General features: G+C 41.0%; 3 protein-coding genes across 3 annotated transcripts; 2 read left to right on the forward strand and 1 right to left on the reverse strand.

Annotated features, from left to right (window-relative positions):
* Window positions 1–3144: 3144 nt before the first annotated feature.
* On the forward strand, window positions 3145–11435 carry slc30a5 (solute carrier family 30 member 5). Its single transcript, XM_018744679.2, has 16 exons — window positions 3145–3637; window positions 4658–4780; window positions 4856–4922; window positions 5195–5280; window positions 5637–5724; window positions 5873–5960; window positions 6514–6590; window positions 6728–6898; window positions 7229–7517; window positions 8037–8245; window positions 8608–8765; window positions 8965–9094; window positions 9217–9472; window positions 10004–10230; window positions 10401–10529; window positions 11249–11435. Exons 1-16 carry the CDS (start codon window positions 3567–3569, stop codon window positions 11417–11419), a joined length of 2340 nt encoding a protein of 779 aa, XP_018600195.1. The 5' UTR covers window positions 3145–3566; the 3' UTR covers window positions 11420–11435.
* Window positions 11436–16040: 4605 nt separating this feature from the next.
* Window positions 16041–19503, forward strand: ccnb1 (cyclin B1). Its single transcript, XM_018744723.1, has 9 exons — window positions 16041–16114; window positions 16329–16463; window positions 16591–16701; window positions 17607–17789; window positions 18054–18212; window positions 18321–18557; window positions 18638–18778; window positions 19120–19230; window positions 19336–19503. Exons 1-9 carry the CDS (start codon window positions 16094–16096, stop codon window positions 19435–19437), a joined length of 1200 nt encoding a protein of 399 aa, XP_018600239.1. The 5' UTR covers window positions 16041–16093; the 3' UTR covers window positions 19438–19503.
* A 37247-nt stretch (window positions 19504–56750) lies between these two features.
* Window positions 56751–57212, reverse strand: pmchl (pro-melanin-concentrating hormone, like). Its single transcript, XM_018744738.2, has one exon. It carries the CDS (start codon window positions 57210–57212, stop codon window positions 56751–56753), a length of 462 nt encoding a protein of 153 aa, XP_018600254.1.
* Window positions 57213–72089: the final 14877 nt, after the last annotated feature.

Genomic DNA, 72089 nt, shown 5'->3' on the forward strand with positions numbered 1-72089 from the left:
TGCAGCTACCTACCACCCTAGTCATCAGTTCTTGCTTTTTTTGCTGAGTGGATCCCCTCCTGAATCAGCTCGTACCCCTGCGTTCTCTGGACATTGATGGAACACTGCCTCCACAGCCTGTCGGACCTCCGCTCGAACCTTTCGAGTAGCTCGCTCTTTTACGTAACGTGATTCCACAGGTAAGGCACCTCATTGGAACTGAATTGAGTTTTTGCGTGCAAGTGTTTAGAAGTGACCAGTTCGGGACCATCCATTTTTTGGGCCGAACGCTAAGTGTAAAATGGTGAATTAGTGGAAATGATTCTCTGCCTCGCAGACTCTTCAGACAGCTGGCTGTCATCACCTGTCATTGATCATGTGGGCTGGAGGGAAAGAGAGGCGATGCCTACAGTGCCACCCCGTGGAGCGATGCTGCACTTGCAAGTGACGGAAGCCACGAGAACAGCCTTTGCTACAAGACGGCAATTCTTTGTTAACATATTTTATGTACTCTTCCTGCTATGCTTTTCACATGTGAGAAACGATCACGCTTATATAATAAATCTCTTTTTTTATCTCACATCTCCGTGTAATTTTTAAATGTTATGTCTTCTCCCTAATACCTGTAAGTATCATTAACTTTGTTTTTTTTTTTTTGTGACAGTTATTTTTGGAAGAGCTTCACTGTTCTTCCGCTGTGGCTTCAGTCCAGGTGAAGTGCATGCGAAACAACAGCCTCCCTTTAAACTCTGGTGCCAGAGTAACATTAAGCCTTCAGACAGGTGTGGAACTCGTATATTTTTGGCTTCCCGCAACAGTCGAAATGCCAAGGCATCGTGCAGTCCTTTCATCAGTCACCACCTCATTTCTCCACTCTGGCTTTGACAGGGATGCGATATCAGCACATAACGGCAGACGCGTCTGTACATAATCACACGGGCGAGAGATGCAATCTCTGCGGGTCGCGCCGGAACACGCACGTCGGAATGCCGTGATTGCAGAGCGGCGCGCCTCACGGAGGCCGCACTGCGCCTTTCTGAGGGCCTCGACGCTCAAGCCAGGACACGCCGGGGCGTTCAACCGCCACGAGATTATAGGTGCCGTGTAGACAGGAATGAAGAGCAGCTCATGTCACGATACACTGGCTGCCTTGGGCCAGAACTGGGACGAGACACTTCTGCACTGGGAAAATATAGCAATATACGGAAGAATGCCATGAACGTTTGAGACATATGACCCAGAAAGCGTATCAAATGCTGGTAACTGAAGGCGAAAACGCGGGCAAACGACAGGAATGAGTGCGTGCGATGGCGTGCCCCTGACAAACGTCAGCGAAGGGAAAATGGTTTCGGGACGGAATAAGTAACACTTTAGAAATGGCCTCAGAGGTCCCTCTTCGTTACATTCTCCAGTAAAGCTCTGTAGTCCCGTCATGGTCCTCCGCCCTGGGAAAGCTGTCACTCGCTGGTGTTTTTCTAGGCCAACCATTTTGCTCTTTTACGTGTCAGATTATGTGTGACACAAATGAAGCCAAACGTACAACTAGCTATACACAAAAGCATCTATTTTTTTCCATCCCTTCTGGATTTAGTTTTTTTTTAAAACGTAAATTATACACTGGGGGGCCAGGCAGTGCAGCGGGTTTGGCCGGGGCCTGCCGCATGGTGGGTCTGGGGTTCGAGTCCCACTTGGGGTGCCTTGCGATGGACTGGCGTCCCGTCCTGAGTGTGTCCCCTCCCCCTCCAGCCTTGCGCCCTGGGTTGTTGGGTTAGGCTTCGGCTCCCTGTGACCCTATATGGGACAAGCGGTTTCAGATGGTGTGTGTGTGTGTGTGTGTGTGTGTGTGAGATTATACAACAGTCTCTTCTGCCACATCATTTCCCCTCTTTCTGGTCTCATAATAGCAGAGTTTTGACACAGTTTTACACACTGTTTAAGAGAACGACTGAAGTGTCTTCACGCGTCACAGCTCACACTTTAACAGATTTTAATAAGCTGACTGTGTGACAAATGAAACCATTAACCCACTAAAGAGTGCTCGTATTAATGGCACCTCAGCCGACCCTAATACAGTAATACTGGCCATAAGCGCTTAATGTCAAGATAAATGGTGGCCTCTGTGGTCCTGTGGACAAGAGTGACACACATAAAGCTCTCACTAGGTGGATTAGAGTAGGTGGACTCTCCATCTTTCGGCTAAGTGCAACGGTGACAAAAATGGTACAAAAAACTGATACGGAGAAGTTTTTTACTCCTTTTTATATCCCATTTGTGGTGGCATTATAACACAATCCATCTTTTTCCATGGTTTAGGTTAATGGATATGTCAGAATGGCAAATGACATTCCACAATGGATTGTTTTGGTGTAATTCATAAAAGCCGCTTTCATTAACTGCTTGTCCAAGTTAGGGTCACGGTGGTCTGGAGCTTATCCCAGAATCACAGGGCGCAAGGCCAAGTAGGGTACACCCTAGATGGACACCACTCCATCGTAGGGTACATCCTTAAAACTGTTACTGTGATTTCAACCTCTTTACAGCCTGACAATATTATACGCCATATTTTACAGTCACTAATTTCACTGAAAAAAGAAAGAAATATAATGCAGTGACACTAAGGACTGCCAATAACTGAACAATTTGCATCATATTTCTTTTATGTTTTTAATTTCTACATTTATCAGACACTTTTCTCCGAAGTGACTTCCAATGAAGTGTATGTAGTGTTATCAGCTCACACACCTTATTCACCAAGGTGACTTACACTGCTAGATACACTACTTACACTGGGTCACTCATCCATACATCAGTGGATCATTCATTCACTCATTCGTTTGTTTGTTTGTTTGTTTGTTTGTTTTTGTAGTACACATGTATGAAGCTGCACTGTTTTAAAAATAAAGACATGCTAAGGTGAAGTTAAAAGAAAGCTGTTTCATGATTGCGTTTGCTCTTATTATTCCTGTTTTAAAACAAACTCGACATTTTGATTTAGAAACAGAAAGACAGAAAATGGCCGTTATGAGGTTCTTCTGGTGCACTTTATTCCTCCGACCAGCAGAGGGCAGCTCACAAAGTACAACACATTAAAACTATAACATTTTACGCATGACATAACCGTATCAGGAACCGGAAAGAAAACCTGTGTCAAAGGTCATTGTTATATGCAGCAGTAGAGGTGGTCTTCGGTTAACGTCCATTGGGCTTCAGTTGGTAGTGTTGTTTGTAGTTCCTGGGTAGTAGGGTTACGAAGACCAGCGGAAGCTTATTCACTTAAAAACTATGGCTGTTTGCCCTTATAACCGTTAGGATATGCAACTCATTTGTGCGTGTTACAAGATAAATACACAAAATGGAATGGCGAAAATCGTGACGTGGACGGACCACTTGCGGAAACTACCGCTCTGTCTGTGACTTTAGTTCATTATGTCGGGGAAATCTAAGTTAAATCTTAGTCAGTGTTTGACCTTGACACTTACTACTTAATTTTTGAGCTAAACAAATAGCTTGTTCCGATATTCTGGTGGTTTGTTTGGATTGAAAATGGAGTGTTTTCCTGGTTTCGAGTGAAGAGTAAAGCTGCTATCATGGATGAGAAGTACAGCAGTAACGTTATTTCCAGCGGGAAGCTGGGACCAGTCGAAGTGCCGAATGCCAGGTATTGTTGTCACGCGTGCGCAGAAAGTTAGTTTCCCATTTGTTTAACAGTAGTAACATTCCACTAATAGTTGTATATTATGAGTAGGACAAGTCGCACTCGGGTATCCCAAATCATCATCATGTTGTGTACGCATTTTTAACACCTTCCCTGAGTCTGACGTTTCTCACTCACGCTCGTCTGCCGAATTTAGCCTAAATCACCATCCTACACCAATCCCATGTGTCTGCCTCTGGTATGCTGGGTTATTTTTTGGTACATTGTGATTATATAATTAATATATATATATATATATAGTACTGTAATGTATTCAGCATATGTTGTTTGAGTCATGATTAGATTTAAATGGCCCATCATTTTAATTATTGCAGTAGTACAAAGGGATACAGTAGCAGTTTCAAACTGCAAGGTTTTAGCCTGAATATTATGAAATGTCTTTTTGTTTTTGTCGGGTGCCATTTCAAGGCAGTTGTCATTTTTTCCCTTAGACTAAGGCTTAATTTAAAAATACAATTGACAGTCATGAGCTGTATTTGGTGAAATCAAGAACTCCGAATCAACAACTGTTAGTGTTATAAATTGTACATTGTTTTTGGATGAAAATGGTGTGGGGACTCTGGAGAAATAAAAAAAATAATTTGCATAAAATATACAGTACTGTGCAAATCATGTTTTAGGCACTTGGTTGGGGGAAAAAGCTGTAAAGTGAGAATGCTTCCAACAATAATGCTCTTAATTAATAAACTTCCTACAAAGTTTAGTAAGCATCCATTTCAACAACTGCTTGTCCCGCGTGGTGGGGTGCCTTGCGATGGACTGGCGTCCCGTCCTGGGTGTGTCCCCTCCCCATCCAGCCTTACGCCCTGTGTTGCTGTGTTAGGCACTTAGATGCAGTGAACCAGAGCATAAGACTTTTGCACAGTACTGTATAATTAAGACTATGACACGGTGCTATAATTGTTTGCAGTAAACAATGTTTTTAATTTGTGTAGACACTTATGACACTGTATTGTTTTCCAGACTAACAAGGTACATAGTATTACTCTGCATCACAAAACTGTTAAAGGCTGTTGGACTTTTTGAATCCTATGATTTACTGAAAGTGGTGCACCTTGTGCAGTTTGTCTTCATACTCAAATTGGGGTGAGTTTTGTCTCATTTCTTTCTTTTTCAGCAACATTGTTGTTTTCATGATTTTGACTTAAAGTTTCTCTGTAGGTGTGCGCTCTCCTTGCTTTTCTTCCAAAAGCCACTATCATCTGGGAAAACAATGACAAAACATCAGGTAATATAGTATTTATAAAGTAAAATAATTTCTTCTTAATACATTACAACTTTGCTATCTTTAGTTTCATGGTTTTATATTTTCAGCATTTAAGCTTTTCTAGCTTTTAACTGTACCTATCAAAGATACAATGGCAGGAACTCTTCTATGTTGTGAACTGGCAGTCTTGTTTTATCCCATAGCCACATTTACTCTGTTAAATTCCATATTGGACCTTCACATGTTACACTTGTGATCCCAACTCTTCCCTATGCTTTTGTCCCCCATTATAGTGGATCAAAATCCTAAAGCATGCATTCATGAGCTGCATAATATCTTTGCTGGGCTTCTTTGGTCTCACACTATGTGGCCCTTTAAGGTAAAATGTATGTTTTTGTTATGTAAATTTACATTTATTGCTTTAGCAGATGCTTTTCTCCAAAGCAATGTACATCTCATGGAAAGTAACAGTATTATACATTATTTACACATTTTAAGTGGTAATTTTTGTTTTTCCTTATATTGTTAAGATATTTATATACTGCATGGTAAACTTAAGATTGACAGGAATGGTTTTGTAAATTAATTTTGGACCTTTCCAGTCTAACTAATAACTGTCAAAATTGCTTTAAATTTCCATAATTACCAGTTGAAAGTAAACTACTTGACAAAAAATATCTAAATTGTCCTCTTTGCTTAGCCCTCTACAGCATGTGTGTTTTGTGCTGTCTACAGGACCATGCTGCTTTTTGAACATAGTGATGTTGCGGTCATATCCCTCCTCAGTGTTCTCTTCACCAGTTCTGGTGGAGGACCCTCCAAGGTAACTTTACGTATTTCAGCTAATTGTGACAGTTACTATGTCACACTGGTTAAGGGGACTTGATTTGCAACCAATGAGGAGGAATTTCAGTTCCCAGTCGGGGTAAATGATGCTCAGTGGTTTTTTTCCGAATTCCTGTTTATTTTAGACCAGGGGTGCTGCCTTTTTCATCATAGCAGTTATCTGTCTCCTGCTGTTTGATAATGACGACCTTATGGCGAAGATGGCAGAGCATCGTATCCTTTCTGTTCATCCTTGTAAAAGCAGATAATATATTCGTCTCTGGCATATACTCATTTTTAAGCTTCTTAATTTAATTAAAACAGCTGTTTGTTCTAACAAGGACATTATTATGATTCTGAAGTAACTCTCAAGTATGTTTTGGGTAGTTCATTGCATCTGAATCTAATATTTATCTTGAAAAGTTGTGAAATATTTTGTATTCTATATGATGGATGCTACACTTACAAAACACACACACACACACACACACACACACACACACACATTTTCAGAACCGCTTGTCCCATACGGGGTCACGGGGAACCGGAGCCTAACCCGGCAACACAGGGCGTAAGGCCGGAGGGGGAGGGGACACCCCAGTCCATCACAAGGCACCCCAAGCGGGACTCGAACCCCAGACCCACCGGACAGCAGGACTGTGGTCCAACCCACTGTGCCACCGCACCACCCCACTTAGAAAACCATTTTCCATTTTGCTGTACTTGTTGTGTTGTGGTTGATGTATTACTATTGCAGTGATGGCAAACTTAACAGCATTGCTCCCAGCTGAGGGTCACCATGACAGTGCTCTCACTCATGCACTCTACACTGCTATTGCATTCCTTGGCGTTGCAGACCATAAGGTAAACCACTAATCTATGATCCTTGTGTTTTGCAAGAAAGCCTTTATGGCTGTTGATTTGTAGGGTTCACTTTCCTTAAGTCTAACTCTTCAGCGTTATGTGCAGAGATATTCACACATCTGTTTTTCTTCTGTTAGGGTGGTGTGGTCTTGTTGGTGCTGTCCCTCTGCCTTAAGGTGGGCTTTCACACGGCTTCTAGGAAGCTTTCAGTGGAGATCGGTGGAGCCAAACGACTCTATGCCCTGTCCAGCCTAGTCTCCGTCGTAGTACTGCTACCGTGGGTGGTAGTGCTTTCTGCAACCACAGAGGTAAATTATGGTCTGAGACAAAGAAAGTATGTTGTTTTTGTGAAGAAAATGACATAGAGTATTTTCAGCCAATAAATTGTTAGATGGGATCAGAAAAATTTGATTGAAATATTTAAATTAATAACTGAAATGTCCGGTTAGTAAAAAAGTAAGGGCTGTCAGTACAGTGAGATTAATAGTCACTTATGTATTATAGGTAATAATGTAAATTGTCCCAGTGATCATGGATGTGCTTTAGTGAGCTCTTAGAGTGCGTTGAATGGTTTGATGTACTCTGTAAAGACCTGATGTGTCTTTCAGCTTACTTATTTTCTTATTTAAACAATTCAGAGTAAGGTGGAGTCTTGGTCAGCACTCATCATGCCTTTGGGGATGATCATCGTCTCTGTGATGATTCTGGACTTCTATGTTGAGTCCATCTGCGCAGCCAAGATGGAGGCTCCCAGGTGCGCCCGCTATGGCTCTCTCTTCCTCTTCCTCAGTGGACTGCTGCTGGCCAACCTTTGGACCCACTCTCTGGCAGGCCAGTTGCGGGGAAAGGCTGGCACTGCCCCACAGGATAGCACAGAACATGTGCTCTCCGGAGGAGTTCTGGTCAGCGCCATCTTCTTTATTCTGTGTGAGTGAAAGGGCATCCAGTGCCCTCTCTGGGGTCTACATCAGGAGGGCAAGAGATGTATGGCACCTACTGCAAGTGCGTAGTCTCAAGGATAGACATTAGGAAAAACTGATTTGGGTTAGTTGGGATTTGTGCAGGCATTCTAGATAATAATTGTTGTACTGTTAAGTTCTTTGTGGCACAGCTGTGGTTTTAAGGATTTGGCAATAAGAGCTCAGCATTCATACAGCTACAAATTGTAGAACTTGTTGACTGTACCATGTAAGTCCATAAGGTGTACAGGGTGTCACCTACTGCCCAGTTACAGCGTAAGGAAATATTTAGTACAGCCTACCTACTTGGAGTACAAGAGAATAACAGATGTATTAAATTGTAGGAAACGTACATTAGGATTTTGAAAAGTAACTGTGGTGTTCACACAAGCTTCAGCCAGTTTATATAATAATAGTTGTCCTCTATTGTTGGAATCTCCTCCTGTGTCTATTCACCAACATTTTACCCCTTGCATCTCTTTGACAGCCAACAACATTTTGTCTGCACCATCCAAAAAGGGCCAAAAGGGAACTCTGGTGGGTTATTCCCCTGAGGGAACCCCGCTGTACAACTTCATGGGTGATGCCCTTCAGCACACGTCTCACTCCCTGCCCCGCTTCATTAAAGACTGCCTCAAACAGATCCTTGAAGAGTATGACTCGCGTCAGATCTTCTATTTCCTTTGCCTCAACCTGGTGAGAAGAGCAGGCCTTATTTCGCATGAAAATGTTGGAAGTGTGCCATAGCAATCAAAATGCTGTGCTGAGAATTTCAAAATGTAAACTAGTTTTGTAGACTACAGAGCAACTGTCTACATCTTTTGTTTATATAATATGAGGCTCTTTCCATTCTTTTGACGTACTTTTGGTATTACTCCAGATGCTTGTGCTATATGATATGATTGTCACAGGAATGTTTCTTTTGGAGACTGCAAATCTAATCTAATAAGAAAAGCTTTAACATTGCATAACATTTTCTGTCAGTTTTGGCTTACTTTGGCTTACCATAACAAACTCTTTGTTCTCTTACCCATAACCCTGCTGTTTTGAATGTGCAGGCTTTCACATTTGTGGAGCTCTTCTATGGTGTGTGGACAAACAGTCTGGGCTTGATCTCAGATGGGTTCCACATGCTGTTTGATTGCTCTGCCCTGGTACTGGGACTCCTAGCTGCTTTGATGACCAGATGGAAGGCCACGCGGATCTTCTCCTATGGGTAAGTTCATATTATGTATTTCTAGTGATCAAGGAATGAAAATAACTAATGTTCACAGTAAGTTTGGAAAAAATCAAATTAAAATGTCAGAGGTTTGAAGTACATCTATTTGTGTTTTTTTAATAGTTTTTCTGCTTATGCAACATTTAAGAAAGACTGCTCCTTTTTATTTTGCGCACTAATTTTCATTTGTTCACAGATATGGCCGGGTTGAAATTCTGTCCGGATTCATCAATGGCCTCTTTCTCATGGTTATAGCTTTCTTTGTCTTTGTGGAATCAGTTACCCGACTTATTGATCCACCCAACATTGATACAGAGATGTTGACAGTAAGTGTTCAAGTGCTTCACTGAGGGAACTGACAGCATGTGTTTATAGGCAGTGCTTCTTTTTTATATGCATTTACCCTCTTCTGGTCTCAAATTAATGTGATGTTCTCTGCCACCTGCAGCCTGTCTCAGTTGGAGGCCTCATTGTTAACCTTGTGGGAATCTGCGCCTTCAGCCATGCACACTCCCATGGAGCATCAAGAGGCAGCTGCTCCTCGCTTGACCATGGCCATTCCCACCATGGACATTCAGACCATGGTCATGGGGGTCACAGTCACTCCCATGGTGGACATGGCCATGCCCACGGACACGCCCACACTCATGGACACGGACATTCCCATGGCTCGGGAGCTGGAGGAATGAATGCAAATATGAGAGGTGTGGTTCATGTTCTCTGAAGTGCTATTTAGGACTGATTAGCAGCAGTGATGGAACCCTGTTTGTGTCGTCTTGTTTTGTGTTTGACAAGGTACTTACATTTTGATAACCCTATATAGGATTTTAACAACTAAATTACACACTTTTCTGCTTTACCTGAGTGCAGGAACAGCATGTAACCCTATGGTTACAGCAAACACTTGATTGTAAGAGAAGTAAAAGCTATTTTATGATATTAAGTGTTTTGATCAACAGTTGTGCATGAAATTTTGCTGCTGTTGTATCTGGAAAAATATACCTGCAGATGATATGTGATATATTAATTCATTTTTTATGAAGAGCAGTTTTGTATACTAAAGTTGCAGTTACATTCCTAAATGAAATCAAAAGGATTTATTTTTCTTACTGATCTGCTCTTTTTCTTTGAATTACATTTGTAGGTATGAAAAGTAATTATCTATGGTCTCAAAGTCCAAAAGCATTCTCATTTTTTGACAAAAATGTCCTTGCTCCTACTTTTACATCTTTCAGGTGTCTTTCTGCACGTACTAGCAGATACTCTTGGCAGTGTGGGGGTAATCATATCTACCATCCTCATCCGGCAGTTTGGGTGGCTCATCGCAGACCCCATTTGTTCCCTTTTCATTGCTGTGCTCATCTTCCTAAGTGTGATCCCCCTTCTGAAGGATGCTTGTGAAGTGCTACTGTTAAGGATTCCTCCTGAACATGAAAAGGACCTAAATAATGCACTAGAGAAGGTTTGAATTTGTGTTTCTCCCTTTGTGTGTGCATATATTTGATTAATTTTGAATCATAAATTGTCAGCTGTATTTTGGACTTTTGGCTTTATATCCACTTCATGTTTCACTGTGGAATATGGCAGACATTGAACTCAGTGAATTACAACTGCATTTCCATTTGTTTTCAGATCCAGAAAATTGAGGGTGTTTTGTCATACCGTGATCCTCACTTCTGGAGGCATTCTGCAAGTGTTGTGGCTGGAACAATTCACCTGCAGCTGATGTCTGATACTGTAGAACAGAGGGTTATACAACAGGTTAGTGGCATTGTCTGTTTGGTAAAATACACACACACACACACATTTTCAGAACCGCTCGTCCCATACGGGGTCACGGGGAACCGGAGCCTACCCGGTAACACAGGGCGTAAGGCCAGAGGGGGAAGGGACACACCCAGGACGGGACGCCAGTCCGTCGCAAGGCACCCCAAGCGGGACTTGAACCCCAGACCCACCGGACAGCAGGACTGTGGTCTAACCCACTGCGCCACCGCACCCCTGTTTGGTAAAATAATTTCTCTAAATTAGTATATTTTTGTATTGTTACAAAAAAATACGTGAAGTACAAATTTCTAACGTTTGATACTGCTGTGAGGGTGGCTGATGGTTTTGTGGTTGGAGTGGCTGCCTTTGACTCCAAAGGTTGCCGGTTCAATCCCCGCCTCCAGCTGTAGTGCCCTTGAGCAAGGTGCTTTCCCTACAATTGCTCCAGTACCTTCGCCCGGCTTTGTGCCTGGGTACCGAGTTGTGGCCCTGTGATGGGCTGGCACCCAGGGTGTGCCCCACTCTTCCCTCCCTTCATCCTTGTGCCTAATGTTTCCGGGATAAACTCCAGCTTGACGCAACAATGCTCAGGACAAGCGGTTCTTAATGTTTTGATTGTTTTGTTGGTTGGATTGTTGGTTGGATACTGCTGTGATAATACTGTAATGTTTAGACAGTTTTTTACTAAACAGTTTACCTTGTGATGTTTTCAGGTCACGACTGTTTTGAAAGATGCAGGAGTAAATAACCTTTCAGTCCAGGTGGAGAAGGAAGCATATTTCCAGCACATGTCTGGCCTCAGTACAGGATTCCATGAGGTTCTTGCAATGACACAGCAAATGGAGTCCATGAAATATCTGAAAGATGGAACATATATTATGTAAAAAAAAAAAAAAAAAAGTGAATATAAATAAACCCCTTGTAGAAAGAAAATCTGGGATTGCTTTCTTTGTCCTGTCTAATGTAAAACTATTTTTGCACAGTTAGTGGGTAGATAAATTTTCACTGTTAAAAAGATGAATGATATTTGAATGGTTTAACAGTGTACTCTGGATCTGCATGCATTAAACATGTTTATAAAAAAAAAAAGTCTCCTGAAAACTTTACTTTTTGTGAAGTAACAGAAACTTAGAAAAATACAGATCTGTGCCAATATATAAAACTAATACAAAAAAATGTAACCGAGCAGGCACTAATTCATTAAATATGGCTTCAGTACAGCTTGAAACATTTTTGTAGTAGTAAAAGAAATAACATTTGTACAATATAGTTGACTTTGTTATTGATGTTTTTTTTCCAGAACAACTTAGTGTTTGATACTCAGCTACTTCTCTAATTATACAGCTGGATAACTTCTACTGTAGCAATTCAGAGAAAGTACCTTGCTTAAGGGTACTATGGTGGGAGCAGGTATGCAAACCCCATACTTCCTAATTGCTAAGTGACTTCTAATTAGTATGTTACTTACTGTGCTTCCTGCTCCTCCTTTACACATTGATAACTTAATGGGTCCTAAAGGAAACTGCACAAAGCTACAGCAGCATACATACAATACGGTAGTGACAGAAGATCCATGAATAGATAGATATACTTTATTGATCCCACAAGGGAAATTATGTTACAGCAGCAGAATACAAGTCTAAAAATACTTGCAATATAAAAAATATAAAAACAAGTAGAAAAATACAAGATAAAAATATGTACAATTATATGTACAGTTGGAGGAATAGTAAGTATATTTAAATCAAAACAGTATGTAGTGCAACAGTATATAGTGCAAGTTGTGCAGAATGGTAATATAATCATTATGAAGTAACAAAATGAACTAACAATAGTGCTGAATAGTTCATCTGTCACACAGAGGTGAGCTGTGGATTCAATGTTACACAGCGAAATGTACAAAGTAGTCAGTCTTTTTTTTTTTTTTACTGATCAGGCATTTCCACCTTGCCACTCTGCTGTGGATTCCATTTTTTGCACAATGCCTTTTTTATTGTGATGTCATAAGCACTGATTTTAACTGAAGAGAGGTCTTCAGTTCCTTGTATGCTATTTTGGGGTTCTTTCAAAGGTCATTAATGGTTTTACATCTTGCTCATGAAGAAATGTAGGCAGGATGGACACTCCAAGATTCTTTCATTTGATGAATATGGTTCTGACTGTGACTGGATAGATTCAGAGCCATAGAGATAACTGTATAACACTGTCTAATCTGATAGGCTTCAGCAACTTTTCTCCAGAAGTCTTCAGCAATTTGAGTGCGACGTAATTTCCTGAGGAGCTTCCTCTGTGTTCACGTTTGAATGCCCAGGATGACCCATTCTGGCAGCCACATGGTACATGGACTTTCAGAGGTTTATTTTTCTGTTTCCCCTGTGGTTGGATGTTTTCAGCACTAAGTGCCACTCTGTTAAGAAGAGTGCTGTATAAAAAATAAATTGTATGAAATCTCTATTTTGCAAATGACTTCTGCAGGTAGGATTTAAGTAGTTGAAAATTATACTAAAAAGCATTGACCTGAATCAGGGCTGATTGTATTCAAATGGAAAAACTAATTACTCCTAATTAGGTAATTTAAAATTATAGGCCAATTATTTTTCATACAACTACACATTTCATTATCCCTAAAGATAATGAAAGGAAACAATGCTGTTATGATTTTTTTCCTCTTGGGCTCCACTCATAAATTACTGGCAAAAACAAAACAATCTGTCAAAAAGCTGCAAAAATAGGAAAATTTCCTTTTTCACAGCACTGTAGTCTAATACGTAGTTGCTAGCGGTAAAGATGTGAGGTAGCCATCCTTCGAACAATGTAATTGGTCCATTCTATTGCGAAAAGTATTGAGACAGGTAGGGGATGAGTGTCATTGTCCATGATAGACAGGAGTTTGTTCAAGTCTTTCTCTGCATTATTACCACCAGAGAGTCCAGCCAAGCTCCCAGGACCAAACCAGCCTTCCTGATTAGTTTATTCCATCCGTTGGCATCACTTGTAAGAATGCCATTGCATAAAACTGCAACTCCAGGAAACACTGCATCTTCTACACCAGAATGGTAGAACTTCTGCAACTTGTTTTGCATAGACCAAAAGTAAAGGTACCTCTGGGTCTTCTTATACCTTCTTCGGTGTTGGAAGACCACTCTAGCCTGTTGTTCGAGTACACCCCTAAGTCCTGGTACATTCGCACCACCTCCTGTCACAGTGACCAGTGAATAATGATGCCTGTCTCATCCAGGTAGGAGTACACTCTTCACCAGATTGATGACAGCATCTTCTGCTCCTGTGTGAACCTGGAAGGCAAACCGACAAGGACCCATTGCAGACCTAGTCTGAGGTGTGCCAAGATCTGCCTTTCTAGGATCTTCAAAATATATCTACTCAGAGCAAATAGCATTTAAATCTCCCAGCTGCTCTTTCTTGGGAATTCCTACCAGGGAATATGTTTTCCACAACACTGGTACTCCTTCTTGGCTTAGGCTGCAATTGAACATATGCCAGAAATCTCACATACCTTCAGTATCCTTTGAGCCCTGACAGAGAAAGGTGAAGTGCTTGGGTGTGATTCGGTAAAGAGGGGGTGGGGTGGTAGCCGTGGCTAAAAGGATTAATGCCGAGAGGTGTGCTTTCACATGAGGGGATGAAGGAGCAGAGTAACTTAAGGTGCAAGCTAGTGGGATGATGGAGCGGAGGAAGAGCACAGGCCTTTGTTAAACCTACTCAAAAATACATTTGACTCATTGGCCTTGTCCTAGTCACTCTTCACAGAGAAGCCACAGAAACAGAGGCAATAATGTTCTTCAGGGCTTTCCAAACATTTCTCTACCTTAGGTTGTTTGCAACCTTTTTCCTGTTTTTCTTTTTTGTTCTTTAATACACACACACACACATTTTCCGAACCGCTTGTCCCATACAGGGTTGCGGGGAGCCGGAGCCTAACCTGTCAACACAGGGCACAAGGCTGGGGGGGGGAGCGGACACACCCAGGACAGGACGCCAGTCCATCGCAAGGCACCCCAAGCGAGACTCGAACCCCAGACCCACTGGAGAGCAGGACCCGGTCCAACCCACTGCGCCACCGCACCCCCCCTCCACTGAACACACACACACACACACACACACATTTTCAGAACCGCTTGTCCCATACAGGGTCACGGGGAACCGGAGCCTACCCGTCAACACAGGGCGTAAGGCTGGAGGGGGAGGGGACACACCCAGGACAGGACGCCAGTCTGTCGCAAGGCACCCCAAGCGGGACTCGAACCCCAGACCCACCGGAGAGCAGGACTGCGGTCCAACCCACTGCGCCACCGCACCCCCCTCCTCCACTGAACACATATATGTCAAATGTTTTTTTTCCAAAATATACACAAAATGTTCAGTTAAAACACACACCTCGGCTGAAGCTGCGCATCCCATGCAGGGTTGTGGAGAACTGGAGTCCAACCCGGCAACACAGGGAATCAGGCTGGAGGCGGACACACCCAGGCCAGGACACCAGTCCGTCACAAGGCACCCCAAGCGGGACTCGAACCCCAGACCCACTGGAGAGCAATACCCGTTCCAACCCACTGTGCCACCGCACCCCCTTTTTTTTCTTTAGTGGGTTGGACCACAGTCCTGCTCTCCAGTGGGTCTGGGGCTCGAATCCCGCTTGGGTTGCCTTGCGGCGGATTGGCATCCCGTCCTGGGTGTGTCCCCTCCCCCTCCGGCCTTACGCCCTGTGTTACCGGGTAGGCTCTGATTCCCCGTGACCCCGTATGGGACAAGCGGTTCTGAAGATGTGTGTGTGTGTGTGTGTGTGTGTTCACAGAAATTGTGAAATGTGTAACATGGACACTAACCCTGACAGTGTTTGCCTGTGTTTCTGTGTTTCCAGGCTCGTTTGCAGCCACCCTGGCCTGAGGACTGCTGATAAAGGACATATGCAACAAAGACACACCACTGTGATTGTGAAGAAGCACACGTACATAAAGGATGCACACTGCCAGCTGTTACAGCAAGCCTCAGTGCAACTGGTTTAAAAACAGGCGGCTGAACCATGGCCAAAATATTTAAAAACTCGCTGTGTTTTTTTCCACGCATCACGTGCTGTTTTAAATATTCTGTCCGTGGTTCATCATGTACCCGGGCCGTTTCTAACCAGAGAAAAAAAAAAGCTTTGAAAAAACTACACCAAATACCACACGTTAGACAATATAAAAAGAACCAACATACATATTCAGTTCCGATATTTTACATAATCGAACACAACAGTTCGTGTTACTTATAAACTACACAATCACTTTCTACGAACTGTCTAAAGAAAAAAAAAAAAAAACCCTGTATTGTTTTACCGAGGAAGTGCATTTAAATCAAAGAATGGTCACATGACCGTATGTAGCCTTGGAAACGCATTCTATGTGGTCTTGTTTCAGCCAATAGGATGTCCGCTTAGTTGGAAAAGCGGCCAATGAGCTTCGAGTGGGTAACGATTTAAACTTGGGCGGTAGGGGGTGTGTTATATGTTTGAGAGGAAACGCGTTTATTCGGTGGAGTGTATAGCGGAGCAGTCTGACATGGCTCTGAGAGTAACGCGAGTAAGTTAATTTTTGTTTTGGACTGCTTTAACTTTTAGGTCGGTTACTGATGCATCTCTTGACTTGTTCCTGTGTGTTTTGCCTTGTTTGATCTTTAGCGTTAATCATGTTTTGTGCTGTACTTCCTCCTCTCTCTGCTCTAAGCCTTGGCTTGCTCCGAACTGTGTACCTTCGCTTCGAAACCTCGCGTTCAAAATTTTTTTTCTTCTTGTAGAGTTCTCAGTTGGCTGAGAATAGGAATGTTCTGCCTGGAAAGACTGGGATGGCCACCAAACTGACCCTAAGGCCCAGGGCAGCCCTTGGGGACATCGGGAATAAAACGGCCAGTACAAGACACCTTCTGAAAAAGGTACTCGAATACACGTCGTTGTCAGTTTCGAGTGTCACTAACCAATGTTGCTGCTGTGTGGCAATGGGCCGATTGGTACGGCTGTAGGTTCCAATGCACGCCCGGTGTCTAAAATCTGTAACTACAGGACGCCAAGGCCGAATCCAAGGTGGTCCAGAAGAAACCAGCCAAGTCTGACCACAGTTCTGAGGAGCAGAGTAAAAAAGATGTGCCGAAAGCCGAAGCGCCGCAATTGCCGGTAAGATGGAATGAACGCTTCCCCGTGACTTATTCATTTGTATGTTTTCCGTTTCCCTGGGAGGGGGGGAACCCATGTCCTGTAGTGGCGTTTCCTCTCCCACAAACAAAGCTGCATTCGAACCCATAGCCGAAGGCACCACCGTTCTTCGTTACGACCTGGGTTTCAAGCGGGCTGCAACAACTAATGGTAACAAGTCCCTGTAACTACTTCCTAATCGACCAGTTGCGTCACACGTACGTCATCAGCCGGCGAGGAGTAGACTGATTAAAAGTGGTTGGAAGAACCCTTGCTTGGCTCCTGAAAATCAGTAATAAAACGAGATTGTTTGTCTCTGAGACGATCGCTATGCTCGCCAGTGATTCATGAGCCGAAGGACCTTCAGGATGAGTTTTACAAGTTTGCCATGTGACTTAATTGCTTGTCAATGTACTGCAACCTCTGAGCTGCAGTTATATGTGCAGAGTTGGTCTTCTGATATATGCAATAACTAAGGCAACTTGACCAAGCAGAGTGTATGCAATAATGTAACACTAAGATGCCCTGCTGCTGTACAGGCACAATGTTTTCCCCCCCTTTCCCACATGGTCCAGTATGCAAATTCAGTGTTAGCAGCACTTTTCCTTATTGCACCATTTCAGAGTAGAGATCTCTTCATGACAATGCATGAAGTCCTGTTGCTTTGTGTGGGTTTTTTTTTTTTTTTGGGGTGGTGCATGGCTTATATAGGATGTCTCAGTTGAGGAAAAACACTTTGAAAGTTGAAAATCAGCTCAATAGCTGATTGTCATACACTAGAATGGCAGCTTTTTGCTCGTGTTAAATGATCAATGAATGTTGCATACTTTGTAGTTCTTGGAAAGCAGACTGCTCTCAAAGGTTATTAAAATGCAAATCTAATTAAGGTTTTGGCTGAGCCTACATCTCCCACACCCATGGAGACCTCTGGTTGTGCCTCAGAAGACCTCTGTCAAGCCTTTTCAGAAGTACTATTGAATATCAAGGATGTGGATGCTGATGACTATGACAATCCCTTGCTCTGCAGTGAATATGTGAAGGATATCTACAAATATCTGCGTCAGCTTGAGGTTAGTGTGTCATTGTCAAAACCAATGGTTCACTGCTTATGCAGGTGAAGTTAAACTGGTGTAAGGTCCATATTCTAGGAGTTAAGGACTAACCGGCCAGCAATTGGATCTGAATAAGTAAATGGAGATATGCTTAAACACTGTCTTTAAAGGCAGTTCTACTGCAAAAGGTTAATATGATTCCACAATGGACTTGTGGTAAAGTAGTCTATGACTTGGTCTATATTGACATGTACCACAATAATGGTGTTTCTACTTCTATAGGTAGAACAGTCGGTCAGACCCAAATACCTGGAGGGCCGGGAAGTGACTGGAAACATGCGTGCGATTCTTATTGACTGGCTGGTTCAGGTTCAGATAAAGTTTCGGCTGCTGCAGGAGACGATGTACATGACTGTAGCAATCATTGACCGCTTTCTTCAGGTAATGTCTATAAATATAGACCATCTTGCATGGCACAAGACTATCTGTAAAGGCCTTCAACATGGCTTTACGATAAACACAATCTTGACATCTGCTTCTGCCTGGCAGGATCACCCTGTGCCCAAAAAACAGCTCCAGCTTGTTGGTGTGACAGCCATGTTCATTGCCTCCAAATATGAAGAAATGTACCCTCCAGAGATTGCGGATTTTGCCTTTGTCACTGATCGTGCCTACACTACTGCTCAGATCAGAGACATGGAAATGAAAATTCTCAGAGTACTAAAGTTCAGCTTTGGCAGACCTCTACCCCTCCAATTCCTCAGGCGTGCTTCCAAGATTGCAGAGGTTGGACACATCACTGCACCTTTGATATACTTTTTGCCATTTCTGTTTCAGTTCCTGCCTCAAACTAAACTCCATTTCAGGTTACAGCAGAGCAGCACACCCTGGCAAAATACTTTGTGGAACTCACCATGGTGGACTATGACATGGTGCACTTCCCTCCTTCCCATGTTGCTTCTGCAGCGTTTGCACTGATGCAGAGAGTCTTGAGCTGTGGTGACTGGGTAAGGATGCTCCCTTCTCTTCCCTGTTTAAGTGTTTAGCTGCACTTTGATACTTGCATCTATTAATTTAGCTGACACTTCTCCAGAGCAACTTGCAATGTTGGCTTAACTACAACTAGTTTGTATACACTTATACAGCTAGGTAACTTTTAATACACTGGTGCAATTTAGGGTAAGTACCTTGCTCAAGGGTACTACAGCCAGAAGTGAGATTGATACCTGCCTTTTTGTCTAAAGGCAACAGCACTGACTACCACCAGCTAGTCCATAAATTTTATAGAACACCATGGTAAGTTTGTGGGCTCACCATAGTTGCACTTATCTATGTACCTCTTCCATAGACAAATGTTCTGCAGCACTACATGGGCTACGCAGAGGACCATCTAGTTACTGTGATGCAGCACATTGCCAAGAATGTTGTGAAGGTGAATGAGGGGCAAACCAAGCATCTGGTGAGTCTCGATCTTGCATGTGTATAGTTTTTGTAAAACATTGGCTGTGAACTGTACTCTTCTCATATTTTAGTATCATAAGCTGACTAGTGTGTAACTTTACAGGCTGTGAAGAACAAGTATGCCAGCCAGAAGCAAATGAAAATCAGTACAATTCCCCAGCTGAAGTCTTTGGTCATCAAGGATCTGGCAAAACAGTTGTCATAATTGTTTTAGGCACTGCTATGTGTACAGAATATTTTATTTCACTTTTAAATAAAGTTTTTGATTTTTATCAAAGGTGCATTCATTTAGACTGTCCCTATATAACAGCTGCTTGTGGTATGGCAAGGATTTGATTCTAAAGTTTGTGCGGGCTTCCAGTCTGGCTTAACATGGTTGTGCCCTTAGCTACAATCAGTATTTATCAATCAACTCCCCTAAAATAGCTATGCTGAAACAGTACTTTACCTTTCAAGTCTTGATTCAGGGCAGTGATAGGTACAAGGTGCCATAAAACCTGGCACAAGGAAGTTTTAGTAGCAATTGGCTAATGCTCTTGACAACTGCCAAAAAGTACTTGAACTCCCCAGTTGCCATGATTCACAAGGCTATCATGTATATGTGGTCCTTAGGCAGGAAAGGAGCCACAGCTTTAGGGGGAATACTCGGCTATTTCTAAAGCTGTACTATGGCTACAGTGCTTTATAGCTGTTAAGGCTGTCCCAGAACATGTGTTCAATTCAGTAGCTTTAAAATTTAACTGAATTTATTTCAATGTGTCAGTTTTGTTTTTCCTTGAAGTGCCTTTTTCAAAGGGGGGGAGAGAAGGCAGCTCTATTGAAATTGAAGATTAATCTTTGCCAGAAGTCTGGCCTGTTAATTCTACTGATTCTATGGTAGAACATCCAGTATTTAATCCTAATTACTGGATTGTCCACCCATCTCAAGGTATAAAACAGGAAGCAAACGGTCCTTGGCAGTGAAGTACCTGATAAAATATAAGGTGCTATATTGCACTAACTTTTTTTTCAACTGAAGTTTTCTCTCTTTAGAAGCAGCCAGTGTTTTCACTTCCATCCTTTAGGTGGTAGCAACATTCTTTGATAGAATGTACATATAATCTTAGTGCTTGAAGCCCCTGTTGGATCCTTATCTTGCTGAGGTGTCATGTTGCAGATGTTTAGGTAACAAGTCACCTGGTGTGTGCTAAGGTCAATGTCAAGGCATGTTTATTTGTGCTATGCATATATTGTGTAGAGTTTTCAGGAACTGAAAATGCCTTGTTTCAGTTGGTACATGGCTATAAAATAGGATCTGAAGACAAGGTGGGTTTTTTTTTTTTTGGGAACTTTCATAGAACTATTGTACTGATAGTGATATCCCATCTAGGGTGTACCCTGCCATATGCTTTTGCATTACTTGACCTCTGGCCTTGCAGTGGATAAGCAGTTGCTGGTAATGGGATAATTGAAATGCATTTTGTCACTCCAAATGCTGTAGTATTGAGTTTTCAGTTGTAAACTGAAGAATTGCTCAACTGGATTAGGTTTATGGCAATCGGTTTAAGAATTAAAAGTAGCAATTCCTAAAATCTTTGTAGATGAGCGAGAGTTTCACGTTTCTTTTTTTCAGTAGTTGGGTAATTGTTATGCTGATCCTCTCTGACCACGAGAGGTCACTAAAACCTTAATTTTGAGCATTTACAGCCCTGCTAACGTCTAGGTATTGTACAGGTAGTTGGTAGATACAGGACAGGTGAAAGATTTACTGTTAGGTTTACCTACAAATTCATCAGCTTAAATTCATTCTTTGTAATGAACTATATTACAAGCATTGACTCCAGATGTAAGGTATAGGACTGTTGCATAGCTATGGAAATTTGGAGGGAAGTGATGTGGCTGTAAAAAATGGCTTCCATGTGCTTTCCAAAGGGGTGTGAAGTCAGTGTATTGCTTTAGGCTCTTTTCTCACTGCTGCCAACAGGAAACATTATCCGGGACAAAGGTCATGCTGCCATGTTCCCTCGTCTTTAGGTAGCTTGATTAAACATCTGCGCCTTTTATGAGACTTTCTCCCCGATCTCTGCATTATTTGGCTGCCGGTGGTACAAAAAGTGCTAAAACACTCAACGGTAAACCTTGCTCTCTTGGGGTAACATCAGGGTTCTTCCGAAGGAGTCTTCTATAAAACTGTCAAGTATTTGCACTTATTTCAACACAAACCTATTTCTCCCTTTTGATCACTTAGACATCTTAACATCCATGGGATATAATACTTCTACAGAATTGTTCTAATTGTGATGAAAATATTTGCTCATTCATGTCTGACCAGTATGATCAGACCCAAATCTGAGTTATGATAGGAATAATCAGTGATCTTACTGAAAACTAAATCTCACCCAACTGGATGATCTTTGATTGTGGGAATTTACTGTTCACCTGTGATTGTTTGCACCCATGTTCTGTGCTTATGTATTGCAGCTGTTAGCTTAGTTTATAGTCTGCTTCTACTTGCCAGGGGGAGGCACTACATGATTCTGTTCGGTCAGTGTAAGCAATAAGGGAAGGAGCGTACAGGAACTACCACTAACCCATCCCCCACCTATACCAGCGCTCTATCAATCAATGTTTACGATAAGCCTCGAGTATTGCGGGCTAATGGACACAGCAGTATGAGAGGATGGGGTGGAGTCATCAATGCAGCTGTTCATGGTTTTACCCTGCTACTGGATGGCTGTCGGAAGGCTTCCTGCACTCACGCCCTCATGGGAGTGTGCAGGATATGTCACTGAGAAAGATGGACGTCTCTCACTTTGCCTGGGATAAAAGCACAATTGTGATGTTTCGATTTCTCTCAAGGAGAGTCTCCCAGTGACAGAAAGCGTAAGGAGGAATGAGCCCGTACAAAATCCTCGCAGGGGAAAGAGTGTACTGCTTGCTTTTGGAATTGTAGAATAGAGCACAAAATTTTGACTCAAATTTTCAGCCTGCACACAAACCTTCGGGAAAGTAAACTGTTAATCCTTTTAAGCCGATCTCATGACAGGGTGAGATTCCACTTCCATGTAAGCTTACATGGCTGCAGAATGGGAAGATCAACACATGACTATAACCACAGTTCCTTTTAATTAAATGTTCATGCTTGAATGGTGCTACAATATATACCTGTATGATTTAAAGGCATAGGGTAATGTAAGCTAGGCAAGACTTTGGTTTAGTTTATAATGTAAATGAGACATTTGACCCCAATAGCTGTGACCCTAATTTTAAAGTTCATGGAAGACAAGGGCAAATCAAAAGCAACTTGTCTCATTATGTAACTTGCAGCCAAAACTGGTAGGTAGGATGCCTGTCAGGAAATATAGGGCAGTGTTATAGTGTTTACTGTAAATACAGCATCATGAAGGGGACAGATTTTTCCTGAATTAAAGGATCTGCGGGGAAATGCTTGAGGAAGTACTTAGAGAAACAAATCTAAACATGAAATAATGGAGCAAAACTTTCCCGAATTAAATAGACACCCCCCCACAGGAGCAAAACCATTAACAATCCTTGACAGTGTTATCAGCTATACATGTATAAATATTGGCTCGGTGGGAGGATTGCCGGAGGATTTGGTCCTCATGGAGTGGCTTATCTGTCCAGCTCCACCCTTAGCTGTTCTCTGGGGACTCATGGTAATTAGTCTGTTACTTTGGCAGGTTTTGCTTCTTTTTAAAGTGAGCCTACGGTGAAAACACATGCTTGGGGACTGAGGTCACAACTGGGCGAGGATATTGACTTACAAGACAAATTTTTCCTTCGAAAAAGTCAAGCGAAATGCTTAAAATCCTTCAGATCCCAGTGAGAGTGACACTGTTGACTTCTATACAAGCATAAGTCAAAAAGTATCTGCAGTATATTTATTAAATCTAATATTATTGTGGGCAATTAACATTCAGCTTCCAAAGGGGTGAAAAATATTTGCTAAGATTTTGAGGGATATTTTCAAAAAGTCATGGCAGTTTTTTGATAATTTCCATTCTAATCCACTGTTATTGAGCAAAAATAAAGATTTATCTTCTACGATTAAGTACACAAAGTTTCAGAAACACTGGGCACGTACCAGTGTGCCTTTCTGCTCCACCAAAAAATAACATTCTGTAAGAAAACAAATGACTCAGTACTGCACATCGACACAAATTTTCATTAATTACTACATTCAAAACACAATTCTTTCTCTTCTGAATTGTGTAGGATGAAAGTGGACTCCATTTTTTGTATATAGACAAGTTTGCAGAGTCAGTATTAGTCTGTCATTCTGAAAAAAATCTGGAATGTACTCATTTTACAGTGTAAATGAAGATTTGAGAATCAAAGCTAGGCCCTAAATAAGTGTGGGGTTTACTGCTGATAATTTTCCCGGACACATTAAAATGCCCTTTTGCCAAGGACAAAGGTATTGCATAAATTGAAGCACTCTCATTCTGTAGAGTATCTATTCATCAGCCTGAACACCCTTGTCAATTTTTCTATTCACTCAAACAATATGGCCCTTTTAGAACAAGGAATAAGTGTCTGAATTCATGTGACCTTCATCGTGTCTGAATTCAATAACGACAAAGGTAAACAAACCCAGCACTAAAGCAACAGCGCTAAGGTTTCCGCGGGGGGCTAATAGGTGTGCGGCCGGCTGCGGCCCGCAATCCGGCGGCTCCAGAATGTGCAGCGCAAATAAACGGAGGGCCGGACGCGTCTTCACAATTTATGGATTCTCACATAAGACCCCAGTGTGCTCCCTGAACTTTTAAAGACCTTTTTTTTTACGCTCAATGGTGCATGAAGGAAATAAAGGGCGCCATTGTGCCGCTTCGGCCTGGTGTGTTTCAGCCAGGTGTGAAAAGGCATCTCCCTGTGGCCCATTCCAGTCCTCCAGGCTTGGCTCTGCTCAACCTGCCCTTTCCTCCACATCAGGCCTGGACAGCAAGAGGTCATGTCAGGGAACTCTCTCCCCCCGCATTGTTTTAAGTTTTCCAGCGCATGTGTGACATGTAACACAATCCTGGTGAAACTTCTGAAAGGCTGACCTTTCTTTTCTTCATCTAGCGATGATTGAGTCATCAGTTCATTCAGTTCAATTTCCAGACTGCATGTACACTTTTAACAGTGTGCTGCTATTACTGTGGTCTTTTTTTTAAATCATCATATTGAACTGGTGTGGTATGGACTGGAATGCTTTGCTCGTCGTGTTAACATTCATTCTCCAATCACTTCCATCTGTAAAGGCTGAAAAAAGGCTCAGATACTCATGATAATATTGCAAATATTCAGCCATAACCCTTGGAGTGAATTTGGTTTGTCTCATTATTCTTAAAATTTAGTTGAGAAAATATATTTTTAATTCCTAGATATAAACTACAATGAACATGTTTCATAGCCAGGTAAGTGAAAAGCAGAATAGAAAAACCCAAAACCGACTAATAATATGCAACAATGAATACATACTCAACTTTTATTTCTTGAAAAACTACGTATAATTTTCATTTGTACGAGCAGAACATTTCTCCACTGCATTACATGCTAGCCGATTATGTCTAACAAATTATGTTTCCCTTACATGTATCCATACAGCTGAAGTATAATTCAGGGTATATGGCTTGTTGCTTTGCTGAAGCCTTTGTTCAGAGCGACTTGCAGCATTTGTCCAGTCTATACAGCTGGGTTTTTTTACTGGACAATCTTAGTATTATACGCTTGGGTTTCATATTGTGAGGAAACTTCATGAGTATAAAGCTGTAGTTTTACTGGTACTTTTAATTACTTCTGTTGCTTTTAACAGCCAAGTTGTTGCAAGTTCAGATACGCTTATCCTGTACTGTGTGCAATTTAAGAAATAAGGCTAATTTAGATTACTTTCAGTTAATAGAATTTAGTAATCTGAGAAAAAATTAACGGCAACCATGCCAATGACATCTGGCAGACACTGCAAAAATATGGTCAATTCTCTCGTTTTTTTTAGCTGTTTTGATTCCACAACACTGAGCAACAGTAGCGTTTTACTAGCTTTATTGTGTCTTGAAAAGTTTTTTCTTTTTTTGGCTGAGTAGTGGTATTTTTTAAATGTCCAGCCTAAATACACAGATGAGCTGACAGCCATGATTATTAAGATACTCCATGCAAAACACTACTGAAATTTGGGTACCCAATCAAAAAAAATTAACTAAACAATATATCATAATTGGGGGGGCGCGGTGGCACAGTGGGTTGGACCAGGTCCTGCTCTCCAGTGGGTCTGGGGTTCGAGTCCCGCTTGGGGTGCCTTGCGATGGACTGGCGTCCCGTCCTGGGTGTGTCCCCTCCCCCTCCGGCCTTACGCCCTGTGTTGCTGGGTAGGCTCCGGTTCCCCGCGACCCTGTATGGGACAAGCAGTTCTGAAAATGTATGTGTGTGTGTGTGTCATAATTGCTCTCTGGCATGTCTCCATCATTAAGTGGATTACCAATAAATGCAGTGCATAACTTTGAGTGAAATTGAAGTATTTTTTCTTGTTTTAGTGCCTTAAAACCAAACTCCAGTGGTGCTCACTGGTGCTAGGTATAAACATACTGTAAGAACGTAGTGCCAAGACATGAGTGAATCTGTGCCCGCTATTTTCCAAAAACAAAGGCAGGAACTTCCTGAATATGAAAGTTTCTAAAAACATTACTTTAAAAAAATCCTAAAAGGAAACGTATGTTTACTTACCAGTGTGTTAGTGTTGAAAATCATAAAAAAATTGAAAATACAAAAGCGTGAAAAAGGCACAAACTTGCTCTCTGTTTGCAGTTGGCCACAAGTCGGAGTATGTCCTGCATGTTAAGGCTGGTAACTTGCCAAAGCGGAGCTGAAACACTGCCATTCCAAAAGCTCGGAAAAAGTTGACCAACATCGGACTAATACTTAAAAAACGAGCAGTTCGGTGAACTCAGTCCTTAGAGACTCACTCAGAAAATCATGTAACTGCCAAAATATAAAATTTGCATGAATACCAATTAGTGTTAACTATCCTTACAGTAAAATTTCTGAATATGAGAAGTGTGTAATTTGGCTCAAATATGGGTTATTATTAGAGAGCATTATCTGAAACAGGCAGAATTATAGAGCATGGAGGAAAAGGCTAGCAGAGGTTAATGCTGGCTGCTTCTTCACAGAGCAGATGTGGTCTTCTTGGTGTCCAAAAAAGGAAGACAAAAAGATATAAAATTAAAAGCTGGTTTGGAAAGAACAGGTTCAGCATGCCAGTGAAAAGACTAGGTGGGGGGCGGAGGGGCTGCAGTGGTCCCATGCCAGGTGTCATCGATCAGCTCACACTCCCTGCGGACAACACGGTGCCTCCGACGTGACGCTCTCTTGGCTCTTCCTCCAGAACTGACAGTGTGACTGTGTCACTTACGCTCACAGACACAATCATCCGTCACGGATGGACCGCCAAAGGAAAGTCTTGATGGAATGTAATCTACTGCCCATTGTCTGATGCCATTTAGCTCGAGTCAAAGATACTTTTCTGTGAATGAGAAGATTAAGAAGTAAATCAGAGAAGCTGTACAGTTTAGGTACCACCTAGTTATCTTAGCAGGTACATGGCATGTTTTAATTTGCACAATCCATAGGAGCAGCCTACTTACCAGATTTCAAATTAAATCAGAGAATTGCTGATCAAGGAAGCTTTCTGCTAATGTAATGCACACATTCTATTTTCTCTGAGATGTACGTCGCTTTGGAGAAAAGCGTCTGTTAAATGAATAGATGTAAACGCAAGATACTGAAAAAAATAGCACGAATGCACTTGATGAGCAGCAGAAAATAGAAGGTGAATTGCATTGCAGGTCCAAGGCTTTTAATCCCTAGAGATCACTCCTTAATCAGTGCAATTTTACTGGATAAGATGCTGTACTCAACAACACATTTTTTCAAGGGTTTATGGCAGTATGCTATGCTTTAAACTGCCATGATAATTCAGTAATAAAATTCAGATCAATCTTGTAAGACATCAGTAAAAGAAAAGAGCATCACTGGTGAAATCAGACTCAGTGAGGTCTGGATTGTGTCAGAAAGCTCCTTCCCCAAAGCTGGAAACAAGGGTGGAATCTGATTAAATACTTGTGTTTGGGGATGCATTCCCCCATTTTTCAAGAATGTGCTTTTGTTGCCTCCACCTTTTACAAAAACACAGCTGTTTATTTAGCAAAATAATGCTAAGCTTTGGAACAAATGTATTCATTCCGAAAGAACTGCAAACGTAAGCGTTTTTTGACCTTTACCTCCTTTTGGAGCAGCCAAACTTTTTTATATCTGTGTAAATCTCATTGTATCATGTTACAAAATTGAACATCATTTTAAACCAAGTGTGTCTTAAAAAAAAGGGGAGGAATCCCTGAAACAAAACCATCACTTTTTCATGTGCCTCTGTAAATTACCACTCACCTTCTCTTCTTAATGTACTTTCCTGATGTGGTCTAGTTGAGCTGGGGGAAGTACATTAGGTTCAAAGGTTCACAATCTACAACCATAGGGGACAGCTGGTAACATAATGGTTATTGCTGCTGCCTTTGGACCTTTTCAACCTACGGATTACAGGTTCACCTACTGCTGTAAGGTACTTGCTCCAGTAAAATTGCCTAGCTCTCCAAATGGTCAAATAATTATAAGCTGCTTTGTAGGAAAGTGTCAGTTAAATGAATAAATCTAAGAAGGCAGGGATAAGCTTCCTTTGCACTCTTCTTTACCATGGAATCCATGTGAGTCATTGCTATGAATCAAATCTGACTTGATGGACCTTACACTACTCCTCCTGTAGTTACTCACTGGTGTCCCAGCCACACTGCCTCATGTCAAAGGTTTGTGGGATAAGTTCTGGACCAGCACAACCCTGCATGAGAATGTAATACCTGCACAGCAGCATGTTCAGGTGTTACATTGTGTGCCTTGCCGCCTTCTAGCATTCAGCGGGACTCGTCTATGGATATTTCAGAGCTCATTTTCTGGGTGTATAGCACCAGGTTTCGGTTCCTGTCAGTGATACTAATACAGTGCAACAACTGTCTCCTAAAAGCCAGACAGTGAGTGGAGTCAGAGATAATGTGCTGTGGCAATTGTACAAGCCTCACTGAGAAACCTTGGCCTGCTCATCATGCAGGCAGGGTTATGTCCATCTAGGTGGGTATATTGTGTATTCCAGCTCTAATGTGAAGACTTCACAGGGCCAGCTCATTGTTAGAACTGAATCTTAATGTCAGTCTCCTGTGAGAGATGGACATCGGCCGAGGTCCGCACTACTGAATCCGTTTCTTTTTCAGTGCTCGTTTAATTGATACGTCAACACATTTTGAGCGAGATGCTTTAATGATTTTTGACTGCTTTTTTAACTTTTTCTTTATTCAGGTTTTTGTCAAAGTATGCCTCTCTCCAACTCAAGTGAATTCTTTGAGCTCTTTTTCCATGTACGGCTATCTTATCTTCCATCCAGCAGACCTTGGTTTTTGCTAAAATAGCGGTGTCCCTCTTGGGTACTGAACCTTGCTGGTGACCAATGCCACTCCACTCCCCCTACCCTAACTTCTGCCCAGACTTCAAACATACCCAGAAATATCTCTAATAAAAAATGCATTACTAAACGGGTACATTTATACTTTCTCATCACATATATATCTAAATTAATGGCTTATCTTGTCTAGGTGACATGTACCAGTTGCGCCTTATCTAAACTTTATTCCTGAGTGTTTACAAAGTGATTTAAGGAGAGCTCAATTTAATAAACAGTGCTGGTTTTATTCAGCCCTGTTCAAGTGAACTGTGACCCTACCGGCTGCACTGACAACTTTGCTTTTCAGAGTTGTAAAAACAGTAAGGCGTACTTCTTCCTCCAGCATCGTGTAATGACTGATTCTATAGCATATCTAGAAACTCATTCACTGATTTCTGGAAAGCAATCACATCCTTGAAATTAAAAATACTACTATTTGTATGTGTCTATGTTTTAAAGAGTCCACTTTTTTTCTGAAGCCATCTAAAGGTCCTCCAAGTCAAGCACAGGTCTGTTGGTATTTTCTTCAATGCAGCTGTAAGGCTCATTTACGTTGGAATATTCCCAACGGGAGCAGTTTTCCTAGAATAGCTCCATGATGCAGTGCCGAGGCAGCCATTGGAGACGCAAAACAGGGAGAACTGGACACAGCGCATTTGTTGTGTTCTTGTTAAAAACAAATCACAGTAATACAGAGCAAGTGGATGGGACTGGTCAGGAGAATGATTTGAGGATAATTAAATTACGCTACTGAAAAGGATGTGCAGCAATGTTATTACTCATACTCTTAATTATATTCAAATGTAACATGCAATAATGATGTAATAATCATAATTATACTCAGATCGTAAGCCTGAGGTGATCAGTGGATATATATGTTTAATGCTGTATTTAAAAGAACACAGGAAAGTTCTTTGTTGGACAGTGACGATAATAGGCACAACATCAATATGAACCCAGTTCAAACACTTTCAACAAAACAAATAAAACACAAACACACACACATTTTCAGAACCGCATGTCCCATACAGGGTCACGGGGAACCGGAGCCTACCCGGCAACACAGGGCGTAAGGCCGGAAGGGGAGGGGGACACACCCAGGACGGGACGCCAGTCCGCCGCAAGGCACCCCAAGCGGGACTCGAACCCCAGACCCACCAGAGAGCAGGACTGCGGCCCAACCCACTGCGCCACCGCGCCCCCGCGCTAAAACACAAACATCCTACATCAAAAAATCTTAAACTGAACATGGATTAATCAAAGTATGGATTAAATACATCTCAGCAACGATGAGACGGCCTACAGAGAGGAGGTGAAGCTCCTGGCAGAGTGGTGCCAGGACAACAACCTGTCTCTCAATGTCAGTAAAACTAAGGAGCTGGTGATTGACTTCAGGAGACAGGATATGGGTCATGCACCCATCTGCATAGGAGGGGACGTTGTAGAGAGGGTCAACAGCTTCAGATTCCTAGGGGCCACCCTCTCTGCCAAACTCACATGGACTGAGCACACAGCATCAACCATCAAAAAGGCCCATCAATGTCTTCACTTCCTCAGGCGTCTGAAAAAAGCCCAGATGTCCACTACAGCCCTCACCACTTTCTACAGGTGTGCTGTGGAGTCCGTCCTCACGGGGTGTATTACATCCTGGGGTGGCAGCTGCTCCGTCCAGGACAAGAAAGCCCTACAGAGGGTGGTAAAAAAAACAGCACAGGAAATCATCGGCACAGTTACCAGCGGTCCAGGACACCTACACCACACGCTGCCTCAGAGAGACGATGCGCATCACGGAAGATCACAGTCACCCCGCACGGGTACTTTTCTCTTCTCCGCCATCTGGAAAGCGGCTCAGGTCTATTCGAACCCGCACTGCTAGGTACAGGAACAGCTTTTACCCCACTGCTGTAAGAGTATACAACACTCCAGAATGTGCCACCTTTAGTTCCTAGAGCTGGACTGCTCCTTCCAAGCACATTGGTAGATTACAATGTCACTTAAGCATTCTCACGTTCTGAGTTCTCTGGCTGACTACTGTTATTTTTGTTATTGTTATTATTGTTTCCATTATTTATTGTTATTAGCATCACTCACTGTCATTGTCATTGTTTTGTTTTGTGCAGTATTTCTATTGTTTCTGTCCATAGTCTGTGCAGAAGCGTTCAAGAAGAGTTTCATGATACTTGTACACGGTACTTGTATCTATGACAATAAACTTGAGACTGAAACTGAAATAAATAATGAATGAGTGAATAAACAAACAATTCCCATGCACATAGTAGCACAGCAGGTGAGTGTGGTGCCTCATAACCTCTGAGGTGCTTGGTGGGTGTGGGGTTGGAGTCCAGCTCAGGCTGTGTGGAGTTTGCTTGTTTCTCCCTGTGTTTGCAACCCACAGATATACATGGAAGAAGGCACTGGCAAACCACTTCTGTTCCGCCCTTTCCTTGGAAACCACGCAAGTGTTCGTTATGAGCTTGACGTGGTACTTCCATCTATCCATCAGAATAAAATAACTGTCTTCCTTTAACTTGCATCAGATACTACGGTATAAAGTATGTTTTTTTCTCATTTTCAGTATCCAGCCAAAAGTTTAGTGCAAGATTATAACAAAGCACAGGCAGGTTCTTAATGGAGTGAGTAACAAGAGAGCTGCAACATAGATATTTTTCTTGTCTTTTTAACTGTTTCTTTTTACTTGCTTGATTTGCTTCAAACTCTTCCTTCTGTAACCCACGACAGCGTCATTAGACGAGCTGCTCTTGGGTTAAACGTTATTCAAGATGACTTCCTCTTCCAGCTGCAGCTATAGCAAATCCAACAGGCCATGTGTGCTAAATCTATCCCACTCCTACATCTCCCCATCCACTTGCTGAGATCTGGTACCACTTTGTATGGTTGACATCTCCCAAAGACTACGCTACCTGATACATGATGACATGACCAGATCATGGTCTGAACAATTCCATTACTGAGGACAGAAGTATATTTCCAAATATTTCACAGAAATATTTAAATATTTACCCATTTAGGTAGCTGGGTAATTTTTTACTGGAACAATTTAGGGTAGGTGCTTGTTGAAGGGTATTACAGCAGATGAGATTCAGACCTTCGAGTGGGAGACAATGCTGTAACCACTACTCTACCTGCTGCCCCTAAGTACCATTACTCAAAATGGTATTTTCTATACATTTTTAATACAATGGTGAAAGTCCATTCATTTTATTATTGTTAAAACCTGTACCGAAATGCTGTACAATGGAAAGTTTTCTTTAAATAGCTTCCATTGACAAATAATTCCTTATTCAATCAAGATCAGCTCATATGCCATGAATTGACCTGAGAAGATCAAATGACAGTTAATTTTTTTTTTTGCTTAGATAAGCACATAGTTATTTAAAATTTATTTTGTCTTCCAGAGAAGGGAGGTTCAAAATGAGCCTAAAATTACTAAGACACTCTGTCTAGGCTTGGCTTTTTAAGAAGGGTCTTAACCACTGTAATTTTGAGGTTGGAAGTGGCCCAGTTGCTGGTGGGCTATTAATAGTAGTAAAACATCACCAAGCAAAAAATGCATCCTTCAGAACTCATGTAAGAGCTTTAAAAACAGAAGAAATCTTTCATTCTGACTAAAAACTCATCTTAAAACTAAACTGGGGTCTGAATTTTTTCTAATTAATTTTCTCACATTATTTACTATTGGCATTAAAATAAAGTGTCTGTTTACTACAGAAGAATCCCCATAATAATAATATATTTAGGACTATAAACAAGGAATTTGCAGTAGCACACTGCCAACTTTTCTGTGTAAATTGTCATTAATATTTTATTCTTATGATTGTTAGACAAAAATAAACAGATTTGTGTAATTCCCTGACTATTATTTCTTTTCCTTGTTCCACTCAAATTCTATGGAAGTCCTACACAACAGTAACTGTCCATCACTGAAGCTCTTTAATGTCTGTTATAAACCATAAAGAAGAGGGGAGCTGCCATTCCTCTCTCTGCATTTCCCACTGGAATTGTCTGCCCAAACTGCTCCCTCTTTCCTCTCCTCTCTCACCTATTACCCCCAAGGTGTACAGCTACAAACTTAGCATCTTCACTCTCCAGCTTATCACTCAGTTATACTGGATAATTTTGCAGGAGCATTTACTGTCTTATTATTGTACTATCCAGTAATTCAAAGCAGACTGCTATATTTACTGACGTATGCAGCTGGAGATTTCGCTGGAGCAGTTTGCGTTGAACACTTTTCTCAAGGGTACAACAGCTAAATGTTTCTTCGAATTTTCCCCTTCCGTCTTTCTTATCCATATTCATCACTTCTGTGCTACCTTCTGTCCCTCCATCCCCTCCCTTCCACCCCAATTCCACCTGGGCTTGTTGCATGGAGCACTCCATGGTACACGTTCTATTAAACTGCATGTGCTGCCCTGTCATTAAAAAGTACAAAAGATTAATTAATGGTATTCTGCACTATGCAGCCTATACTAGGCAAAGAGCTTTAATGAGGTACATAAAAATATAATCATTGACCATAACTGAATCACAATACGAGGAAAGGAGAAAAACTTGGACCGGTTTGGGTATTTTAAGCTATCTGATAAATTGAGGAGTTCATAGAATAGTAAACTGCAGCACTGATTTTACTATCATTTTGAAGGTCACAGAGATGCAAGCTGTAGGTTGATCGAGTGACATCCCTACTTATATTCCTAACCTTGAGGGATACTCAGCATCATGCCGAATTGCAACATTAATAGGATCTTGTCAGAATATATGATACTTATTTTCCTTGTTCTGACCTCAAACACTGACATCAATGTAATATTTTTTGTGCAACCTAAAAGGTTTCATGCAGTTATTTGAATTATAGGTGATAACTAGGTGATGCAGAGTGTTGCATTGTCTAGGTTCTCGTGCATGTGCCACGCCCACATCACCGGTGTGACAGGGCACACCTGGGGCTCGATGGAGACGGAGGCATAAAAGGCAGAGCGACGGTGGGCGCGCAACCTTATTCGCCTAACACTCGCTTACCTCGAAGAGTCAGCCTTCGGTTTCATTGTCCTTGTCCCCATCCCATGTTCCTTCCCTTTCCTGATCCAAGATCCAGTCTTCTAGTGTTCTGACCTTTCGCCTGTCCTTCGACCACGCTTTCTGGATTGCCCTGTGTACGACATTTGCCAATCAAAGACCTTCGCCTGTCCCTGACTACGTTTCTTGTGCGTTCCCAAAATAAACACCAGTTCGCTCTGCAATTGAGTCCGACAGATCATTTCCAGAACGGAACATGGCAGCATGATTTTGGCCCAGGGCCACATTGTAATAACAACAGAAAATGGTCACCAAACTAAAGTCCAAAAAAGTCCTTTACACTGGGGGAGTGACAGGTTCCAGTGCAGTCCTACAAAGGACTTATGGGTGATGCATCAGAGACTGGGATGACTGGATTCACATTATCAGTTCACACCAGGTCATGTACAAGCTCGCAGGATGAATATTTTTGTCCAGTCCCAAGGTTTCTGGACTATATCTGAGGGATACCCACTAGGTCTGTTAAAAGATCAACAACTTCACTGAGTTTCCCTTGTATGGCCTTTCTTTTTAAGGGAGGAAAACAGATTTAAAAGAGGAAATCTTAAGAGAGCCTTAGCGGAACCAGTCAGAACTGGCTAGAACCAGTGATGCTCTATGTAAATCTAAGTGGGCTGTTAAGACGAACACATCGTGCAGTCAGCACTGTACAATATGGAGAAAGGGAGCAAAGGGTGTAATCATCCTCAAAAAAATGCATCTACAATAAATGATATGTAAATTTACTGACGTAACCAGAACCGTAATGTTGAATGAAAGTTTTTTGCATTAAGAGGAATTATCAGTAATTATCACCTGGTAAAAACTCATTTCACTCCCTAAATTTACTTTTAACAAAATCTACTGAATATGCTGTTTGCGATACTGTTCTTTTGATTTTTTTTCAAAGAATGTTTAAATAACATCCAGCTTTTCTTTGACAATGTGCACCAGCTTTTCTGGGCCACCAGAACACTTTTTTTACACTCATGGCTTTGGCAAACCATATTTAACTGTAGTACAGCACATCAAAATTAAACCTTAAAGGCAAAAAATACATAGCAAGAGTTTACATTTGAATAGGATCTCTTTATCAAAAATTGAATATCAATAGGGTCACAAATCTTACTCGTAACAGTTTAGCTTATGTAAATTGTACTCCTCTATTTATTTATCGGGCTAGATCCATATTGCATCATCACAATATGGGTTATGAAAGAGCAGTCTGTACATGCATGCACACACCACCGTGGGAGGAGGTGCTCCTTGCTGACAAAGGGATTTCACATATTCACTCTGTTACAGCTCTTACAACCTGTCCAGAAGAATAAGGAACACAGGCACTAGAAATCACCTGGCCGTCCCACAGCACATCCTGCTGTGTAAATGATGACAGCCAATTCAGAATTCAGAAGAACACTTTTAAGAACCCGTTCGAAGAAACCGTCTGCAGAAGAACTGATGAAGAAGTATTGTGGTCGCAGGAGCTTGTGGCAAAAAAGCCCTGCGCTTGTCTTATTGTCATAATGAGCTACTCAGCAAAATTCAGCAGCTTGTAAAATAGCTTATTAAACTTATGAACACTTTTGAACATCAAAATTCCCCTTATTAATGTATCAATGTATTTACTTTTAGCATCAGATACATCTTTCAATATTATGGTTACATCATGCATGACTGCGTCATCTGTGACAGATGGGTGAGGACTCTGTAATCTGAGATGAGTGAGTCATTATCCATTCTTTCTCTGCTCCATAGACATCTCTAGAGAACAATAGATAGTCATGAGCATAAAGTATTAAGGGATGCATACACACCAACACACATATACAGTATACTATATGTGCAGCTATCGTTGCAATAAATCATGTTAAAAATGAAAAACAAAAACCTCAAAATTTTTTAAGTATACCTTTATTATAGTATTATAACTTATTATAGTCAAGGTTATAATAGTTATATGTAAGTTATATAGTTATATATATTACAGTTATAATGGTAGTATTATAGGTTATGGAATGGCTAGGAAAGCTAAATGATATGTTACCCGCATTCATTACCAAATGCGGAGTTACTGTTAGCATTATCTTTAACCCCCAGTTGTGCAACAAAAACAATGAGGACAGGATAAAAGGGTCAGTCACAGTATTCAATCACAGCTGTACTTCCCAGTATTTAAATGAATGGGCTAATACATTCCCTGTGCACCTGTGACCAGAAATGGCACCATTGATTTGGTTTGTCAATAACGGCTTGTTTCCACTGATATTATACTAATGCACTTAGGGCAGATTTCTCTGCTCTGCAAGCTGGGTAATAAAGTGCACCAGGCTCCTAAATTATTCACAATCCCCTTTGACAGCCGAGCCCTCCATTAAGGAAGAGCGGTAATGATGTCACGCAACCCCGTGGAGCCAAAAGCAGTCCCCAGGGACCCTCCGATTGAACCAGTGGTGGATGCACGACAACCTTCACACCATTCCACTTCCTGGGATATCGCACAGGACATGAATGGAGAGGCAAGCCAGTATGGTACTTGATTTTCTGCCATTAGATGGTACCACAAACACAAGTACCTTTCAATATAGCAAGCCACCACACCGAAAACTTTTCTATTTGGGAAGAGTGGTTTAATCACACAAGTGATATATGGATGAGTGACCCATTGTAAGTAGTGTATTGTACTAGCAGTGTAAATCACCTTGCCGAATAAGGTGCGTGGGCTGATAACACTACATCGAGTTCATTGGAAGTCGCTTTGGAGAAAAGCGTCTGCTAAATGAATAAATGTAAATGTAAACAAGGTTAGAGGTGAGAATTTTCTAGAACCTGCCAAGACATGCACTCCAGAACTTTTGTATTTATTCATATACATCTGTGAATTTAGATGGGGAATTAGCGTAATTAAGTAAAAATGTATTTTGGCTACTAATAAGTTGTTACCACACTGCGCTTTGCATAACAAGTAAACCTCTTCTGTTCCTATAATTTTAAATTAAATATGTGTAACAAGAAAGCTATTTTAGAAGAAATATGTTTCTATGGACATTTTACAACTAACAAAACGCAGTTAAATTCTTTTAAACCCTCCAGAGAGAACACTGTCTGCAAAAAAAATAAATAAATCTGTGATGTATTGAAATTGAGAAGCCCTTTTCGAATTAATTAAGCGTCCCTTACATTTCCCGAAATCCAGTGAACATGGAGGAAAAGATTAATTGTACTTGAACAAAGAAGAAAGAAATGACTCCCTGCTGGTCTTTTCTCTGATTTCTGGGAAGTGCTGGGATAGGTGTACACACTAAACACACCATGGAAAATCAACATACGATCTTTCGCTGCCATGCCAAGAAAGGAGAAGCGCAAAGCCAGCAGCTCAATACTTGGTCTGGGATTCGGACACACCATGGAGATCCGCAGCGTTTCAGAGCTTTTTCATTCTTGGCCTAAAATCCGAGAAAGCATTACCACAAAACATCTGGGTTTATTTTAAGACACTAGGTGAAAGTTTTAAATGACTTTCTACCTTTTAAACATTTGGTGCAATTTTACCAATTTGTGATCATTTTGCTGATTCTTTAAGACATGGGAAAATCAAGATTCTGATGTAATTGTTGCTTCCCTCTTACTAAGCCATTCAAGAATTTAAAAAATAATGAGATTTATGGGGAAAAAAGTGCAAGAAGAGAGAAGTTGCTATATTGTATGTCCAAAATATTTTCATTGAAACTACTCAAAAAGCATGAAATGGACTAAATGGTTTCTTGCTGCAGATTGCAGAAAAGCTGTTTTCGATTAGCAAGAAAAGAATCTATCTTACTATTAGTTACTGGTACTCGTGCTTTCATCAAATCAAGAAAATGAAATTAACAGGGTTTTTGTCGGATGGTTAAATGCCCGGTTCCTTGTAGTCAAGGAGGCGCCATCAACTGATAGTCTGGAGTCTGATGGATTCTAACGAAATTATCTGAATGTAGAATATTGGCAAATGGCATTACAAAGCCACCACAATTCTATTTATGCAAAGGGGTAATCTTAGTCCTTGAAGCTGATCATGTAAATAAACAAAACGATTAATTTGTTAGATGTCGATAGCGAGTTAATTGGAAATTCATTGCTCTTTCAAAAATATTGACACATTGTTTTAAGGAACTGAGTATGAAGGTCACACCTGTCTTGACTAGTGTATACGGCACCACACCTGTGCTAAGGAGAATCAAAGTTTCTGACATAATGAAGCACTGAAAGGGTTAATTTTATACATCTGAATGTGGGGATAAATGAAATAATCTGGTTCTTTCTAACTGAAAGAATGAAAAGGTTATCAAGGGAGTGCGGTGGCGCAGTGGGTTGGACCGCAGTCTTGCTCTCCAGTGGGTCTGGGGTTCGAGTCCCGCTTGGGGTGCCTTGTGACGGACTGGTGTCCCGTCCTGGGTATGTCCCCTCCCCCTCCGGCCTTACGCCCTGTGTTGCCGGGTAGGCTCCGTGACCCCGTATGGGACGAGCAGTTCTGAAAATGTGTGTGTGTGAAATGGTTATCAATGAAAAAAATCAGTGGCCCTGAGTGGAATTTTTTTTTCAGACATACTTATGAAAAGTGCTTCCATGTGTGATCCGATCGCCGTGAAGTGCTACTACAGAAGGTATATAACACCAATTCTTTTTTAGGGAAATTCTTGCTTACAGTGTTCAGCTGAATCTTATTTCAACAGTAGCAGTTGCAGCTTGCACGGTATCCAAGCAACACATTTCTTGCAGCAGTGAAATATGCATTTAAAAAATGGAAAGGCCACTGCCTCTCATTAAGCTGGTCAGCTAGACTGTGCAGCAAATGGAAAGGATGAGGCATTGAGTCATCATGGCCCTAGTAGTGTTTTGGCGGAATCTTCCGGCAACCTCCCTATAGGAACTTTCCCACTTCATTGTTTGATGGAAACAGAAAATGTTGTCTTATGTGCCCCTCTGAACAGTTTCCCAAGTCCACCAGGGGACTGGATTTTGGTTGTCAGGAAAACCATGGAGGACAAGTAACATCATGCTTCTTGCTGCTCAAAATCCCTGTTGATAAGACAACAACATGCTCCTTTCTGCAGAGAAGTTTTGCACCTCTGCAAGACATAGTGGAAATTAATATTTTGCACTACAATAAGCATGTATTCTGCTGGGATCTGAAGACTTCCAACATATACAGTTGGAACAAATATTTTGGACAGCATGAACACATTTGTGCTGATTGACGTGTGTTTTTCGTTTTTTATATGGTATAATACAAACTAATAGTCTGTGAGCTAAGTCTTTGGTGACACAGTGAGCAGCGCTCCTGTCTCACAGCGCCTGGGTGGTGTGAGAGGACGTGGGTTCAATCTCTGCTCAGTCTGTGTGGAGTTCGCATGTTCTCCCCGTGTCTCTGTGGGTTTCCTCCGGGTGCTCCGGTTTCCTCCCACAGTCCGAAGACATGCTGTTCAGGTTTCCCCATTGTGTGTGTGAGTGACAGGGTGTGTTCGACTGATGTATGGATTAGTGACCCATTGTAAGTAGTGTATCTAGCAGTGTAAGTCACCTTGGTGAATAAGGTGTGGGGACTGGTAACACTACATAGAGTACATCGGAAGCTACTTTGGAGAAAGTGTCTGCTAAGTAAATAAATGTAATGTAAGTCTGTTTAACAATTGTCTCCTTTTGCCTCTGGTACATGTCTCTGTTGCTAGTGACAACTTAATTTACCTGTGTTTTATGCTGATATTTTTTTCTTGGTTATATCTAATAATTCAGGCAGGCTTCACAATGTGACCTTTGAAAACTGCAGCCCTTATAGTTTTTTTTACATCAGCTGTTGATATTTAAGATTATTAATCCATGACCTTAACATTCACACACACACACATTTTCAGAACCGCTTGTCCCTTACGGGGTCACGGGGAACCGGAGCCTACCCGGCAACACAGGGCGTAAGGCCAGAGGGGGAAGGGGACACACCCAGGACGGACCTTAACATTCATTTTAGTCTAAATTATACTGATACTGATGTTACAATGTGTAAAATTCACATAAAAATGCTTGAGGAGTACAAATGAAAATCAAGGTCTATAGCCTTGATTTTAAGAAAGAGAGCAGTTGAATGTAGAAACCACTCCAGGCACCTTTCTGTGGTACAGAGTACGTGGTCACAGTCAACAAAACGCACAGCTCAACTGTCAGATTCAATCTGTGCACATAACTCGCCCTGCTGTGTGGTGGATCGGCACCCAGCTGAAGTCAAGCTTCCAATTCAGTGCAATATAATACACCTGTACCTCACAAAACGGGGCCGATTTGTACCATTAAATCACGCTGTTATGCAAATTTCTGTTGTGATGGATAAAAATGCCTTTATTTGGTATGAAAAACAATAACCGGTTACTGAACAAAAAATACGTCACCAAAAAATCTTTTAAAGGCCGAAATAAAAGATACTTCACACGTTACAGTAGTACCGACATATTTTATAATATTTCTAGCAAAATGATTATTTCTAGCTTGTCTTTTAACGTTTTATCTTCATTCAGTTTGTCACTATTAATAACTGCTTGTCCAGCCCAGGATCACGGTGGTCTGGAGCCTAGCCCAAAAGTTTACGTTGTGAGACAGAGTGTCCACTCAAGATAACATTTTCCGGTATTTTTATCATATAGGGAAATAAAAGTTCAAAAGGTCATTTCCCTCTGCCAGAGACACTGTCCAGTATTACTAAGAAATGATTGACTTCAGATGACCTCCGTTTGATCATGAGATGAAGACTAGCGTAAGGGTGTTCCTCTTATAAAAGCTGTTGTATTATGCAAATAACTGTGTGTGTTAATAGTTACATGTTTATAGTTTGTTTGTAAAAGATAGTATTAAGGTTCCACCAAAGTTTCAATCCAACTCTCACTATAGTACTTTGCGCAAGGTACTTAGAATAAAAAGCATGCTGTATGGAAAAATTGTATATATTTTCATAAGCCATCGTAGCACTTTCTCATTTTATGGCTCCCTGTTACATGAGGACTGAGTGACACTTCTATTTGTAGCTGTTACATTTCGTTTCGTGACAGGGAATTGACTCAAATATTTCTTTACCAAAATAATTCACTTTGGGAATAAGTTGCTTGCATTAAATTAAATTTATGGCATAGCTCCCCATTGGAAAGATTCTGTCAGCTCAGGTCTGGCCAAAGGCAAAACTTTAACATATGAACATGCTTTTTTGTGTAATACATCTTAAATGCACCGGGACACATTATCAGCGATGTAACCTGTGGTCACTGGGTGTTGTAGGTCATCCAATATCAGACACCTTCACCCAGGCGACGCAACCAAAGCTGATCACACCACAGCCTGCATTCAGGTAACGCTACCTTGGATGCACTGCTCTCCTTTCTTGATCCCCATCCGTTTAGATGCCCTCTCAGCAACCTCGGAAACAACTTTCATAGCCTTCCTCCTTTGGCTGTCTGTGATACCCAGCATACTATAAACCCTATACAAACATTTGCATCCGTTTTTCTCAAGAACCTTTAAGATCCATCAAGATGGCTAGTTCAGAGGTTTCCAACAGCAGCATGCTCTCTGGCCTTAGCGAGGTCTTTGTGATGATGTCTGGAAACCTAAGCTGCCTTCCTAAGTCAACCATCAACTGCCCACCTTGGGCTGTCACCAGGAGCACTGACCTGACACCGGGTGCTGATTCCGCTCTTTCACTACCCTTGACCAACACTATTGTCTGCTTTGCCAGCTGGCAGGTCCTCCCCTATATTTCATTTAGCTGACGCTCTTCTCCAAAGCGACTTGGAGTGTTTTAACATTTATATAGCTGGGTATTTTTTGCTGGGGCAATTTAGGGTAAGTACCTTGCTCAGTACATCCAATCTTCCCCTATTGCTGCTAACACCTCCTGCTGTATCAGTGTGTGCATCTCCTTCCCTTGGGCCTCGTCACATCACCATGATGGAGCACTGCCAGAATGCATTCTTCCAGAAGCCACTGTGCCCATCTCAACGCTGTGCTGAAGCCGAGACTCTGCCTATCCAACTTCAACCGGTGCTCTGCATTTCTTCAGCAGGAAAAAAATCAGGATTTTTCATATGATCAATGACTACAAATACCTACAAATGGAATGATGAAGATTTAAAATTCACATTTTTTGTCAATCTTACTTCTTTCTTTGTTGGTTAAAATTGTGTCAAAGTGAATGGTACAAATTTCACTGTGCCATTATGCAGGCCATAGGTCATGTATTTCTGTACTTAAAGGGCAATATTCTATGTGAGGGTGCTTTTGTACTGTCGACCTCCAGAAAGCTGTTTTGAAGAGGTAATGATATGTTTCTATTGTGCTTATGTAACATTTCAAATGTTTTCGTGAAAGAGAAAAGGAGGTCACAGTCCACATACAGAACAATAAAAAATTGTGTGCAAAAGTACGAATGCATGTTTAATGCTGGTGATGTCATGTGACAAAGCGTAACAATGGCTATCGTCAGTAGGTATGTCGCTGCATAACCCACAAAACACATGACTCATCGAAAATTTCATTGTGTCAGTAGATACTAGACACTTGGAGTTGTACCTCTCAAGAGTGGTTTGGATGGGAATTTTACTGCCAGAAGGAACGGCAAATTAAATCGAAATTGGACTCAAGAAACACATTTCAAATCACGTTATATTTTAAACAACACAAAAACAATTCAGCCTACGACTGTCCCTCGAGATCACCACAATCCCGTTTCTCCTTTCACTCTGACATTGTCATACGTGATCATAATGAATTTAAACTAAGAGATGAGTCGCATTAGGACATCAGCAGTTCGGGGTACGATCAGAGGACTGCCACATTATGGCTGCCAGAGACATGTTCATGGAACAGTGAAACTAGGTATTCTCTCCTGCTAAACACACAAAACCAAATATCATGTGCTTCTGCTCCTTCATCATGAGACACAGCAAATCTCCACCACTAGTACAAGAGTTGGTCCTTGAAGGCTGCGATCTGTCACTGCGGTAACAGAAGCCGGCTGTGCCGAACTGGGCCGAAGCTCTCAGCCAGCAGGTTGTCCCTCTTGTTCCGTTCCGCTACTCAGCTCCCAGCCGTCAAATGATATCACGGGAGCGTATCTCAGATGGTTTATGTCATAAGTCATTGTGATTAGCCTTTTTCGCGTATGTTTTGGGAACGTCCATTAGCTACTTCATGACTTTTAAAACTTACAGGCGGAAACATTAAGAACCCATTTCCTGAAAGATGTCCAGCCTGCAGTCCAGCCTGCAAGACTGATGGAATATCCAAGCCACTGGATCCACGCTGGCAGAGGTTTACACGTCAAAATTGTGAAACAACCACTGAAAAACTATCGGCACACTTTGCAGTGCCCTTATAGATGTGAAAACTGTTAACTATCAATTCCACTCTGCTCATCTTGTTTGTACAGTCCCAGAAATTCTTTAAACATGATTTAACCATGCATTCCAAATCCATACATTCATATCTGGCTCTTTTGACTGGAGATTCTTGGATTCATTCCAGGCCATTGAACGGACATGCAGAAGACCATGAGACATGTAGGGATTGTACTGCAGGTGCTTCTATATCTGTGCCTTCCAGAAAATGGGAGCAGGGTTAAGGGCCATAGGGTCATGACATCCCTCACTAGTCTGGACCGCCGCACCTTTCTGAGTAGTACTCAGTACTGGTAGCCAGGTTTATCTTGATAGTTATCGTGAGAAGTTTGTCCAGTTTGCTGTCATTAGTCCAACATTAAAGCATTGTCAGTAGCTCGAAAATCTGAAAATATCGTCATAAATGGCAAATCCCTGGGCTGGTGGTGTGGAGAATTTGGAGCAGGTCATAGTTGGTTGAGGTGGTATTGTTTTCACATACATGAAAACTTGCCAAAGATGCTTCAAGCTTCTTGGCTACAGTGGTCTTGAACAATAGAGTGTTTGTTAAAAGCTGTTTGTTTAAAGCTTGTTGGAAGCTGTTTTTTGTCACTAGTGGCCACTTTTTTTTTCTTCACAGCAGCACAATGTAAACTTCCATTTCATTTTAATTTCAACATTTTTATATACATTTTTTTTTTTTAACCATGAACATGTTCTGTTTCCTGCAATAAAAAAGCAAAATAAATACATACATACATACATACATACATACATACATACATACATACATACATACATACATACATACATACATACATACATACATACATACATACATACATACTTTCTGAACCGCTTGTCCCATACGGGGTCGCGGGGAACCGGAGCCTACCCGGCAACACAGGGTGTAAGGCCGGAGGGGGGACGCCAGTCCGCCGCAAGGTACCCCAACTGGGGCTCGAACCCCAGACCCACCAGAGAGCAGGACCCAGTCCAACCCACTGCGCCACGGCACCCCCACTAAAAAGCAAAATATCAAGATGAAAACATATAAATGTTGACTATTTAATATATCTTTTTCCATTTGCTGGTTTGAAAGCTCAGCATTAGATGCAGAAGACTGAAATAACAATTTACTTTAAAGATCACTCCCATCAGCACGACAGAAGCCCACGGAGGTATTTGTTCTTCCCTTGCATCCATCCGCTTTTAAAATGCAGCTACGGCTGCAGCAATTCCCCAATACATGTATTTCATTGCTGATGCTATTTCCTGTCTTTTCCTGAGTTGTAAAATACAGCCTGAAGCACTGCTGAGACATTAATACATGCATATTTTATAATCCATTGTCATTTAACAATCAATTATGTTGTCCGTTGTTCTTATAGCGATTTTATAAGGTTGTCCCTGATTTCTACTCCCATATCCTTTTATTGAACTGTGTTAATAGGGAGACAGGGAGACAATTTCTGGATTAATCAAATTGTTTACTTGCTTATCTGATTGCAGGTAAATATCCAGTTTTGCACATGTATTTTGTACATTTTATGCATATAATAGCAAAAAGCTTCTTACAAACAAGGAGTCATCTCAAATCACTGATAAAATAGAGCCTAAAGAACCAGAGAATTTTGCAATTTCAGTTTTTAAATGAATCCCTCCCCTTTGATTACCAACAGAGGGCTCTCTCTCCATTTCCACTTTTTTAAACCCTCTTCTGTATCTTGTATTTTGTCCTTGTGTATTTTTCACCCACCACCAGTGGCTAGACTTCTTTTTTTCAGCTTTTGGCCTTGCAGCTTTCTTTTTCTTTCTTTCTTTCTTTCTTTCTTTCTTTCTTTCTTTCTTTCTTTCTTTCTTTCTCTTCTTGTGTCTGTTTAATGTACCAAGTGGCACATGGCAGCGGGTCTCCATCCTCATCAACGCAAACCGCCTCCATAGCACACGCGCAATGTGAGAGACCAGGGCAATCTTCTTTTGTTTTAATTAAAAGTTTGCCTTGAAAGATGTAAGTAGTGACCTTGATGATGCTTAGCTTATGCAAAATTATGTATGCCCAGTTAAACAGAGCCTTTACATATTATGCATTGTCTACATTGTGGAAGGATTAGAAAACATTAAATCTCATAAGATGTGTATGACTGGCATTAACCGTTTGTATAGAGCATAACATTTTTTCCTCTTTATTATACCTTCCATATGGAATAATAATTTTTACTTTATTTACCAAGAGGATCAGTCATTTCTGCACGCAAACACCAATTGGCAGAGAACAGGAGGCTCCTGCTTATACAGCAATCAGGACCAATCTTGGGACTGAACACAGCACAATTCACAGAGCTGGCACTTGATTTTAAACAACGCTTCAAATGCAAATCAATCCAAATGGTATTTTGGTTTGGTTCTGTGAGATGATCATTTCTGAAAAAAATGAGCATGCAACTAAGAACAAGCCCAGTGTTCCTAAAACCAATATAAGTTCAGCGAGTTATTGAAATGCTGGATGTTTAGGCATGAACAGTAGAAGCACAGAAAAATAAAATGTTTCCAGATGTCAGAATTTCTTTCTGGAAAACCCTTCAGAAGTGACACATTTCGCCTTTTGACCATGGAACTTTTAACTTTCACAGAGTACAATCACTTTATGGTCCAACGTGACTGAAAGCAAACCTTTTGGTTATATTTCTGTGTTGAGACAAGTATATACATGTTTGTGTGTGTCAGTGCGTAGTTACGGAAAAGTCTAATGAAGTTTTTGGCCTCGAAACTCTACGTCATTCAGTTTCTTGATTCGATCTCTTGCTATCTAGAGTTGCTGGTTCCATCTCTTTCCGTGGTAGTTAATGACATCATCAAAGTCATGTAGTGGTCGGTGAAGTACCAGCGGCCTTCGCATCACATCATCGTCACATATAGCTTGTGTTCAGTTTGAGCTGCTAGGTGTTGTGTCCTCCCTCCTACCTTTCACCAGCGTGGACTGCAGCGTGCAGTACCTTGGCGGCTTCCTGAAAAGCCCTTTTTGCTCGATGTTGAGCTGCCTTCCGAAATTGCGGAAGATTGAGGTTCCTGCTCCTCTCCATGAACGTGAGGTGCCATATGGTGAGCGCTGCAGAGTGAAGGCCAGGGAGCTGCATGTCAAACAATCTGCAATCACCTCTTTCTAGAATTGTCTCCAGCAGTCACCACAGAGTGTGGCAAATCATTAGTTAATCATTTCCTGAATGCTTGCTCAGATATTCTTTGAATATAAGTTGATAGACAAAAGAAAAGTGAGAGATCACTGTAAAAAAAAAAAAAAAAAAAAAAAACGTATTTTAATTTTTCCCTCAGTTCTCAGCTTTTTCCCAACCGTTAATTGTTTACAGCTCTGTGTCAGACTTGACTGTCCGCACAGGCTACTGGCCTTACACTCCACTTGCTTCACTTTATGCAGCATTCAGCTGAGATGTAGCTGTAAACACTTTCAACTTTTTACACTGTTATGTGCTGTAATTCCAGTTTACATTTACATTTATTTATTTAGCAGACAGTTTTCTCCAAAGCAACTTCCAATGAACTCTGTGTAGTGTTATGAGCACACACACCTTATTCACTGTGGCAACTTACACTGCTAGATACACTACTTACACTGGGTCACTCATCCGTACATCAGTGGAATACACACACTCTCTCTCTGTCACTCACACACTATGGGGGAACCTGAACAGCATGTCTTTGGACTGTGGGAGGAAACCAGAGCACCCAGAGGAAACCCAGGCAGACACGGGGAGAACATGTAAACTCCACAGAGACTGAGCAGGGAGTCAAACTGACGTTCTCTCGCACCACCCAGCCGCTGTGAGACAACAGCGCTACTCGCTGTGCCACCGTACTGCAGTTTATTCTCTTATCATGTGCTCCTGATTATAGCCTGCAAATGATTCTACTTGCATTTTTATTGCCATGAAGTCTCCAAATGAAACTGAGTTGTCTAATCATTTTCAGTTTTGTGTGTGTTGGGATTAAAAATCACTGGATGATGTTAAATGTGACTGCTGCTGCAGTGAATAGGAATAACAATACTTTTAACAATGTCTGGGTTATGTTAGCAAGAATAAAAGCAATGGACAGCATTAGTAGTGTAGCAGAAGTGCCGAGCTGCCTGTTCGGAGTTCTGTATTCCTGTTAATGAACATGCCCCCTAGAGCATCCACAATGAATTTGATCACATTTTGAAAATAATAACTTGATTGTGATGTCAACAGAGTCTTCACTCAAAGTACATTGCAATTAATTAAGCAAAGTTATTAGCAAACTGAATGCACTTGTTCAGGGTCAGTCAGAGCTTCTCTCACACTTATGTGGGTTTTATGAGCTGAAACAAGCCACTTGCATTGTAGCAGCTGTTCCTAATTTGTTATGAGGGACAGTTTAGGCCAGCAGGTGGTGTAGTGCTTAGAGCGGCTTCCATCGACTTGAAGGACCCTGGTTTGAATCACATCTCATTTTGCAACACCCTTCATCAGGCTACTTACCCAAAATCGCTCCAGTAAGAATTGCCCAGCTGTGAAAATCAGTATATCGTTTTTAGTTGCTTTGGATAAAATCACAAGCTAAATAAATGTAATGTTGTATTTCTCCTTGAAGTCTTTGTAAGACCCAACAGCTCTTAAGTATTCCATATAGGAAATAATTTGTTTTAAATTTCACTGCTTAGTTCTGCATAACTACAAGAGTAAAACAAATTACTAGAAAAGAGGAACAAGAAATTACTTCAAAACCTGATGCAGATAAAGACTGAATTTATTTAAACATAGAAATGACAAACTGATGAGACTGGTTGTTGTCACTTGTGTTTCCACAGAGACAAAATTCCCTTGGCAAAACCGACAAAGTACATTCCTTTGTTAAACCAAGAATTTCAAGGGTATCCCACACATGTTTCACTGGTGTCCAAATGCCCTTAAGGTCACTGGGCTTTCACTAATGGAAAACTTCTTCAATTTTTTTTTTTTTAATGTAAGTGTTCATTATGGGCTGCTGTCATAGCAAATCAGAGCTCTCTTTTATTTCTACCCTCTGGAGGATGCAAGACCGAATGGTTTTATCAGGCACTGCGCAGTCTGGTTGCCGTCTGACACCTCCAGATGATGCAGCCATTTACAGGATTTCGGTGGACACCTGACCTTTCCCCTGCTGTTCCTAGGCTAATAATAACCTAGTGCTCATAGAGGATGGACAGAAAGGCAGCGCTCCATCCTTTCGCTAATACTCTGATGCCACGGCAGAGAGCATTATTAAAGACTGAAAGACAGTTATTCACAAAAATTAATGAGAATTTCGATTCCAACATAGAAGCCGACAAAATAAAGAAAGAAATTAATGGAGTAAAACGGTACTAAAGTAATAAAAAGAACATAACTATTTATTATCTCCCTGGATTCAGGTTGCTCAGGGTTGCCGTGAATATACTGGTGACAGAACCCATGTCAAAGAGTTACATATACAAAGAAAATAAAATAAAGAAATACTTAGATACACACAATTATATATGCATATGTGTAATTGCTAATACAGTATATAGTAATGGGAAGAGTACCTTTAAGGTGAAAATATCTTGAAGACTTCCATAATACATCTGATATAGGGCCACTAGTAAGTATGCTTTAAAAAAGGATAATATAAGAAGGAAGCTATCTAATTTCGAAGCGTAAAGGAACAGTGTTATGCTATTTAATGCAATGGAAAACCATGATCATGGCAACACATGCTCCCAAAGAAACAGAATGTTTGCTTTTCCGATGTGTTTTTTTTTTTTTCCCCCTCATGAATGATGAAAAGGATAAGGATAAAGGATTTATGAGGATTTTTCTGTATTTTGTTCTTACTTCACTTGTATTGGAAATCTGCATAAACTGTAATTACAGCAAGAAGTTCAATGTGTAGTTGTAAAGGAGCATATTTATATTTCGAACTGTACACTCTGTTTCTATTGTGCAGCCTTTTCCAGTGCTTGTTTTTTCCACTGTGCAAAAAAAAACACTCTTGGAGAGCACCCACGATAATATAAATGAATGTAAAATTTACACCCATGTTAAAAGGAATAACCAGCGCTGGAGAGCTGTTCCTTTTTCAAAAGCTTGCAGATGTTGTGTTCAAATGCATTCAGCAAGAAGCCGTTTTCCCAGAACGTGCTTATCTACACTTTGTATACGTTTCTGAGACGTGCAAATGTCAAAATTGCATTCTCTGTTGGTAATTTGCCTTTGGCAACTAAATCTGCAGCCTTTAAATTATGTCTGAATGACCATCCATGAATTCAAGAGCTTAGAGATTGACGGTTGCTCCCACAATATTCAAGTGGAAATTTTATCCACTCCAAAAAAAGGCACACAGCCACATTGACTGATCATTTTTAAAATTATTTCTTTCTAGTTAACATGAGGTACTGATTCATGGTGGCTGTAACAGCAAGAAAGCGTACATGTGTTCAACTGAAGACAAGTAGTTGCAGTGCAATCAATGTATTGCAATAAATATGTTGTTTGAAAGTATTTGTTGCTTACAGATGAATTCCGGAATGATGCTGCATTTACTGAAAGTCAAAGAGAACTTTTAGATTTCGGAGAGAACGGCATGCTCTGGTTGCTGTTAATGGGTCATATCAGCACTGCACTGGGTTTTGCAGAATGTTTTGATCTGTACAAATATTGTTACTGCCGCAGTTCACTATTCCAGTTATGTCTGGAAAGCTTAATCTTTTTTCTTAGTTTAAGGTATGCATTTATAGGTAGGCTTATACCTAAACAGGCACAATCATCAAATATCAGTGCTTTCCTTGGTAGTCAGTCTCTTTCTCATCTGGTGTTAATTTATGCAGAGTAATGCATATATTTTTTTAACTGGGCAATGAACAACCTCATTCATAAAGCTGACACTTTCCTGCAAAGCACCTGACAATATTAGCCTACCTACAATTATTTACCTATTTATAGAGCTCAGTAATTTTACTGGAGCAATTTAGGGTAAGTACCTTGCTCACAAGTACTACAACTGGAGGTGGGGGTCAAACCTGCAACCTTTGGGTCCAAAGACAGTAGCACTAACCATTCTGCTACAAGCTGAACTGCTACAGCCACCGCTTTCAATCATTTAAACATATGTTATAGACCCATAGCTGAATTACCTTTGTTATTCAAAGGTACCGCTTTTGTAGAGGAATCTCGGACAGAGTTCAATGGACAGATTCTTAGAAACACGAAGCAGTGAAAAAGTGCTAATATGGAGTAGGGCCATCCTTTACTTTCAGAACAGCTGTAGTCTCTTGAGAAATGATCTGATAAGAGGCCTAAACTCCATGCTTTGTATTCAATGATTATTATATCTCTATGAAGAGCAAAATATAACTGGCAGTTCCTTTTAAGTCCCCGACCATGTTCAAGAGCTGGTAGCAGACAATGTGTGCAAATGATTCCTTCTACTTCCATAGCCGCAAGCATTACCCTATGTGCACCATTGTTTTGAACGGCACAGGCATCTGGTAGCAATTCAGGCTGTGCAGGATCGCTGCAGATCAGTGCAGGCAGTCTTGTGGGAACTCGGGCAGTGCTGTTGACCTATGTCAAAGACGTGCTGCAGGCTAACCTGTGGCAGTTAAAAGAGCCAAAGCCCAGCTAAACAATGAAGCCCAGAAAACTAGGTCAGGTCAATGGGGGGGCAGGCTGGGACACCATAAAGCTACAACACGTATGACAGGAGGCCATGGGAGGAAGGCTTTTCCCTTCACACCCCAATCCATTACCAACACATGGAGTGGGAGGGGTCACATGAAGGCTCCTTTTTTTATCAATTCATATTTTAAACAAAGAAACAAATGAATAAATAACGGTTGCTAAGTATTCCTGGGGAGTGAAAATGAAAATCATCTGCACAGAGCATCCAAGCGGAAAAAAGAAGTCAAGCCTTTAAAATGTAACATCCCCACAACACAGCTGGGTATGGTAAGCGGGGAGAGTGCTACTACTGCTTTCTACCCGGTGCTACTTTCTGTGAAATATTGGTTTTCTAGCAGTATCCTTCTCTGGTAAACTAAGAAACGACATACATTACATTAAATAGAAAAACGTGGGAAGAAAACAAAGTAGAGTAAATGTCACAGAAAAAAAACACATATGTGAGAAGTGAAGTGAAGTATATTTCAGAGCAATGGATTTATATATATAAATATATATTGGTTTGGTTTGACTGTTCTGTACAGGGTTTGTCAGTGAATTCAAGTAATAGTAGCATATTATAATACACATTATAGGAACATTTCTAAGGCCATGGACAGAAAAAAATGTCCATACTACCAGAAAGCTGATCTGGGGCAGGGGTTCATGTGTCTCAAAATCATGTGGATAGAACAAAACATCATATAAAAAAACAACGTTTTACATCACGATTGTCACGTCCACGCCCACAACTCAGCCGACAGCACCTGACTCTGGTCCAGCACCTGATTAACTGCTCACCCTTTAAAAGACCCTCCTCAGCTCCCATACCTTTGCGGAATCTTGTCAGAGACAACCGCCCTCCTTCGTGACATCCAGTGCACACTCAACACTTATTCTCCATTCTCGTCTCCCGGTTTTCGTCCCTTCGTTTTGTATCCCAACCACGTCCACGGATCTTCGTTCCAACGCCGACCGCAGACCGACCGACCTTTTGCTTCGTCCCCTGAACTCGTCCATGGATCCCCGCTCTGACCCCAACCGCTGATCGACCGGCCATTCGCCTGTCCCCGACTCCGAGAACTCGCCTTATCCCCTGAATCCAGACAAACGACTCTGCACTTGGGTCCTGCCGTCCCGGTTCTCTCGGCCCATATGACAATGATGAAAATGATGTAGACAGAAATGACAAGAGTGAGAGTACTTTGCCTATGAAGCCTCTAAAACAAAATATTGCTAAACTTTATTGGCACCAAATGGTGGTGCAGCAAGTATTGCTGCCACCTCAAAGCATTTGGGTGGTGCGAGGCAATATGGGTTTGATCCCTGCTCAGTCTCTGTTGAGTTTGCATGTTCTCCAAATGTCTGTGTGCTCTGGTTTCCTCTCACAGCCTAAAATAAAGTGTTTCATGTGGATTTGTAACTCTAAACAGCCCATAGTGTGTGATTGCACTCTGACGGACAGGGGATCCATTCAGGCCGTACCCTGCCTCACACTCCATGCTCCTAGGATGGGCCCTGGACCACTGCAACCCTGCATTGGACAAGTGGTTATTGAAAATGGACTGATGGATATTCATAAACAAGAAAGGATGAAATCAGTGACTTGTTTCTATCAGGACTTAAGTATTCCTCATTTTTGTTTCCAGGAGTTTTTGAGAAGTAATTTCCTGTGCTTTTTTTCTGCTGGATGCAGCCCCGGCGCCCACTCTGTCTGCCGTGCTCACCGGCCTTGCTTAATTATTCAACACTTTTAATTCTGATAAAGGAGCGGGCGAGTGGCTCTGCTGATGGGATGAAGAACCGCTGAGAGGAAATGAGCAAGCAGAAACAACGCCAGCTGAGTCGATGGGCCATGCGTTCTGTTGACATGGCTGACATCTATCCTCGAAGGAGCGCCAAAGTGCAAACGCTGAATCTGACAGCCATTTTAATTTACTTTCATACCGCAGGCCCCGCACCCTGTGGGGATTGGACATACATTTACATTTATATATTTCAATAAAGGTAAGTACCTTGCTCAAGGGTATTGCAGCAGGGGGTGGGATATGAACCTGGGTGGCATTTCTAACCGCTATGCTAACTGCTGCCCCCTGACATATTTTTCTGAAAATTGAGCTTCAGTGCTTCAACGCAGTTACTTTTGCCTGACCTGACCGAAAAAAATAATACATTGGTGTAAGATTGACATTCTATAATTGTATGATTGCACAGAGAGCAAAGATTTTTAATGAACCTGGTGTAGATGAATGAACACAGCTGGCCACGTCCTTTAACTTTTCAGCAGGTTTGACCATTTAGTATGTAAACAGTATCTATAACTGCCATTATTTTTTAACGTAATTAATTTTCATTGCTTTAAGCACTCTGCGTCACTGCCTGAGAAGAGCGCTCCATAAAAATAAATTGAATTGAATTGAATTAATTAATCAGAGATTCTGAGTACAGGTGGTCCCCGATTTACGATGGTTCGGCTTACGATTTTTTGAACTTTGCGATGGTGAGCTGGTGATAGACATTCAGTAGAAACTGTCTGTTAAGTGAATAAATATAAAATGTAAATGTAAACCGTACTTCGAATTTTGAATTTTGATGTTTTTTCACGGATGAGCAATATGCAGTGGGATACTCTCTCACGATGCCATCTCCCGGTCTGTCACGCAGAGGCGTGTATTGGGTGTATTAAATGCATTTTCGACTTAAGATATTTTCGGCTTACGATGGCTTTTGCGGAACGTAACCCCACAATAAGTCGGGGACCATCTGTATGGAATTTGAAAATAATAAATGTATTACGTATGCTGTAATACGTCTTTCATTCCTTCATGTTGTATTGATTGAAGGCGAAAACAAGATCAAATCACAAAAGAGGGTGAAATAACGTTGGTAGTAATTAGAATGAAGGCAATCTCTTTTATTTCAGTTTTCTAGTCCTTTAAAACAGATGGAAGAAAATGTTCTGTCAGCCAGAACATCAGTGTAACCAGATCAAAATGTCACATAAATTGGAAAAATTAAGCAGTTGTGGTTAAATGGTTGTTTTCAATGGCCTTTAAATAGACCTTCTTAATTAATACCTGGACAATATTGGTAGTGTACCTAGTTCTAATCATGAGGTCTCCTCATTTGCATGTATTTATCTGGGAGCTTTACATTAAAACATTCATATTTAATCGGCATTTCTCTAAGGACAGTAAAGGTTTAATTAATGTTTCCTAAACAAGAGAAGGGTTAATTCTATTTTAAACTGATCTATGAACAGATGCATTAAAGTGTGTCCCTGAATGTCATCATGGATCAGCAGTGGATCAGCAGCACAGAAGGACTTCAATTTTGCCGTTTCTCAATGTTTCTAAGCAGTAAAAACCTTGCTATTAAAAATTCAAAACTCAGACATATAGGGTATAAAAATAAAAAGCAATCAGAATTTTCCATCCCTAAATGAGTCTGTTCTTGGCATTGGCTGCACTATACCTCTATTTGAGCCCAAGGTTAGTGCCAGCACAGCTATTGACAAGTGTTATAGACACATGGAGGCAGCCATGCGTGATGAAGGATTGCTGCTGAATCACAATAAGGTCAGGAATTTTTATGGCCTGTGAGAATGTTGTGAAGCAGCGAACAGAGTAATGAGGAGTGTTTCATTGCTAGGTACGTAGCGTCGTGGGCAAAGTTCTGGTTATCCTTCATTGATGGACAGCTCGCATGTTCAAATGTAACTTGTGGAAGGTGGTTTGTGCATAAAAAAGTGGGCAATAAAAATTACAATTCATTCAATTCCTAATGATAGTATGAAAAAGTTGCCTTTTGCAGGATAGAAATGTGAATTTCTCCACTTGTTTCTGTAAACCTTGACTAGAGAAAAAAACATTAGCCCTACTATTACCAGAGCTATATCCTTTTGGGGTTCTAAGGGTTGTGCTATTAAATGGCCATATGAATTGAATATTTAACATTTTATTTTGGGCTTTAATGCCTGCTTAGTTTTTCTCCACAAAATTGTATTCATTCATAGTAATTGACATTTATTTTACAAAGTTACACTGAAATGTTAAATAGGGCACAATTTTTATTCTGAGGATCTTGCAGGGATTTGTTGTTTCTGACAGACTACAGCATAGTTCAGCAGACTCTCATGGCATGAGTTTGTATGTTTCTCCCCATGTACCCTGCAGACATGCCTGGAAGAAATCAGTGGCAATCCACTTCCCTTGCTTAGTGGTCAAGTCAGATTCAGATGGCTGATATTTTGATACACCCTTAAAGAGTGTAGAGTACTTCGCATATAATTTTCTCAACTTCACAACATGGTTTTTACAAATAAAAAGTAATATGTTAATATACTGTTTACTGTACTTTCAAATGTAATCTTCACCAAATCTGCAATATGGTCATCCAAGTTGTAATCCTCAGCAAAACATCTATATTAAGAAACCCTTCACACTGTGAACATGGCAAGTCATAACTCAAAGGGGAAAGATGTCACAGCAAGAAGGGGAACAATAGAGGGCCACTGTCTCAGGTTTAAACCCAGCAGGCAAGTCCTCTTTTCCAGTAAAAAGCATAGTACAATTTAGACATTTTTAGCCACTGGGATGACAAGCCAATGAATTTCAGCAACTTCTATGTCATGTCAGTAACTAAAGTATAGTAAAAGGACTCCTATGTTGTAAATCATGGCTTGGCATTAATTAGATTAGTTTTTCATGTAATGTTTTTTTTTCCTTATGAATATACATTTATTTATTTAGCAGACAGTTTTCTCCAAAGCAACTTCCAATGAACTCTGTAGTATTATCAGTCCACATACCTTATTCACCAAGGTGACTTAAACTGCTAGATACACTACTTACATTGGGTCACTCATCCATAGATCAGTGGAACACACTCTCTCTGTCATTCACACACTATGGGGGAACCTGAATAGCACCTGGAGGAAACCCATTGCAGACACGGGGCAGAACATACAAACATACAAACTCCGTACAGACTGAGTGGAGATTGAACCCACGGCCTCTCGCACCACCCAGGTGCTGTGAGACAGCAGCGCTACTCGTAGTGTCACTGTGAGTCCGCTGATAACCTTTATAAATGGCTTTGTTCCTTTTGCCGTACTGTTCGTACAGGTATCTTCACAGCATCAGTAAAAAGTAAACATTTAAGCCTCTTATCTTTTATAATCGGAAAGAAAACAGCAAGAAGAATACATCCTACTATCTTTTTTAAGTGCCACTGTTTCTCATATATTTCTGATGTTAAAACTTCGTCACAGCTAGATGCAATAATTGCATGGAGAGACAATCTCATTAGTATGCTAATTCATGACATACCAAGGAATGTGGTGACACAATCAGGTAGACAATCAGAGAAGATTAACTGTTCAAACAGGCCAAGTGCAGTTTAATTTCTTTTCTGCAAGCACGAGTAGGACGGAATCCGTTTAAAAAGACCATTTATCGCTGTGGGAAGAGCTTTTTGATAATTGTTGAGTCACACAAAAAATAAAAATGACACGGCTTTTAAAACTGCAATTAGAAAATATCCTTCTTCCCTGTTCTTATTTTCAAATCCGGCTCCTCTGAATGTGAAATATCTGTGAAGCAAATTAACTGGGAATGTGTAGTATTTCATCACAGCAACAGAACAGAGATATACAAGAACACATGCATACACTAACACTCACACACAGCAAAAAACTACAAAATATGGAAATATGTTTCATTGACTTTTATTTGCAGGTGTCACCATTATCATAGACAATAACTTACAAATATTTGTCTTTTGAGAAAATTGTCATTGAACTCAAAAGGAACAGGCCTTGCCACCCCCCACAACTCTACACCTCCCAGCAGGGACGGTACACCCTGCCCACCATGCACCTCATAGTGTCTCTGCGGCCAATAGGAACTTTAGAGGCAACGTCTTCGTTCGTGTCCCTCCGCTCGATGGCCAAGACATTCCCAGGGGCTGCAGCTGCTTCCAGGTCCCAGTGGCGGAGAAGGGGAAGGCTCCTGGTGGGCATTTTCGGACCCCTCCAAAGCCCGCTGTCAGCCAGAATGATGATTCTTGAACTTCCTTCTCGGCTGGGTGCATCTCCATCCAGGGCTGTTGGGTAGCTGTTGGATGAGGCAAGGCTGAAGGTGTTATCGGCCACTTGTTCATTCAGGAACAGCGCGGCTGGGGTGTCTTGCTCGGAGCTGGTGTCTTCAGCCTTGCTTGCAGACACCGCTGATGAAACCCGGTAGGATTCGGACAGCAGAGCCATGGAGATGAAGAAAGTGTAGGTCAAGAGCTTCATTTTCTTGCAGTGTTTGAATGTAGTCGCAGTTGAAGGAGACAGCTCGATCAGATCAGGCTCTTGTGTTTTCTGATTTTGAGGTGTTTCAAGTCTCTCCTTATATACCACTGTTCACCCTGAAGAAGCCACGTTGCATCCAGACAACATCATCAGCCTGTACCTTTTATTGATCTGGAAGTATTAAATAAAAGTCATGGAAAGTGAATAATGAGACATCATGCAGAGCTGAAGTGTTTTCTTGGTGAAATGTGAATAAAGCCCAACTGCCACGTAGCTGGTTGTGGAGGCTTCATGGTGAGGTACCATTCAATTGCACAATCCTTTGGCAGATCTCATTCCAAAATCTCTGACCTTGGAAAGAATAAGGATGGATTAAAAACTTGTTTAAGTATATAACAACAAAAAAATCAGCGTGTGACTAACACCGACTTTCTCTACGTCTACCTCAGTGGCGTTTGAGGGGTGCAACGTGGCCAGTGACAGCTTAAGACACGTTGTCCTTGAGCAGTGAAGACAGAAAATCATTAGGCAGCAGGGATATTCAGAGTTATCTGCCGGAGAACTCAAGAATCAACTGACGTAAAGCAGATCTTTTCACACCAATTCATGTTCATTATTGGTTGAACTGGGTTTGAAAATGCATCAGGATTTGTGAAGGAAATTCATGTTTTGCTTCTTCAATTTTCGTATATACATATATAAATGTAAACATTGTCTTTTTATTAACAGATGATGTAGCCTATGATACGTTTAATCAGATTTTGTGATAGGACAAGAAAAAACTAGAAATAAGAAATGGAGAATTTTCCACCATTAATCTAAATGGTTCTTGTGCATGTTTAACTGTAATAAGTTATCAGTTTGTATAGGTGTTACACTGACATTTCTTTTTATTGATCAAACATCAATCAAGGAAACAGTGTTTTTTTTTTATTTTGAATTAAAAATATAAAAAGTTTTCTTGATCTTTCTTCATGGGACCTACAGCAGTTAATTGCACATTATTTGTATAATTACTATCATCATTATTTTTCGTGTTTAGGGTTAGCATCAGTCAAAAAGAGCACACATCACAGTGCTCACACAAACTATTCTGCAGAGTATGCAGTATACTGCCAAAGAAGGTAAAATGTAAAGATACTTCATTTGCTATTCACTCCTTTTATTCAGCTACTCATTTCTCCAGAGTTCAATGGAAAGAAAATCTATTTTTAGAGCATCTTGCGCGGCCGCATACTTGAAATAATTTCATTGAAACTATGAAATTCTCATTCAATATGTCACCATTACTGTGAGTGAACAGTATAAATGTGAAGGAAAGAGAAAAATGTATATTCATTTTAAGTCATTTATCTGGAAAAAAGGTCAGCACACCTTGCTTTGTATTCTAGATACTGTTGCTATAATAGAGCGAAGTCTGCTTGAATTGCAAGTGTGTGATGTTTGGGGGCCCCGCAGGTGTTTGTGCACTGAATTTGGTCATTGGAGGACAGCTGTGTGCCACATGCGTGTAACAGAGCTCTCAGTCCAGTTTCTGTATGCTCTGAGTTTGTGGATGGAACTATTGAACATTTTATATGCTCCCGTTTTTTGAATTTGTATAAATAAACTGTAATACACATGTACATTTTATTTATTTGCTTGTTTTTTGTACTTTTGTATTTAACTTTCACTCTTTAAAGTTTTAACATATTTCACAATGTAGGTTAATGGATTAGTTTCCATTAATATGTTTTTATAAAACACTCACGTGGTCCTCTGTTATGCGGCCATTGCAATGCACTTAATGGTTTTTGTATACATTGTATTAATATTTCAAATGAAAATAAGATCGCCCGCACCGAGGGGAAAACGGGGAGCGCTTCAAAAATGGCAGCTGAAAAGCGGAAAACAGAAGAAATGACTGAACTAGTGTTTCCAGAATATTCCTGCTCTGTTATTTCTGGATTGGTGTTGGTGCTAATAAAATGAAGAATGTGACATGGTGTTTTAAGTAGCAGGCTGGATGTGCAGACCTTATGTAGTGAAATAGCTGTGGTATGAAAATGAATTGGGATGGTGCAGCCTGTGATGTAGCCTTGGTTTCCTGAGTGAAGGCGGTCACTACAGACAGGGCTCGTCCTGTCTGATATTATTACGCCCATGGCAGGAGCATGAGGTAATTCCTCAGCACAGACGATGTTTGCACATACAGTGTGTGCTGCCTCATCCTCTATTATACACAACTGTCTAGCGGGCAGCTTGCAATAATTAGTCTGAACTGACATGTTCAGACTGCTTCAGATCTTGAGAGATGTCTCTGCTTTCCCCTTTACTTTAACTGTTTCAGATCTATTACCCCCATTTCTGTCCACTGTTTAGAACATGTGTTCCTCAAATTAGGAAATCACAGGGTTTCTTCATTCTTTACTGCAAGGAATGTCCCATCCTGAAACCAGACTCATAACCTTCAAGGAGTTTTTTCTGGAAGCAAGGTACAGACAGCTTGTTAGAACCAGCCTATACAAGGAGTTTGTAAGAAAGAGAAGCGAGAAAATGGTCTGAAGACTTGGTCCAAGCTGTGGTTATGAGAAGGTTTCTTTAGAACTGGTGAAATGTGCACAAGTTTCAAAGTTAAAGGAAAGAAAGCAGAGGAAAATGAAGGGTTAGCGATGGATGAGACGAAAGGGACACACTGAGAAGAGATCATCTGAAGAAGAAGAGAAGTGAGAGGGTCAAGGGGACAGGTAGTGGCCCACTGGGAGTGGAGGAGGTCAGAGATGTCAGGTTCTGAAAGTGGTGTGAATGCAGAGAATGAGGCCATGTTGGATATACAGAAGCTGCTGGAGGAGGTGCTTGAGGAGGACTGGTTAGTCATAAAAGCAGCTTTCTCTTTGAAAACAGAGGTAAAATCATGAGCAGTGTGGGGGAAAGACCGAGGAGGTGGAGGAAGGGTGAGGAGAGATGAAAAGGTGGTGAAAAGTTTATGTGGATTATTGAAAGCAAACTGAAGTTTATTCTGGTAAAATGTAGCCTTGGCTGTGGGAACAACACAGCGAAAAGAAGTGAAGCAATTCTTGTGAACTACCAGTTTTTGGATTTCTGACATTTTTGTTCAGCAGCACATAACTTGGATCTGTCAGCACAGTGTGTTCCACAGAGTAATGGGCTCGGCAAAGGTTGTGCAGCTCTGGAGGAACGATGACCGAGGGACTAGAGGAAAGCTGATGACTAGGACAGCAATGCAGTCAATGAATACACCACAAAACCGCTTATTCATGGGTGAGAAGGGTGAAATGTCATTACATTTAATAACTCAGCTCACACTTTTTGCTGAAGTGACATAGTGTTAAGCTACTTATAATTTTATACCCATTTATATGGCAGCTGGTTAATCTTTACTGGAACAATTCAGGGCAAATACTTTGCTCAAGAGTATTATAACAGGAAGCAGGATTCAAAACTGTGATCAATGAGTCCAAAGGCAACAGCTACAAACAATGCTGTATGTGCTCCATCTGGTTGGAGAAATAGGAGGTGCAGTATCTGATTATGGAATGGAATGTGTTATGGAATGGAGTGAGAACCTTAATGAAGCGGACAAAGTTGTGAAAGGGAGTAACAGAGGTCCAGAATCCCACAATTCCTGGTGAAAACTAGACGGGGCAAGTTCCTGTCCCTGTGGGTGGATGAATGAGACATACAGAGGTTGAAGGTGTAGAAGAACAGTTGAAGGCTATTTTCACGTCCTGGAGATGAATGTGGAATATGCTGAAGAGTCAGAGAAGAGAATCAGAGGAGAGCTGCCCAACGGGAATGAACTCAGTCAGATGTCAAGGCACTGTGAGAAGCAGCCAAGGGGGTCAGGTGGGTGGTAGAGAACAACCACTAAAAGGGCAGTTGGAACGGTATACTGTCCACAAGCAAGGATAAAAAACGAAGAACAGCACTTGAACCAAAAAAGCATAATCTCATAATAGAACAACTCAATGGTAAAGCACAATGTCTCTACATGACAAAACAGAACCGAGGCTTCGTAATTGATTGTGTTTGATTATTCTTCCTCTGTGTTTGCCATCATCCCTCAGCATGGATTTTCACTTCAACCTTTCAGGCTTTTTTCACCCAAACTGGGTGGTCGTGTTCTAAACGTTTCATTTTGCGTCAGCTGCAAGCCCAGGGTTGTGTTAAAATAGAGACACTAACCTTTTCATTCAGAGCAACCTTCCTGGTTTCTCAGTTATGATTTACAAAGCCTTGAAAGCACTTACCAAAGGTAAACTATTTTCTCCTGCACACCTTCGCTTAGAGGTCATTGCCAGCAGCAGAAGATATTAACATCCAGAGATTCTTTGGAATCTTTAGCAAAGGTCAAAGATTGATTCAATTGATTATTAGAATAAATAAGTATAAATAACATTTGTTCCTGACATTCATTAAATTAGCCAACTAGTTGTACATAAACTTATTAATTTATTGAACAACGTTAATCTGGCCTCATTATTCAGATAACTCTTTGATAAAACAAATATACACACACACACACACACATTTTCAGAACCGCTTGTCCCATACGGGGTCACGGGGAACCGGAGCCTAACCCGGCAACTCAGGGCGTAAGGCCAGAAGGGGAGGGGACACACCCAGGACGGGACGCCAGTCCGTCGCAAGGCACCCCAAGCGGGACTCGAACCCCAGACCCACCGAAGAACAGGACAGCGGTCCAACCCACTGCGCCACCGCACCCCCAAAACAAATATATTCATATCATAATTTTTTTTTTTTTTGTTTTCTTGAACCTGTTCAAGGTTAATGTGCTGCACTTATGCAGAACTTCTTTGAAAGTGGTATGGGTGATGAACATATATTATTCAAAGACAAAAAAATGTTCATAAAATAAAATTGTTGTAAAATTTTACAGTTGTCATGATGACAATGCTGTTATCACTTAATGTATAGGAAACACCAAGACAAGAAATTGCTAAAAGACTGTGTCACTGTTATTTAATATTGTTTTTACACTTTTGTGTATTAATGTGATGGGAAGAATGTTTCAAACTAAATAAAAAGGATATTTTTATGTTTGCCTCCTCTAGTAACAAACCAGCTTCCACCTTCAGGATCATACGGTCAAAAATAGTTAGTTCCATGAAAATAAAATAATATGCATCATGAAGTGTAAACAATTATTTAAATTTCAAGAAGCAGGTAGTACTTTTAAATATCAAATAGTCTCTTCCCATTTAGAAATCGCTATAAATGTAATTTATGCATCATATATTTTTTTACTTGAATCCTTTCAGAGGCATTATTTCTTCATAATGGACAGATTAACAAAGGTTCTAAATTATTAAGGAAAGCATTGATGCTAATCCTTTGAACTGTTCATGGTTCTTCAAAATGTCAGTGTTGGTTTATTCAAGGTTCTGCCTATTTCTAAACACACGAACATTTCCCCAAGTGCTGTACTCACATTTTGTTTTGAATTTCTTATTTGTTTACTTTTCAGATTTTTCATGCATCAGGCAAAAAATTGCACACGTGCCACATCAGAGTGGACGTTAGCGTCACCTCACTTTTCCTTGAAATGACGGCAAGACCAATAGTTACAGGACATTCTAAGAGCAGAGTAAGATACCTCCCCTCCTAGAGCAGTGAAACCCAGGTTAGACAGCAACATTAGTCATTAACTATGAGTCATTATTCTTTCATATTAGGACAGTGTGTGTTGGCAAAAAGAAGCTAAAACACACAAATGTTGTGTATGGATATAGACTGAATGCACTTTGTACAGAATGGACTCAACCCCTGGAAGAAATATGGATATCTGTGTGTCCAGGCTAAGGAAGAGGGAAAGGTGCATTAAAAAGAGAAACCATGGAAACATGTCCTCAGTGGAAGGTAAGCCAGGAAATGATGGGAAACAGCATTGTACTTTCTCATTTACTCTAATTTAAGTGTCTTCTTTGTATTTTACTTGTCATGAACATTCAAAGAGGGCTTAAAATATTTCTGCCCATGTTAAGCTCTAGCTGGTACTTCAGTGAAATGCTTCTTCTTGTGATAGGCCTGTATTTTAGTGTACAGGTTACCATGGCAACTAAACTTGCATAACCATGAGACTGAAGCACAGAGCGAACACAGTGCTCTCATATACCTTCCCCCTGAAGCATCAACACAGAGCTCAAATGATCTGCATGCCATATACAGGTATATGTTTGTTATTATTTCAGTACGAAGCCAGTTCACAGTTATCCATATAAGCAGCTGTATATTTTACTGAAGTGTTTTAGGTACCTTTCCTCAAAGGTAACGGCGCAGGACGCATCTTGTCCTAGACATCAAGTCTACAAGTCCTTCATCACCATGGTACTTCACCATCACGCTACCTTTAATCAGAGAAAAAAATGAACTGCTTTATCTGGAGAAAGGTTAAATATATCATTGTATAAAAGCAGCTGTTTAGTCCACTCCTTATTCAAGTGCTTCAGTCTCTTTAGAACATTACGTGAAGCGAAAAAAAGTGATGCTGCTGAAATGATGGAAATAAATTAGCTGTCTGGTGTGTGAGGAAGGCACATTTTTGCTACCCTTTGTATCCCAAACAGAATAACATCAGTAACCACAATAAAAAAGACAACTGTTTATAATCACTAGGAGTGGGTATATAAACAGGACTATGTTTAATAACAATAGATGTGGACTGAAACGGTCGAATAGTGCTGACTGCAATGGAAATGTGTTCTCTATCACCCTGTGACAGCAGAGACAGCTACCTTGGTCAATAATTTCCCATTGTTTGTATGAAGTAATGATTCTCTGTCACACATTTTGAGCAAACATAAACATACCAGCATAATTTATTTTTAAATTTGTTCACTCACAGAGAACCTTCTTAAAACTGAGCCACAGTTCTTTTGTTAAATGCATTCAGTACTGTCACAATTAAATTGTTATTTCTAATCCTAAATAATGGTCATCAGACAACATATTTCCTTGAAAATCCGAAGACCTTCTTAATAAACCTACGTTACCCAACTATTACTGAAAAGATCTCAGAACGTGTTCATTTTAATTAAATGTAGATATTCATTACAGACAAATGCTCTTTTAAGTTCTGTAGCACCTGCAAAGTCTGCACTTTTCTGATAGAAAGGTAAACTGCTTACTTGTTTAAACTGTTAAAATGCATTGCTTCTCAGTGGGGTCCAGATGTCAGATGCAACCCACGTATAATATCTAATTCTCTGTCCTGGTTCTTTTCTCCTTTGCTTTGTCATGCATTTCATTTTAATGAGCCACAAGCCCAATTATAGTAAGAGTTAGAAAAGCACAAAGAAAAAGACACACTTTTGCTGAAATCAAAACAATAAAAATTCATTTAAACTCGTTGACTTCAAAGCATTTTGATATCATATCATGGATATGGGCCAACCCCCAAACATATTTCTAGGCAATTTGGATAAAATGTGCACCTGTACTGTAGCTTTTCCCCCACAAACAGTTAATTTATTAGTTTTAAAACTCTTTATCCATAAACAAGGCAACAGGTTGTTTGGCGGTTGCAGCAGCTGCTTTTGGACCTGAAGGGCCCATGTTTATTTCTTGCTTGCTGCTGTAGTGCTCTAGAGCAAGGTTCTTACCCCAATTTTCCGTCGTAAAAATTACCCAGCTGTGTAAATGAGCAAAGCATTGTAAGCAGCATTGGAGAAAAGTGTCACCAAAGCGAATAAATGTAAGTATTCAGGACTTTACCAAAAAGGATGAGGTGCCAAGTTTCATTCCCTGAAGAAATTTCTTTGAAGGCACTTTGATTATGCACAAGTCTGAAGTACACAAACACTGCCTGAAACCACTTGCCCTGAGGCGAGCCAGAGCCTAACCTGGCAACACAGGACACAAGACTGGAGGGGGGGGGGGGGGGGGGGGGGACACATCCAGGACGGGACACTAGTCCTTCACAGGACACCCCAAGCAGGACCCGAACCCTAGACCCATCAGAGAACAGGACCTGGTCAAACCCACTGCACCATCGCATCCCTCCTAACGCTGAACTATTTATAAATAAATAAAACAGCTGATTTTTTGACATTTACAAATTCTAAGTGTTTAGCCCCATCAAGAGTTTATAGTTTATGGAGATCTACTGGCAGTTAATGAGAAAGTGGGTCCGAACAATTACTTTCACTGTGTCCTCAAAGTGACCTTAGAATGGTTCAGATAATAAATGTGATGATAATAAATCACAGTAAATGTTAGTACAACACTTTAAGTCCTGGCCAAGGGGGAACAAAGTTTCATTTGGAAGATTCTATCTCCCAGATCCCCATAAATTAAAGGTGTTCAAACACTTTGATTTTAACCAGCTAATAAAGTCATCTTAAATCCTTCAACAGCAAGAGCACCGATTTCAGCTGGATTGTCTTCAGCTCTTCAGAATGAGATTCACCGCCTAACCCTCAGACGTACGCCTGAGGCCTTTGGAATAACATCAGGCGCAGAAGCTTCAAGTTCAGGTCTAACCAGTCTTCTGGGGAGCTGGTTGTTGGGTGGTTTGAGAGGAAATCTTTATCAAGTGTGGTTTAATTAGACTTAAGAGGAGCGTGTTTCAACCTACTCGTAAACACATCTATTATGTAAAATTTTTATTTTATTGCTGTTTTATATCAGGAGGTGATGGATAGCGTTTGCCATTGTCACATTCACATTTACTACATACTGTATGTAATCTTCCTGAGAATACACTATGAAAATCGTGGAAAAAAACTCCAGCAACAATAATAACAAGGTTTCCTGAGGGAATGTTAAATTCCAGCACTCTTTCTCACCAGATGCTTTCTCACCAAAAGCAGCTTGTATGCAAACTGTCATTAACCCATTGAGGACTAGAAGAAAAGAAAAATCTAACTTTTTATTCTACCCATGTGAATGAAAACAATTGTTGCCTTTCTGTTTCACGTGTTTATGTGTTGCAGAGACAGAGCGATATCTTTGTTTTTTCTGCAAAATCAGTAAGTACAACCTGAGGAGGATCGCTCGTTTCATGTGGTGTCGTTGGGATGAAGGGGAAAGCAAACCGGGAGACACGTGTCCTCCAGCGCCAACCGTCGACCGCTGCACCAAAAAATCGAAAAAGTGCCTCCTCCAGGAAAGAAGCTGTTTGGAGGGCAGAGCTGAGCGCAAGGCTTCAACGTGCAGACCAGCTGACTCCGCCCTCCAAGCGCCAAGTCAAACACAAGGCCCCAGCACCAAGACCGAAAAAAATCCCCCGACCTGGCTCGGACGGGAGACAGTGCCTCTCACATAAGCACGGGCCCCTTCGGTGCACAGCGGCGGGCCTCTTTAAAACAACACCAGCGGCCAGGTCACACCATGCCAGCCCAAGTGTTATTCCAGCTAGGTAAATACAGAGTCTTCAAGTAACAGTAATGAATGGCACATATTAACAAGCAGAAATGGAATTATTTTGTTGTAGTTCAACGGGGGTGCGCCGTATAAGGCTCTGGGGGGTCAAGGGATTGAAAGCATGCTTTTTAAACCCCTGCAGCTGTCCCCGTATTCAATGTAGTTAAGTCTGTTATTGTTATAATACTTCTTAAAAGGCCAGGATGGAGCAGATGGAGTCAGCGCCCTTATCGGAGAGCAAAGTGCCCTTATCTGTAAGTAAGCAAAGTGTTTTTATCAGTAAGCACAGAGGCCAGGGTCTGTAAAATGTTAACTAAGATTAAAAGGGGATTAAAAGTTGATTTTATTTAATGTTTTCCTGTGTTCTCATGCTTGAAGAAACTTTAGAAATTTAAGAAATTGTAAGAAATATGTTGAGGAAATTTCTGTATTTATGTATATAGCGTTTTGGTGAGCGGTGGACTGGATGACACACGAAAGGGAGTCTAAAGTTCAGCTAAAGGCACCAGCCCCGTCAACGAAAAACAAATGATAATTTGAACACTTACGTCAATTCATGGTAAATGGGATAAAATGCTTGCATGTTCCGAATGTCAGTTGTCCTATTAGAGGTTTACGGGGAAGCCTTCCAAATCTGGTGGCTACATTTCCTGCGCTAAAAGAGTTGCAAGGCACATTCCTACAAACCCACTCACCCCTTAATGGAAGAAAAAACTGGTACAATAGCTTGTGAAAATATACCTTTTTTCGTACAGCAACGATTCAGTACAAACAGCATTTTGGCCTGCTAAACATCCTTCTTGTAATATCGACAAAGACGCAACAGACAGTACAACCTCACATTCATCTTCTCAGTCTCAAATAGGTGATTTCAAACAATACAGTTAACTTCTCGGTTGTGGGCTTTAAGGAATCATTCCACTCAACAACAAAAATGTAGACGTGGAATAAACACTGATGAGAACACTTAAGAAAATTAAAGAACAAAATTAATTAAGAGTTGAAAAGTTCATGCTTTGTATAAAGCAGCGTGAAACTATTACTTCCAAAGTCCTGTCATGCTGAAACTCTCGACAATCAGTTAATGTAAATCTAATACTACAACTGAAACAGCACATTGAGTACTAATGTTATTACTAATAATTCATTTAGCTGACACATCTCACAGAGTTGCGTTACCCTGCAATTATTTACCCATTAATACAGCAGAGTCATTTTTACTTGAGCAACTCAGGGTATGAACCTTGATCAAGGGTATGAAACATACAGCAAGGTATGAAACATTTGCGACATTTACATATTTAGCTTATGCTTTCCTTCAGAGCAATACACACACACACACACACACACACAACGTTTTACCAAATTACACAGCTGAGTAATTTTTACTGGAGCAAGCTAGGGGTAGTACTTCCTCAAAGGTACAACAAGTGGTGACATTTGATCCTGTGTCCTTCAAGGGGAAAGTAGCAGCTCAAGCCATTAAACTATGTGCTGCCTCTACACCGTACCTCTAAAGGCATGGTATCTGTGTGTTTTTCACAGTGAAATGCATAGGCAGTGATCTCGTGAACATTATTTCTTTATATTATAACCATCCATTGCTTGGGGTTGATTTCAAGCCAACTGTAACCCTCCACTACTGATAAAGAATGAACGAATGAAAATATAACATTACAAGACAAGCTAGAAATAAAACAAAAATATGTTATTAATGTAGCATAATGTTTTGATGTCATTATTCTCATGCATGAAATACCTTTTACTCTTATTTTAATACATTTAGTTAACATATTTTTTGGGGGGGGATTTTGCCCATCAGGTGATTTTATGAAACAAGTTAATCCTGTTATTTTAGAAATTGGTGTACTGGTGTCTGTAACGCTGTAATTAAAGCCATTTTGAGCCTGCTGGAGGAGTTCAGATGCAAGGTGATACAAGTTTCTGCCCTTCACTGGGAGCCTTTTTTCAGCAAGGCAGTTACACTACAGATAGGTAAGAACAAGCATTATCACACAAAAAGGGTGCAAGTTTGACACAGAAACCAAAAATATAGACCCATCCCTTACCTACGGGGATTCATTTGTTTCATGAAAACACCCAGTTAGATCCGTTCTTGTTTTTGGTGGGTTGTTTTGCCATTTTTTTCTGTTAAAAAACAAATATAATTGGTTTCCGGGCAAAAAAACGTCACTTAGATTCAAAAATGTGCAAAACCAAAACATATAGTATTTTTATAAGTGACAGTATTAACATCTGCCTGTTTTATAATACACACACACATTTTCAGAACCGCTTGTCCCGTACGGGGTCACGGGGAACCGGAGCCTACCCGGCAACACAGGGCGTAAGGCCTGAGGGGGAAGGGGACACACCCAGGACGGGACGCCAGTCCATCGCAAGGTACCCCAAGCGGGACTCGAACCCCAGACCCACCGGACAGCAGGACTGTGGTCCAACCCACTGCGCCACCGCACCCCCTGTATTGTTTTATAATATTTGTCACAAAATTATTGAATCATATCACTTGTATCCTGCTGTGTTTTGATTTTCCAGACTCAAGGAATTTGGTTACATATTAGCAACCTTGCCTTGAAACCTTAGCTTTCTGAAAATTGTAACATGCTGGAAAGAGTTCTTTAATGTACTTTAATTTATTGCTGTAGTGTAATGCTTTACCTTATGTTTATATCCATCTATCCATTTTGAAAAACTAATCTCCTTTCCTCTAAGTTTTGTCCTTCATTTCTCATTAAAGCCTCTAACTTACTGAATGCAATCTGATGATTCACTGTTGATTTTGTTCAGTGAGGTCACGTTCAACAGTCCTGCCCTGGTACACAGTTCTAGTTTACTGGAACAGGCAGTTAATATCCAGTGGTAAATACCGGTGACTGGAGAATAGATGAATAAGCGAGAGGTGCGTAAGCTGAAAACATGAATAACCCTACGTTGCACCACCCATGCTGTGTCTAAGCTTCTCCTGGAATTAACCCCAGGATATGCAGTTTTTTGTGTCCTCGCCTCTCCACTCCACGGTCACCAGGGGCAACAGCTCTTTAATTATCGCACCTTCGTATACTTGTTTTCATTCAGAGTTCAGCAATATCTCCACCTCCCACCAAATACAGCCTCAGACAATTGAGATGCAGAACTGTGAATTCCAATGAGTGATTGCACAAGAACAAGTCTCGAGCTAAAGACTTGCATCGCGCAAATGGTGCAAGGGCTGGCTGCAGCGTGAACTTTGACGGGCTGTTGCTCTTTTGCCGCACATTTCTGGCTTGAAGTCAGCCCGGAGTGGTAAACAACTCCGGTAGAACTTCTGCACTCTACGGGCCTGGACCTGCAAATTTTTTGTGTCAATAATATTAAAGAAATTTCCTTGCACTGCATCCCACACCCTAATCGGGGAGCCTGGGTTCGCGCTCTGAGAACAAACGTCCCAGGAATTGCTGTAACTTGCGTCCTTGTAAACAATTCAGATTAAACGAATCTTCAGACTCACAAATGTTTACTATGACTCAAACCAGCTGTGCTGCTAGCTGTTTTTTGGATCTTGACATGAAAGTATGCGCTCTCACGGGGCACTGCAGAGGGTCTGAGGCTTTCCGGTTAGAGCGTTTGCCATCAGAACACAAGGTTGTGGTTTCCATCCACGACTGAGTCATACCTGTGAACATGAATTCAACGAGCCTAGCAAAAGGGCTATTTGTACATTCCAGTTAAATGCACATGGCATGCGTATATCTGCTCATACAGGGCTCTGGATTTGGGAGTGTGTTTGCATGTCTCCCCATGGAATTTGCGTATTCTGCACGACTTCACCTAGATCTCCTCTGCAGCCATTTCTTTCAGCTGAACCTGTGAATCTAAACTGCCCCTACAGTGCATACATGTGTACATGTATTCCCAGTGTTGGACAGGTGTCCCATCCAGAGTGTATCCAGACCAAGAACACAGAAATAAATACAGGTTGAACTGAACTGGTGTGAACAGAACAAAATGAACAGTAAAAGCTGTTAGTGTGGGATTCATATCAGTAGAGATGTTTGCCGCCTGGTTTCGGCATTACCTGTTTGATGGACACTTTCTACTACGCTGTATAATAAAGACTGTAGAGCATTTTTAATTCAAAGCTTGAACGAAGACTAGTATCTGATGAATCCAGTTATGTGCCATGGATTTCAATCCTCTTTTGTAGGGTTGGCTGGAAAAGCATGCATAGCATTTTCAATATTTTTCTGAGGAACGTGAATATGAAAAACTTTCTAGAACGCGTTTGAACATTTCCAACATCAGCCCTTCTGCTGCTCACGTATGCAGCTATGAACAATGCATGTAAGGTGTTTCAAGTTATATCTCCCAGTAAATGTATAAATAATTCTCCATCGGGGCTCATTACTTTAGCCAATAATAGCTGAAAATAAGACACCGTTAACTATTCTCCCGCAAAGGTCTGATAATGATCCGGTTCCCTGTTTTTATGAATCGAGAGTGACAGAAAGAGTCCTTGACAATCCTCATCAAAAGAATGTCAGATGTCGGAAAAAAGCATTTTTAAATGCTGAAGAAAGACCCGACTGTCTTCTTGTATCTAAAAATAGCCATCTCATTAGACTGAGAGCAACTATATAAGGTCTTTCTGAAACACATTACTCCAAGGGCTTAAAACAACATCCCCCACCCACTCAGTTTTAACAGTGTGACTTATGTGTGGTCAGTAGGGTGTGTGTATGGTTTGGAAAGTGTTCAGATTCTCTGAAGCATGTCTTCTTAATTAATTCTTCCGTTGCTTTTCCAATGATTGTACAAAGCTGCACAGAAAAACTATTTTCATGTGTAAATGAAGGAAATGTGATGTCAGCATGCTATTCTGGTGTCATTGCGAAATTTTAATATGAGCGTGATTCAAGAATGTAAAACGCATGGCCCAAACACACAAAAGAAGACATGAGAGACGGAGTCCAAGTTCACACGTTTCAGAACCGCCTAAGGCACTTTGTCTAGTTTTGTGCGTCACACACAGTTTGCTATATTTCTGTTCATAAGAACGGCAGTAAAATAAATTATGATCTAAATAGGATCATTAATGCGTAAACGTCTTTCCTCTCTGAAACACAACTTGCATAACACACATTCTGATTTTTCAATGCAGTCTCCCTCCAGATACATTTTTGTGGTCATGAACTCAGCTGTTCCACTTTCTTCGGTTTATAATTGAGGCCATACAGCATGATGGTTGCTTTAAGATCCAAGTCAAACAAGAGCACACATGAAAAGGGATTCTAACAGCAATGGTGAAGACAACTGTACAATTTCAAGAGTATGTTAAGAAAAACAGTCTAATAATCTCAGTCCGCAGAATCTACAGGTCAGCTGTAAACAGCAGAGTTTAAGGGCCCTTTCTAAACTATGCCTCCATGAACATTCGTACAATACTAAATAACATATTGTGGTGCGCGACGCTCTGGGTTTGGATGGGGCGAAGAA

The sequence above is a fragment of the Scleropages formosus genome, chromosome 6 (genome assembly GCF_900964775.1).
Source record: "Scleropages formosus chromosome 6, fSclFor1.1, whole genome shotgun sequence".
NCBI classification, from domain to species: Eukaryota; Metazoa; Chordata; class Actinopteri; order Osteoglossiformes; family Osteoglossidae; genus Scleropages; species Scleropages formosus.

Coding starts and splice junctions, on each gene's coding strand:
- slc30a5 (XM_018744679.2), top strand. CDS start 3,567: ATGGATGAGAAGTACAGCAGTAACGTTATTTCCAGCGGGAAGCTGGGA. Junction 4,781..4,855: donor GTCTTCATACTCAAATTGGG/GTGAGTTTTGTC, acceptor GTTTCTCTGTAG/GTGTGCGCTCTCCTTGCTTT. Junction 5,281..5,636: donor ACACTATGTGGCCCTTTAAG/GTAAAATGTATG, acceptor TGCTGTCTACAG/GACCATGCTGCTTTTTGAAC.
- ccnb1 (XM_018744723.1), top strand. CDS start 16,094: ATGGCTCTGAGAGTAACGCGA. Junction 16,464..16,590: donor CAAGACACCTTCTGAAAAAG/GTACTCGAATAC, acceptor CTGTAACTACAG/GACGCCAAGGCCGAATCCAA. Junction 18,213..18,320: donor TCATTGACCGCTTTCTTCAG/GTAATGTCTATA, acceptor TCTGCCTGGCAG/GATCACCCTGTGCCCAAAAA.
- pmchl (XM_018744738.2), bottom strand. CDS start 57,212: ATGAAGCTCTTGACCTACACTTTCTTCATCTCCATGGCTCTGCTGTCC.